Source organism: Anolis sagrei, chromosome 1 (genome assembly GCF_037176765.1).
Source record: "Anolis sagrei isolate rAnoSag1 chromosome 1, rAnoSag1.mat, whole genome shotgun sequence".
Taxonomy (NCBI): Eukaryota; Metazoa; Chordata; class Lepidosauria; order Squamata; family Dactyloidae; genus Anolis; species Anolis sagrei.
Genome location: NC_090021.1, coordinates 105,762,452 through 105,834,540, shown reverse-complemented (window position 1 = coordinate 105,834,540; position 72,089 = coordinate 105,762,452). Strand labels below are relative to the sequence as shown.

At 40.6% G+C, this 72,089-nt stretch overlaps 1 protein-coding gene across 1 annotated transcript; it reads left to right on the top strand.

Moving 5' to 3' along the window:
• Positions 1 to 22,802: 22,802 nt before the first annotated feature.
• Positions 22,803 to 57,346, top strand: SPACA1 (sperm acrosome associated 1). The gene is made up of 7 exons (XM_060755052.2): positions 22,803 to 23,039; positions 32,360 to 32,416; positions 42,646 to 42,747; positions 43,279 to 43,385; positions 45,442 to 45,577; positions 53,714 to 53,834; positions 57,082 to 57,346. The coding sequence occupies exons 1-7, from the start codon at positions 22,838 to 22,840 to the stop codon at positions 57,344 to 57,346; spliced, it is 990 nt and encodes a 329-aa protein (XP_060611035.2). The 5' UTR covers positions 22,803 to 22,837.
• The last annotated feature ends 14,743 nt before the right edge of the window (positions 57,347 to 72,089 follow it).

The window sequence follows — 72,089 nt, the reverse complement described above, 5'->3', positions numbered from 1 at the left end:
TGAAAAGCAAATGCATGCAAACACAGGCACACTCATGCGCTCTGTCTATAAGTGCAGATACACACGCATGTTGTTCTTATCCAAATACGAACACAGCATTTGCCTTTGAGAGTAGATTGAAGAGCTCTTGAATCCTAACTGTTCAAAAGTCAGATATCCCACAAATTATGCTAATTCTATAGGAAATAACGGCTTCTGTGCCTTATCATATCCTTTGTTGTTGTTGTTGTTTTCTTGTTGTTGTTGTTGCTGCTGCTGCTGCTTCTAGAGATCTAGCTAATTGGAGATGCCGGTCTTCATGATATTTAAACACTTGTTGCATCTAGTAATCCAGTTAATCTTATGCAAAGGAGAGGATAAGGAAGGGGAAGGAAGAAATAAATTCTGCTTGTTCTCAGGCATATTTTATTCTACAACAGGCCCGTAGCCAGGATTTCGTTTCGGGGGGGGGGGGGGGCTGAATTTTTTTCAGGGGGGGTTTTGGGGGGGGCTGAGTTTCGGGGGGGGGGCTGAGTCTGAGTGAAAGAGCAAACCTTTTGTATCATAACCCCAATACCCCCATGCATACGGGATATATTGAGTATGGTGATCAGATCATGATATGAATAAACATAACAGTTTAAATAATGCACCAATAAGGCCTTTTCGCGAACCACCATGAAAATTTCGGGGGGGGGGGGGCTGAAGCCCCCCGAGCCCCCCCCCCCCCCGGCTACATGCCTGTTCTACAACATATATTTTTACAATGCCCAAATGGAAATAGGCAGCCACTTTAGTCAGTTGGCCAGTGCTGAAATGGAAGTGGCTGCAAGATGGGTCCTAGCTGTTGGCTACCACTCACAAAGATGTTGGGTAGGCCAACTAAGAAGGGAGGGAAGCAGGAAATGGGATTCCTCCTCTCACCCTATTCCCCCTGACTCTGGTTGACATTGCTGCAGACAACAGCTGGCAGGACCCAGCTACGTGTCTACCCTACGTGTCTACTATGACACGTAGGGTAGGAGGGGATGGTTAGAATGGCCATCCAGCAGTGCCGAACTACAGTCTGTGCTGCTAGATGGTTGGGATTACCTCCCACCACTACAGTGCAGGGTGTGATCCATACCAAGGCCAATACTTTTGGGAAGGCATGATGTTTTAGATATCAAAACCTTTAGGAAAACCAGGAATCTTCACAGCCTTTTGGAAAAGTGTGACCCTTTTGGAAATTAATTGGCATTCACACTATTTGGAACAATCATAACCTTTTGTAACATATAATCATCCTGAGAAGAGTTAAATACCTGTTTGAATGAATCTTCTCCTTAGTGGTAAATATCTGCTAGTATTCATGCAAGGCAAATTAGGCTTCTCAGTTGTTAGATTGATATACCTGGTTATCTCTCTGAACTGTTAGGAACAAAGATATGCCAATGCCCCAAAAACATCTACTCCCCTGTGAAATACATTGTTTTTTAATGCTACCGAGACAAAAATAAGTAGTCTTTGTTAAAAGTAACATAGTTGATTTACTTACAAACTTTATGTACTCAGCATACAGGTACATTTCTTATTGGTTGATAGTTTAAACAGTAAGTTCTCTAAAGCATTCTGATTTAGTCTCTTCTTTGTTGCATACAGACTAACTAACACTATCTTCGGTCTCTAATACATTGCTGAATCTTGACTCAATAAAGACTGACAACTCACTGCATCATACTGACACTACTAACTGCATACTAATGAAAGGGTCTTTGAGCGAAATTTGCAAATACTAAGTAAGGGGCTTTGAATGAAATTAACAGCAAAAGAGAGACATACCCTTTCTCTGACTTAAAAAGAGCAATATGGAAGAAAATGTTTTTAAGAAACAAGGTGTGACATGTAGAAGGTACTTTCTTTCACAGGATGCTTGTGGTTAACTTCAAAGGTTGTTTTTTTTTGAAGCGTAGAGGCCACATGCACAAGAAGGTACTTTCCATCAAAAGGTCAGAATTATTATTCACAAAAGGTGTTTTCCCTATGCTTTTTGTTTGTACTGGGCTATAAAGTTTGCAGATTTCAAGGGAAGAGCACGGCAGTCACTTGAAGGGTAACGTCTGTGTATGTTGCCTGGCTGTCCATCTTCTTCATGAAGAAACTAAAATAAAACCTTGTTTTTTTATCTTTCATTGGGACTGTCTCCTTCCTTTCGTGCTCCCATGACGTGGACCTAAAAAGACCCAATTTAGGGTCTCTAACACTAACACTGCTGACTTCATAAATGGTACTAACTTCTAAATGGTACTGTATAAACTTCTAAAATGGCGTCTCCATCTGAATAGTCCCTGATCTGGTCACATGGTCTGCAGTCCCTCCCACAACTTCAAACAACATAGAGTTAAGTGGAAAACTGCATACTAAATCATATACATACAATATAATAAGCAATCACAATTATATACAAAACAAATAACTGGTATAGGAGGCTTGTAGAAGGCTTGTTGCTGTTTCCAACAAATACATTGTATCGGGATTGACTTGATGCACCTTCCTCTTGGCACGTTTCTCTTTTGCCCTCCATTTGTGCCTCTTCAAATTCTACAGCACTTCTGGTCACAGCTGACCTCCTGATAGAGCGCTCATTAAGAGCCAGGGCTTCCCAGTTCTCTGTGTCTATGCCCCCCCCCCCCAATTATGGTTTTGGTGAGGCGGTCTGCAAAACACTGCCCACTCTATTCATTCAAGGAATAAACATTGAGCACAATAGCATATCCTGTTTCAACCCATGAAATGTTTAATTGCTTTTAAAAAATTAGAGTTCTTTTAGTCCATTAATCAGATTTCAAATGTTAATTGGAGCTGTAATGTTTAACCAATCAATTAAAAATAACAGACTATGGTATGCACAAAGATTTCTGATTTATTGACTATTCAAGAAAGGCTGATAAAGTTGAGTGATTTGGGTGAAATTGATAAATTGCCACACTTGATTAGAGGAAAGTCATTAGCGACATGAATGAAAAGCGCTTGTGGACTTTTTGCAAGAAAACTAAAAGAAAGAAAATAGCTTGCTATTTTTCAGTTTTGAATATTGAAAGGCTTGGCAATGGAATGAATCTATATTAGTGTTTCCGAAAGAATATGTAAACTTTTCAAATAGCAACCTGATAACAGAGGCATTGGTTTTAGTTTAAGTACAAAAATAATGCCTTTTCTAAGAAGATACATGGGCCCTCTGATGGTACAGCAGGTTGAACCGCTGGGCTACTGAACTTGCTGTTCGAATCTGGGGAGTGGGGTGAGCTCCCACTGTTAGGTCCAGCTTTTGCCAACCTAGCAGTTCAAAAACATGCAAATGTGAATAGATCAATAGGTACCACTTCTGCGGGAAGGTAATGGCGTTCCATGCTGTCATACTGGCTACATGACCTTGGAAGCGTCTATGGACAGAGCCGGCTCTCTGGCTTAGAAATGGCAATGAGCATCACCCCCCAGAGTTGGACTCGACTAGACTTAATGTCAGGGAAAAGTCTTTACCTTTACCTTAAGAAGATAATACATTGATTTATTTTTAAAATCCTCAAATAAAGAATTAATGCAATTTTACCCCACTTTAACTGTCATGACTGAATGCTATGGAATCCTGGTATTTGTTGTTTTACAAGATTTTCAACCATCTCTGCCAAGGAGCACAGGTGTGTCACCAAACTACAAATCCCAGAATTCTATAGCATTAAGCCATGGCAGTTAAAGGGGCTCAAACTGCATTCATTATACAGGACAAATGCACCCAAAGTAAACCTAGAGCTTGAAAGCTATTTTTAGGGGTTGCCATTCAAACTGATATGAAACTATATAGCAAACTGCCTTTAGTTGGGTAGCAAGTCCCAATTTTAAAAGTACTTACCAAAACTTTAGATGGGAGGCATTTATTTAAAAGAGGCATTTCCCATGTTTAAAAGAAGGCAGTAAAATTATTCTTCTCAGCCTGTTCCTACTTCACCAAACATCCATTCATCACTGCGGAACGACTCTAACGATAAGATTCATACATAGCTGGAATTACATTAAATCCAGTGAGTTTTTGAATAAACATGTAGATAGGATTTCACTTGCTATTAATCATGTAAAACTTGTATGATTAATCCAGCAAGACCTCATTAATCAGCCAACTTCCATACTAACTACCTGCTTAACATTTTCTAGAATCCATGTTTTCCTGTAATATAAAGAACAGTGTATAAAAAGTTCACAGTTTTCCCCTGCCTCTCACCAACTAACATGGTTGCTCCCTTTGTGTAACATAAGTAAATATAAGCCTCCAATTGAAAAAGTACGTCTAAATCAGCATTTCTCAACTGGAGGGTCGGGAAGCCTGGAAGGGGGGAGGGTTGCGAGGGGCTGTCAGAGGAGTTGCCAAAGACCATTAGAAAACACAGTATTTTTTATTGGTCATGGGGATTCTGTGTGGCAAGTTTGGCCCAGTTCTATTGTTGGTGGGGTTCAGAATGCTCTTTGATTGTAAGTGAACTATAAATCCCAGCAACTACAACTCCCAAATGTCAAGGTATATTTTCCCCAAACTCCACCAGTGTTCACATTTGGGCATATTGAGGACTCATGCCAAGTTTGGTCCAGATCCATCATTGTTTGAATCCACAGTGCTCTCTGGATATCAGTGAACTACAACTCCAAAACTCAAGGTCAATGCCCACCAAACCCTTCCAGTATTTTTTCTTGGTCATGGGAGTTCTGTTTGCCAAGTTTGGTTCATTTCCATCATTGGTGGAGTTCAGCTCTTTGATTATAGGTTAACTATAAATTCCAGCAACTACAACTCCCAAATGACAAACTTACCCCACCCCCCATCCCACCAGGATTCAAATGTGGGCGTATTGGGTATTTGTGCCAAGTTTGGTCCAGTGAATGAAAATACATCCTGCATATCAGATATTTACATGACGATTCAGAACAGTAGCAAAATTACAGTAATGAAGTAGCAACGAAAATAAATTTATGCTTGGGAGTCACCACAACATGAGAAACTGTATTAAGAGGTCGTGGCATTAGGAAGGCTGAGAAACACTGGTCTAAATGAACACAATTTCAAGTTTCTTTACTAAAATGAACCATTGAGTTCAGTGCCATGTCCTCCCAGATATGTTTGTCTATATTGATGGGATCACACTATGATTTCCCTTCAAATGTGAGTACAAGTTGAGAACCTATTAATCCTAATAGAAGGATGTAAAGAAATCCAGAAAAATAAATGTAAGGGTGTCAGAAAAATTGCAATTAAAAATATAAAAATTACAAAGGCAACCAACATGATGTGGAGAACAAAGATGAGATTTTATGCCTGGGTTTTTCATGGCTGAGTTTTATGGAACTTTGAAAAGTTATATTCAAATTTAAATAATCATATTTTATGGGCACCCTGAGTACCCTTTTTATGCTGCTTCTCAAAATGTAATATGTATTACTAAATTGGCACATTGTTAGTCCCTGAAGTTCTATCAAAAATTGATGGCCCTTGCTAACCACTTCACCCAATTGCATTTACTTGTGGAGCTGGGCCATCATTTCTACAATTGCAGGATGTCCAAGGACAAAAGGAAATAAAATTGCTTTAAAAATAGGAAAATGCTTTCCATTCAAATTTTAGTTGCTGACCATTTTTTGAGAAGCTACAATTGCAGCTATTCACAATTGATACGGAGTTAGGCATTGTTTGTTTCCTAATGTGAACTCCAAAGCATTAAATTACAAATTATCTTGCTTCCATTAATTTTCCGTTCCCTCCTTTTCTTTAAGTCTCCATTTGTCACAAACAAGCATACAGTGACATTATTGTTGACATAGTTTTTCCTATCAATGGTTCAAACTTCTTTCCTCATGTGGAGATGTAGGGATGGGCATTTGCTGGTAGAAACACATTACAGTAGAGTCTCGCTTATCCAACCTTTGCTCATCCAACGTTCTGTATTATCCAACGCAATCTGCCTCCCGCCCAGATCCACAGCTGTTTCAATACATTGAGATGTTTTGGTGCTAAATTCGTAAATACAGTAATAACTACATAATTTTACCATGTATTGAACTGCTTTTTCTGACAATTTGTTGTAAAACATGATGTTTTGGTGCTTAAGTTGTAAAAAAATAACGTAATTTGACGTTTAATAGGCTTTTCCTCAATCCCTTCTTATTATCCGACATTTTTGCTTACCCAATGTTCTGCCAGCCTGTTTATGTTAGATAAGCAAGACTCTACTGCATTTGGGTTGAAATCCTATGGTCTTTGGATGTAGTGAACACTACAGGGACCAAATGAAAAAACAACAACAACATATCAATCCCTCCAAAGATGGGGACAGACTTCCAACGTGAGAAAGAGAAATGTGATCTTGGCTTTTTCTCTTTCCTGCCCCCATGAAAAACTTGATTTCTCTAGCATCTCTGATGTTGGGATAAGAGGCCAGGAAAGATGGAAAAGGAGCCAGCTCAGGGGGGCCAATAAAGGGCTTGAATTCACAAGATCCAAAGTCCTCTCAGCCTTTTTATTTAAAAAAACTCCCACAATGGGAGTATCTTTAAATATTCACTGGTCTATCTAAATAGTTTCCTTGCCATTGCAGGTAATAGGAGAGAGGAGGAAGAGAAGAAACCAGAAGCAATGGCAAACCCTTTCTGAGCACCCCTTGCCTAAGAAATTCATGGAATCACCACATAATCACAGCAACTAAAAAGAACCGAGGGTGTTGCTTCTCCTCACTTTTTGCTCTGTCTACAGGAGCCCCACAGGGCCTTGAATGCTGTTGGACCTCAGATATTGGGGAGCATTGTAGCTAATAAAAAGTTCTGCATCTAGGAAGTTAAACAGGGATGAATATAGGCAGTCCCCAGGTTACAAACATCTGACTTACAAACAATTCAAAGTTACAAACGGGGGCGAGACAACAGGAAGTGAGAGAAATCAACCCCTAGGAAGGAAAATTCACCCCTGAAAGAGTTATTATCATGGGGAAAAGGTATCTCTGCTGAAGCTTTCTCACTAATCCTTGTTTCCACAACAAGCCAATCTTTTCAAAATCCAATTATCACAGAGACACAAAGGGGCACAGATAGCAAAGCAAATGCCACCCCAAGCTTATACACATGCTCACACACACATATGGCAGGAGTTACACATTAAAAAGTACCTGTTGTGACTTACAAACAAATTCAACTAAAGAACAAACCTACACAACCTATCTTCCCCATAACTTGGGGACTGCCTGTAGTTCACAAAGTATTCTCTAAACCTAGAGGATTGACATAAAATGGCAAATTTCAGGTTAAACAAGGACCCTTCTAGACATAGCAGAAATCTGGGAGGAAGCAGGTTAAAATAACCCGCCTCCTCCCAATTTTCTGTCCCCACTCCCAAACCAAATCTTGAGCTTTCCCTTAGGGGTGGCTAGGTTGACCCAGAAAGGTATCCATTCCCCCTCCAGCCCCCCCCATTTCCCCCATTTCTCGGGTGGCTCCCACTCTTTTGTGCTCCAGGAGCCCAAAGAACTGGAATGGCAGTGGGAATCGATCCTCAGGACTGCAGAAGCAGCCCAGGAATCAATCCTCACAGGTCCAGCACATGGAAAGATCCGGACCTTATCTTAAGGTCCAAATCTTTCCAGGTGTAATATTAATGCAGACCAAACTGGGGAAACCCAGGTTTTTTTACATTAATTTACTTTTACCTGAGGTGTCGTTTGGATGCCTCAAGTAAAAGCAAGATGGGTCCCACATTTTGGGCCTGTCTGGAAGGGCCCCAAGAATTACATTATGCATATTGGTGCATAAAATCCCCAAACAAACCACTAGATATAGTTAATTTCAAATATACAGGGATAGTGACTGAGATGACTTGCTTGAGGTTGGTGTGCTAGATATTTTGATGAAAATGCTGACACAGGCCCCATTCACATGACACAACTGCAGCATTATCATACAACTGTAATTGCCATTTCCCCCTTCTATGGAATTCTGGGCTTTGTCATTCGATGATGAGACTCTGGAGGATACTCCACCATCAACAGATGGAAGAGACTTGGTGGGTGAGGAAAGAAGGGTTCCATTATTGAAATGTAATTCTTTCATCTATACTACCATATAGTTGAGTTTCTGAATTCAGATGATCTTCGTTGAGCTGGATTATATGAGTCTACACTGCCATATAGTCCAGCTCAAAGCAGATAATATGGATTCAAAATCTTGATTATATGGCAGTGTAGATGGGGCCTCAGGTAGAATTAATGCAGTTGACTCTACTTTAACTGCCAATGTTCAATGCTATGGAATAATGGCAGTTATAGTTTGGTGAGGCACCAGTACTCTTTGTCAAAGAATTCTAAAGACTGTGTAAAAACACATCTCCTATAATGCCATAGCACTAAGCCATGGCAATTAAAGTGGAGTCAAACTGCATTAACTCTACAGTGTAGATGCACCTGAAGACACACAAACACAACAAGATCTAGGGGGAAAGTGTCTATAGTTTCTGAGCTTTCTCATTTCAATATATAGTTTAGGAAGACAACATGGCTATGTTACTTGTTTGCAAGCTTCAGCTACACATTGGAAAACTACTTTTTAAAGAGAATTTTAAAAAATGCAAAGATGTTGTGACCCCCCTCCTTGTGTTTATTATACATATTTTAGTTTGCAAACATTAACCTTTTAGCCTGGAAGGGAAGTCCCATGAGTGGGCTGTCACAAAAGCTGCTTATAAAGCAGTAGAAACTGTCAGCTTTCTCATCACTGTGGGGGGCTCTTCTTGTCAGCAAAATCTGTTTAGTTAGTTGTTTCCACTGTATATCTTGGTGGTGAGTCACCTTGATTTTCAGGAGGAATAATGGTTGGCCAAGGAGTTCAAAGTCACATCTAAATGGACTCCTTTTTATCTTCTAATAAAGTTAAGAAAAATGCTAGTTGAACATGACAGCTTCCTCCTCCTGCGCCCGAGATTAATTACTTCCCTTTCTGTTTCTAACACTAGAGTTATACAAAAAGGAAATGAATTAAAGTCGGTGGAGATAACCAGTGCAAAAGTAGCTTATTATCATTATAATTTGCTCTGGTCGTTTAATTTGATATAAAATAGCTCGGCAACAATTGCATCAAATGTTAAGGGCAGTGAGTATCAAGAGATGATTTGATACATCTAAATAGGTATTTCAGATATAATTAATTTTGGGAAGCTTTTATTATTTAAACAATGAAGCCTATTGGCTCAAAAACTAAAAATTCAATTAAAAACCCAAATTCTCATGGACATGGAGGCCTTATATCATTTTTTTTTTTAAAAACTCAGCTTAGTTTCTTTCTCTCCCTTGTTGAATTAATAATTAAACAGTGTAGGGCCTATTATTTATTAGATATGTGGGCTTGCAACAGATGTTTGAAGAGTTTAGAGAATCCTTAAATGTTGGTTGTTTTATCATTTCACAAAAACATAGCCAACCTGGTTTGCAATCTCATCATATGGACTGATTTGTCCATCGTACGCCGCTTCTTTGCCCCTTTAACTATGGAGCTTATTACACTATGCACATCTACTTCCGTCTGGGCTCCATGGTGAAAGGGGAAAGGAAGCAGTGTATGCCTAGGTGGAGGCAACATGGGATTCTTCCATTGTTGTCTTTGCTATAATGCGGGGAAGCTGGGCAACAGACACTTCCCCCTGTGAGATAGGGCTTGTGGTAATTCGGGTGATGCGGGATGTGGAACACCCTCCCTATAGATATTAGATCGGCCACCTCCCTTTTAACATTCCAGAAAAAAGTCAAGACGTGGCTTTTTGAACAAGTGTTTCCAAATGTAGAGTAACTGACATAGGAAAATGGAATTACGACAATGAGACCAGACAATGTTTTTAGCAAGGAGACACTATGAATTTATATTTTATTGATTTGTTTAATTTTTTATTATATGTTATGTTTTTAATTATATTTATGATATTGTAAGCATTGAATTTTACTCTGTTAACTGCCTTGAGTCGCCTGCGGGCTGTGAAAGATGGTATACAAATGCAATAAATAAATAAATAAATAAATGGTCCTAGACACTTAGGAAGTGTCCGATGTGTGATCCAATACAACAGCCAGCAGAGTGATCTTGTTTGCTGTGTACTAATCTAGTTGTGTTACAAATAATAATATCTTTATTTATATCCCATCCCATCTCCCAAAAGGGACTCGGGGTGGCTGAAAATTGAACAGAATGGTCACCGACATTGATATATTTCTTATATGTATTTACTGGTACTTGCTGCTCATCATTTATTGCTCGATCTTAAGCTACATTTTAAAACTGTTACCTTGTAGTGTTTATAAACAAAAAAAACAAAACAAAACACTGTCAGCTATTCTTAGGAATGATAAGAAATACAGCATTTCAAGATAAAATAATATATATATATATTAGCATGCTATTTTAAAATGATATATGGCTATCTGTAATACGTGAGCTACAATATATACATTTTTTTGGCAAAATAGGAAGCCCAGAATCAGATATGACTTGAAAATTTCAGCAAAGGCAGCAACAAACATCCTGGTATTTAGTTTATGAGCTTGATACATCCTGGTGACAATTTATACATTTAGGAAGCACCTTTCTTCCCATATGTGAGCAGCTTGAAGCAAAATATAGCAAACCACTGACAGATTTCTTCCTCTGTTACTCTTAATGGATGTTAATTATTGCTATTTCCTTTTTTGCTTACCTGGTGGGGACAAAAGGAAATCAAAGCACTGCATGATTCCAGGGCCTAGGAAATACATACATTGTTGTTGTTGTTGTTGTTGTTTGCTTTCAAATCCTTTACAATCTACGGCGGGCCTTAGGCAAATCTCTCATGGGGTTTTCTTGGCATGATCTGTAAAAGAGTGCTTTGTACATTCTTGCAAAACTGGAGCTCGGTAAAGTCCCTTGTTGAAATCACTTTTAAGTCCAGCCCTGGGGTGGATATCCTCTGTAGAATTAATGCAACTCGGCATCACTTTAACTGCCATGGCTCTATGCTATGGAATCTTGGGAAATATAGTTTGGTAAAGTTCCAGCACTCTTTGGCAGGGAAGGCAAAAGACCTTTTAAACAGCAATTCCCATGATTCCATAATATTAAGCCATGGCAGTTGAAATTGTGTTAAACTGAGTTAAATCTACAATGTAGATTCACCCCTGGACAGAGCTAGAATGGATGAGATCAAGCCAGGCATGTAGCAACCCAGTACTTTCACAAGAAATTGGTAACAGAAAACACACTTCTCCCCTAAAAGTGGGCTGAGAACATGTAAGAGAAACCATTTAAAATCTTTCATAAAGTTTATCTACCTATAAAGACCGAATGCCTTCATTGTATTACCTGTTTTCCCATGGAAAATATGCAATGTTGTCTTAGAATCATAGAATCATAGAGTTGGAAGAGACCTCATAGGCCATTTAGTCCAACTCCCTGCCAAGAAGCAGGAAACCGCATTCAAAGCACCCCTGACAGATGGCCATCCAGTCTCTGTTTAAAAGCCTCCATAGAAAGAACCTCCACCATACTCCGGCTCAGTCTTATTACAGGTACAATTCTATATATATCTGAGGGGCAGATTTACTGTTTGGGAATTCAATAGGGTCTCATGAATTGCTAAAATTGCAGTGCCCCATGAGAAGTGACACCTAAAAGTGGCTGGAAATAAATCTCCAGATATTTTAAAACGCTACACAGGACAATCTATTTAAGGGTTAGGGTTAGGCAGCTACAAAAATTGCAGCTACAAAAATGCTATTTTTTTTTACAGAGGTGCAAATGTAGAGGTAAACTAATTTGCTCATGTTGGAAATCTCTCCTGTCACTTCTAGTTTTCAAAAATGGCAGGGACATGGCCCGGGTGGAGTTGAGAGAAACCAAAAATGGCCTTTGTACATGCCCCTCCCCCACATATACAACCACTATTAATATCTTTAATGAAATAATAATCCATTCCTTGTCCAATCCCAACGAACCCAATACTTCATCCCCCTCTTTCCCAAGCATACCTCTAAAGAAAGAACATGGCTAGGATTCCAAATCTGTATATTCTTCTGAGTATATCTACACTGTAGAATTACTATAGTTTGACATCACTTTAATTGCCAGTGAAAAATGCTATGAAATTCCAGGATTTGTAGTTTGGTGAACCACTAGTGACCATGTAAAACTACAATTCCAATGATTCCATAGCTTTAAGCCATGCCAGTTAAAGTGGTATCAAACAACATTCATTCTACAGTGTAGCTGTCTCCTAAGATGACCTTTCCCTTGTATCCATCACATGAGTCAGACGTTCACTGCAGGACTTGTTCATTTGTTTGGAGGACACATGATCAGGTTGTGGCAGGCTGCCAGTCCATCAGTATAGATGTCTACCTCTGGCAACATCCCAGCCTTGAGAATGAATACTTTTGCCTGTGCAAGGAATTTCCAATGTGCCCAATTGGCTGGTAAAGAGTCAAGTGTAAATATAATCCTTGCCTAAAAACTACTTGGGTAGATTTTTTAAATCCAGTTCCCTGGAGACTAGGACACGGAACAATGGCTTCAAACTACAAGAGAGGAGATTCCATTTGAACATGAGGAAGAACTTCCTGACTGTGAGAGCCGTTCAGCAGTGGAACTCTCTGCCCCGGAGTGTGGTGGAGGCTCCTTCTTTGGAAGCTTTTAAACAGAGGCTGGATGGCCATCTGTCAGGGGTAATTTGAATGCGATATTCCTGCTTCTTGGCAGGGGGTTGGACTGGATGGCCCATGAGGTCTCTTCCAACTCTTTGATTCTATGATTCTATGATTCTATGATTCTATGATTGCTGATAATGGGATTTTGTTTAATATTTCATGTTACAGCAGAGTCTCGCTTATCCAACTTTCCCTCATCCAACGTTCTGTATTATCCAATGCAGTCTGCCTCCCACCCAGATCCATAGCTGTTTCAATACTTTGCAATGTTTTGGTGATAAATTCCTAAATACAGTAATTAATACATAACGTTACTGTGCATTTAACTGCTTATTCTGCCAATTTGTTGTAAAACATGATGTTTTGGTGCTTAATTTGGAAAATCATAACGTAATTTGACGTTTAATAGGCTTTTCCTTTATCCCTCCTTATTATCCAACATTTTCGCTTATCCAACGTTCTGTCAGCCCATTTATGTTGGATAAGCGAGTCTCTACTACATTTTAAAATACAGTTGATTATTTCTGAACAGAACTTGATTCATTACTGTTGTGGGATGCATCTATGCTGTGGAATGGATATAGTTTGATACCACTTTATCTGCCATGGCTCAATGCTATGGAATCCAGGGGGCTGTAATTTGATGAAGCACTAACATTGATTGTCAGAGAAGGATAAAGACCTTGTAAAACTACAAATCGCAGGACTCCATAGCATTGAATCATGGCAGTTAAAGTGGTGTCAAACTGTATTAATTCTCCCTTGTTGACTGGAGCTGAAGTGATTTTTTTTTTTTTGGCTCAGCCTGAATGTTGACTAAGAACCATTATTTATAACTGGTCTTCTACTTTGGGAACATAGGCAATGAACGTGTGCATCCAGGCCTATCTTATAAGATTAGAGTTGCAGACATATAATTTATCACATGCAGTTTAGGAGAAATACAATTAGTTGTTGCTATTGTTAAACAACTGGGAGCTCTCAGACACTGATCTACTGCAAATCATCCAGAAATCTACCAAGAAATCCCAATTTACCTTCTGCCCATTTCAATTTAAGATAGACTTGCAGCATTATCCCTTTAGTGTATTAGGGATTTGAAGAAAGCTCAGGATAATGAATAGACTGTTACCTAGGCAGGCAAGTTTGAATCCATTTTGAGATATAAATTAGGTGGCTTCAGTTCATACCACAAAATTCACAACCACAACTCTCCTATGCATTACACTGCAAAATCTCATATCACAATAGGATAATTATCTCAAAAGCATGCAGCACTATTTGTCTTGCCAAGGACTCTAGTTTTCCAGTTAGGATATTCTTAAAAGTCTCCATCCTGATATTTACTGGGGCTTGATTCCAAGACCTTCACTTGGAAGTCCCATTATATACAATGCTGTAGTAAAATGGTGGTGCTGGAGGAAAGTTCTGAGAGTGCCTTGGACTGCGAGAAGATCCAACCAGTCCATACTTCAGGAAATAAAGCCTGACTGCTCATTGGAGGGAAGAATAGTAGAGGCCAAGACGAAGTAAAAAGGAAGAGGGGCCGACCAAGGGCAAGATGGATGGATGGCATCCTTGAAGTGGCTGGATTGACCTTGAAGGAGCTGGGGGTGGTGACGGCCGACAGGGAGCTCTGGCATGGGCTGGTCCATGAGGTCACAAAGAATCGGAAATGACTGAATGAACAACAACAAAGTAAAATGGTCCATTATATAAAACTAGCATATATACACCAAGCACTGCTCTGTTGTTGGAGGGACAGCTGCCTGTCTGCATTATCCCTTCTCCAGCCCTGAGAATGCCTACTTCACAATGGCTCCTTGTCAGCGCTCTAGCAACAGTGGGCAGGCTCTCTTTCTGGCTCTTTGCTTCCTTCCTCTGTTTCCCTCATACACCTTCTGCCTTTCTCTTTCTTTCTTTCTTTCTTTCTTTTTTCCTTGCCTTTACTCAAACACCTTCTCCCTCTTTTTCTTTCTTTCCGTTCTCTTCCTCCTGTTTTCTTTCATTCTTTTTCTTTCTTTCCTCCTTTTCACCATCCCTTCTTTCTTCCCATCCTTTCTCTTCTTCTTTCTCTTTCTTCCCTTCCCTTCCCACATACATTTATCCCTTCCTTCCTCTGCCTCCCTCTCTCCTCCCTTTCTTTCTTTCTTTCTTTCTTTCTTTCTTTCTTTCTTTCTTTCCCCTTTCTCATTCTTCCTCCTGTTTGCTTCTTTTTCTTTCTCTTTCTTTTCTTCCAAAGCCCTTTTCCATATGCATATGTCACCTAGCAATAGCCAAGCCTCTTCATTCACTTTATTACTCTGTCATATGACAGAAGGCCACATTGCCTAGCCACAACTAATCTGCTTTAGGTTTTTCCTTTCTCTCTGCTCTGGGCCTGAAAGGGGTGAGCTTTTTTTTTTTTATTCACACCTACAATTATTTTAGGTTGGATTATGAAGAGTATGTGTGACAAATGTGATCCAGATCCAGCAAGCCACGTAGGACATTTGGGATACAAATAAACCAATATACATACTTTGACTTTTCTCTGTATAGACAGTCCCCAAGTTATGAACAACATAAGTTCTGTAGGCTTTTTCTTAAGTTGAATTTGTATGTAGGTTGGAACAGGGATTTTTTAAAGTGTAATTCCAGTGTAACTCCAGTCAAAATGTATATATTGAAGCTTTGGATACCATAAGGAAGTGTTTGTTTTGCTATCTCCAGCCCATCCTCTGTTCTGATATCAGCCAGCAAGCCAACTCCTTACATCAAGAAATAGCTTTCTAAGATCTACAGAGATATTCACAGGAACACCTCAACAAGTGAGAGTCCAAAAGTGGCAAGCGAAAACCCAGAACCTCAATCAGTGGCTGATACCGAATGAGAGGCTCCATCCTGGGCATACAGAAGAGTGGGCGACGTGGAAGGCATTGAACAGGCTGTGCTCTGCGACCATGAGATGCAGAGCCAACCTTAAAAAATGGGGCCACAAAGTAGAGTCCACAACATGCAAACCACAGACCAGCTACTACAATGCAACCTGAGCCCTGCCACATGCACAATGGAGGACCGTCTTACAGTGACACTAGAGGCATTCCAAGTGGCCAGCTTCTGGGCAAAGGACATTTAGCAGAATGCCAAATTTTTAAACTCTGTTTGAGTTTTTAAATGCATTATAACTGTACCCTCAATTTGCTTCTGACACGATAAATAAATACTCTTCCAGGAGTGATTTTTCCCTTCATGGGGGTAGATTTCTCACATGTTCTGTTGTCTCACCCCTGTTCTTAAGTATGAGTCATTTGTAAGACATGTTTGTAACTTGGGGACTACCTGTATATAGATGGCAAAATCAGTTTTAAAAATTCAAGCTGTGAATGGTAGAATTCGTGGTTATAGAGGGACTATCAACACCTCCAAGAGGTTTTAAACATTTTAATATGGAATGTGATGTTTTTAAATATCTAATATGTATCAATTTTTTTAAATTTTAATATCTTGGAATTGTATGCATTTTATGGCATTGAATAATTGCTGCTGCTGTAAGCTGCCTTGAGTCCCCTTCGGGGCAGAGAAAGGCAGGGTATAAATAAATAAATAAACAAACATACTATAGTCTTTCTCTTCTTCATTTCCTACAGAATAAAATGTGTTGTTTTCAGAGGTGTTTGTTTATGACAGTGAGACAGGGACTTTTGCTTGCTTTTGCGTGGGAGAAATTACTGGCAGGAAATTAAGTTAAAGAAATTAGTTTTGCCTTCTGTAGAGGTCTGCGATGTTTCCAGTCTCCACTGGAAAGAGTTGTTTAGTCTCAATCCAGCTTTTATATTCATATACGTTTTCTATTGGTTGACATTTAACTATCCCAGAGTCACAGCTACTGAAAAGCATAACAGATTTTTGATTGCTGAGGATTATTTTTTGCTCATAAAGGGAATCCACATATAAACAGTGGCAGCTAAACTGAATTGAAAAAGGAAGGAGATAGGATAGGATAGGGACACTAGCATATTAAACATAACATGCACTGCTCAATTGATGCATTGGATTTCTAATTTCACCCTAAATTATATTCTCCGGAAAGAATTGATAAGAGATCTGTCGGTTCATTCAATTTATTTAATATCCGCACAATGTTTCATCTTAAGCAATCTGAATCCATAAAGGCAATTGTGCATTGATATATTTCTTTCTTCCCCAAGGAAATTTACATTCACCAGCAGTTTGATGTGGGGCTCATGTTGTTATTTTGGGTTCAGTTCTGCACTGCAGCTCTGGCCATATTCATTCAAGCTCTAGAATGTGTTGGAAGTTGCAAATGTAAATAAACGGAAGCTTTACTACATTTTCTGAACCAAAATATACCCTGCAGTATAATAATGTGTCACTCAGATTTGTAGTGGAGCCCCTGTTGGCGCAGTGGGTTAAACCCTGTGCTGGCAGGACTGAAGACTGACAGGTCACAGATTTGAATCTGGGGAAAGCACAGATGTGCTCCCTCTATCAGCTCCAGCTCCTCATGCGGGAACCTGAGAGAAGCCTCCCACAAGGATGGTAAAACATCAAAACATCCAGGCGTCCCTTGGGCAATGTCCTTGCAGACGGCCAATTCTCTCACACCAGAAGCGACTTGCAGTTTCTCAAGTTGCTCCTGATACGACAAAAACAAACAAACAAAAAACTCAGATTTGTGTAATGAGTAACAGTAACTTTACTTCAGTTCAAAAGGTCAAACAGAGCAACAATATAATAATCATAATCATCTTTATTTATACCCTGCCACCATCTCTCCAAAGGGGACTCGGGGCGGCTTACATGAGGCCAAGCCTGAAATACATAACAGCAAGATAAATACAGAATGACAAAAAATATCATCACAATAAAGTAAGTAAAACATAAAAGTAAAATAAACAGTGCAAAATAACAAGGTAAAAAAATCAAACACAATGGGTGGGCCAAATGTATGCCATAAAATTATAAAACACTGGATGAGATAAGTATGAGAAAGGCATATATGAAAGGGAGCAGTCTCTGAATTCTTACAGAGAACAGAGGGAATGAACAGTCCTTTGAAACAGTCTTTAAAATATGCTTCATGCGTTAGAAATGATTAGGTTTCAGGGAGTTGGAAGCCATTTCCTTCCTGGCTGCTTCCAGTCAGCTCTGTCTTCTCTCTTCAAAGGGAAAGTGGCGGTTAAAACCGTTTTTCTCAGCAGCAAGCTACAAACTGTAGCCAATCAGAATTCTGGCTCCTGGCATGCTCAACCAATCAGCTGCCGACACATATCTTTCCATCATGGTGTTTTTACAAATCCCCACAGAATGACTCACTGTATATTATGTACTAGCTGTAACTGCCACATGTTTCTGTGGCCAACCTTCCCTCCCCCTTTCTCTTCTCCTTCCCTGCCTCTTTCCTTCATTCCATCTCTTTTTTCCTTCCTTCCTTCCTTCCTTCCTTCCTTCCTTCCTTCCTTCCTTCCTTCCTTCCATCCCCCCCACCCCACTTTTTCTTTCCATTTCTCTTTCTCTCCTTTCTTCCATCTCTACCTAGTCTTGGACTGCAACACCCAGCAGTCCTCCTGATCCATCTATCTAAATACCTACCTATCTCTATCTACCCTATCTATCTGGAGGATTGCTGGGAGTTGTAGTCCAGGAATAGGAAATTGGAAATATGCAGGGACTGGTATGCTCTCAAAGAAATCCAAGGAGAAGAAAGCTTGCAGCTTGGAAGCAGTGCATTTGGATTATCCTCCTCTCCTAAAGGGCCTGGTCTAGAGGATGCAGGGAGCTGTAGTCCGGAAGAGAGTGTGGATATGCTATTGTGCATTTTGTTTGCTGGGGGAGTTGTTTTTGCGCATGCACTGTAGCATATTTTTGCTTTTTGGGTTTTTTTTAGTCCCGTCCGCTGTGTTTTTCAGTGTTTTCATGAGTGATGGTCACTCGTTGGCCTGATAGGTGTCTAAATTTGGTGTCAATTCGTCCAGTGGTTTTTGAGGTATGTTAATCCCACAGACTAACATTACATTTTTTATTTATATAGATATGCAAGCATATGAACAGGATCACTGGACTGCAAATTATGCATGCCATGCCAATGTTGCTATCTGTTTAGACGACTTTGTTGTGATTCATGAGTCAGGTGGAGAAGGGCTTGCACAAGTCAGGGGAAAATTACTCTGAAAACGAAGTGGCCTGAAACCCTTGAATGAGTTCATACAATATATCAGCTATGATGGGTAACAATGTAAAGCTTCATAAAGATCATAAAAGGACAGTCTAACTCACTGACTGATGACAGATTTAGGATGTGGAAAATCTGGAAGCCAATCAAAGTGCAGAAATAGTGTGCACCCATGCCCCTTCTACACTGCCATATAATCCAGATTGTTAAAGCAGATAATCCACTATCTGCTTTTAACTGTATTATATGAGTCTACGCTGCCATATAATCCAGTCCAAAGCAGATAATCAGAATTTTAAATGGCAGTGTAGAAGGGGCCTCGGTTAACTGAGCAGGGGTTTGAGAGAGGAGGCAAAATCATACTCTTCCCAGTAAAATCAAGCAAGTCTGTTCTTCCTCATTAATGATGTTCACTAGTCTACATAGGGACCACCAAACACAATATTGCCCAAATATGAATCAAGGAACATGAAAGGCACTGCAGACTAACTCAACCAGAGAAGTCAGCCATAGTAGAGCGCTTGATGAACCGACCTGAACACAGCATATTATTTGACAACACAGAAATGCTGGACCACTCTAACAACCATCATACCAGACTAGACAGAGAAACCACTAAAATTCACAAGCATGTGGACAATTTCAACAGAAAGGAGGAAATCATGAAAATGAACAAAATCTGGCTACCAGTATTTAAAAATTCTAAAATCAGGATAGTTAATAAAGAGGAACACTAAGAAAAAAAACTGAGGAATTCCTGACAGGAAACAATCAGGACTAGCTAACCCCTCTTGATGAAGAATTCCCCAGGCAGGAAGCAGCCAGGTTTTGAAGCTGCAAGGCCATTCAATGCTAATCAAGGTGGCCAATTGCAACATTCACATTTGCCTCAAGCAGACAAGACTTCTTTCTCCCACCCTGGATATGCCACAGATATATAAACCACACTTGCCTAGTTTCCAACAGACCTATGCTTGCCATAGATGTGGGAGAAACATCAGGAGAGAATGCTTCTGGAAGATGGCCATATAGCCCAGAAAACTCATAGCTACCACAATGTTCACTATCTTGGCCACATATCTCCATTTTCATGCATGAAGTGTTAGAAGGCATGGCATTTGAAGGGCCAAAGTTTGTTCACCTTGCAAAAAAATGTATTTGTTTGATTGAGGGGCATTTTAGAAGCAAAGAGCTTTTCCAATCAGCCCAAGATGTGTGAAAACTGCCAGGGAGGGAAGAAAAAACTCCAGACATTCGCACTTCGAAAAGCAAGCAAATACTAAAACATCTGTCAATATAGAAAACCATCTTGCAGCACCTTTACTTAGTGATGTCTTTGAATACATAGACCAGGTTTTGAATGTTCTCTGAAGACTCCTCCTTTAAACCAGCCTTTATTGAACTTTTTTACTTAAAATAATGTTTGGTCTCACAGAACACCTACATAAATATTAATATTACTACAGTTCAAATTATGCTTACTTGTTTGAGTCATGCTTCTTGAGCAACCCTGAAGTTTCAGAGTACCCTGGTTGCTTACCCCTTCTCTAGGAATCCAAAGTGTTCCAAAACCCTACATTGTCCATATGGGCAGCTGGGATACTAATACCTGACATAGTGACATCTTTGTTTCCTGATGGTTTGATATACACAAAACTTTATTCAATGTGTAAAATTATTTAACATGCACAGTTTTGGAGTATTTTGGATATGGTATGTTCAACCAGTACATGATGTTGCTCTTGTGTGACTGTATCATGGGATATTCTGGATCTCAGAGTGTGTGGCGCACACAAGGTCAGTCAATGGGTTTCCATGCTTGAGCACTGAGTCGAACCCTCACCTCCAGAGCTGAGTCCAATGCTCAAACTCTCTAAGGGTACATCTACACTGTAGAATCAATGCAGCTATACACTTTAACTGCCAGGACTCATTACAATGTCATCAGGAGAGTTGGAGTTTGGTGAGGCACCAGCAATCTATGGCAAACAACAACAACAACAACAACAACACTTTATTTATAATCCACCCTTCTTCTCAAGGGGACTGAGAGTGGATTACAGCATATAAACAGACACAGACAAACATTCAATACCTTGTTACAATGAAATACAATGATACACAAATACACAGACAAGGGCAAAGGCTTCTCCTTTCATTTCCAGCTCTGGAGGAAGTGCTCATCTCCAGCTCTGGGGGAGGTGTCCTTCTCCATTTCCAAGCTGAGGAACCTGCGTTGTCCATTGACACCTCCTGATTGTGTGGATGACTGCTTGGAGTGTCTTTTTCCTTTTCTCGCCAAAGTGGTACCTGTTGATCTACTCACATTTGCATGTTTTGAACTGCTAGGTTGGCAGGAACGAGGGCTAACAGTGGGAGCTCACCCCATCCCGTGGATTCAAACTGCCAACCTTCAGGTCAGCAGTTCAGCAGCACAAGGATTTGATCCATTGTGCCACCGCAGCTAAAGACCTTGTAAAATGACAGCTCCTATCATTCCATAGTAATGAGTCGTAGCAGTTCAAGTGATGTTAAACTCCATCAATTCTACAATGTAGATGCACCCAAAGGCAAATATGATGTTCATATATAGACTTGTGTCCCATCTCCAACTTGTCTCATTATGTATATAAAAACATCACTACAGTAGGGTCTCACTCATCCAGTGTTCTGTATTATCCAACCCAGTTTGCATCCCACCCGGATCCACAGCTGTTCCAATATATTGTGATGTTTTGGTGTTAAATTCCTAAATATAATGATTACTACATAATGTTACTGTGTATTGAACTGCTTTTTCTTGTAAAACATCAGGTTTTGGTGCTTAATTTGTAAAATGATAATGTAATTTGATGTTTATAGGCTTTTCCTTAATCTCTCCTCGTTATCCAACATTTCCGCTTATCCAACATCCTCCTTGTACATTTATGTTGGAAAAGCGAGAGTCGCCTTCGGGCTTGAGATACAGTGGTATACAAGAATAGTAAATAAATAAATAAATAAATACTGTATGTAACAAAATTTGAAAAAATCTCTGTTCCTCTTTTGAAAGTGTTATTTCCTGTTTAATGGTGCTGTATTTTGGTTAAGACCCTATGAGATATTCATTGAAAAACTATAACAACATGTACTGCAACTTTATTTATTTATTTACTTCACTTGTATACCGCTTTTCTCACCCCAGCGGGATATAAATTGCATATTTTAATTTGTTGTGTAATGTTTAGTGTTGTTTTATGTTTAAATTATATCTCAGATTTCTGTTTTATAGGCATGGAATGCTTGCCGGTTTAGTTGGAAACCGCTCTGAGTCCCCACAGGGAGATAGGGCGGGATAGAAATAAAATTTATTATTATTATTATTATTATTATTATTAAAGCAATGTTTTTGCAGTTTAATAATCTTTTTCCATGTTTTTATCATATAACCAATTAGGAAATGACATTTATAACCTGAGAACAAAAACCGTGTCACAATTATTTTTATTTATTTATGATTTACTATATTTCTACCAAGGAGCCCCCAGTAGTGCAGAGGGTTAAACTGCAGAGCTGCTAAACTTGCTGACCAAAAGGTCGGTAGTTCGAATTCAGGGAGTGGAGTGAGCTCCTGCTGTTAGCCCCAGCTTCTGCAAATCGAGCTGCTCGAATACATGCAAATGTGATTAGATCAATAGGCACTCCTTTGACGGGAAGGTAACAGCGCTCCACATAGTCATGCTGGCCACATGGCCTTGGAGGTGTGTATGGACAATGCAGGCTCTTCGGCCTATAAATGGAGATGAGGACTAGCCTCCTTTCCCCTGCGTGTGCGCGCGCGAGGGCAGGCTTCGGAACCCAGAGCGGCTCCCCTTGTGACGTCAGAATGGTTGCCCCGCGCGCGGGGCGGCTGGCGCGCGCTGGGGTGCAAAGGCGCCGCCCGCAGGCCGGGCTCGAGCTAGCTCGCGAGCAGGCAGCAATGGGGCATCCCAGGGCCGGCGGCGTCCATGGGTGGTGTTGGCAGCGGCCGATGGCGCTTCTGCTGCTGCTTTTCCTGGTGCGCCTCTTCGCCTCGGAGCATCCCCCGCCCGACATGAACGCCAGCTTCGCCTTCGATGAGCCCCCAGATGAGGACGAGGAAGACCTCACCGAGCCCATAGTAGAGATGATTGAACACTCCGGTGAGCCTCCTTGGCCGGCCCCAAGGCCTCCAAGCTTTCTCTCAAAGTGACAGGCTTTTCCTTTCTCAAGAACATTGACAAGTTTCAACAACCTCTTTTTGGTTTTGGGGGTGTGTGTTAAAGATGGAGCCAAAGCATCCCAAACTGTCGGTCCTCCATCTCCCAGAACTCTTTACAAATTGGCCTCAAACTTTTGGGACTTGAAGACCCCAAACCCACGGAAGATTAAAGTCGAAGGCTTTCATGGCCGGAATTACTGGGAGCCCTTCCACACAGCCCTATGTCCCAGAATATCAAGGCAGAAAATCCCACATTATCTGAGTGTGGACTCAGGTAACCCAGGTCAAAGCAGATATGTGGGATATAGGGCTGTGTGGAAGGGTCCTGGGTTGTGAGTTTTCTGGGTTTTATGGCCATGTGCCAGAAGCATTCTCGCCTGACGTTTCGCCTGAGGATGCAAACACACAAGAGTTCCTTCTCCCACCTTGGACATTCCACAGATATATAAACCTCACTTGCCTTGTTCCCCTCAACCTCTGAGGATGCCTACCATAAATGTGGGCGAAACGTCAGGAGAGAATGCTTCTGGAACATGGCCATACAGACCGGAAAACTCACCGCAACCCTTTGGATTGCATGAAAACACCAGCTTTGGTTCTCCAAAGAGTTTGGGCTTCAGCTCCTATATTCCCTGGCTGTTAATAAAGCAGCCTGGGGTTTCTGGGATTTGAAGTCCAAAATACCCAGAGGTCCAAAGTTGGGGAAGCCAGACCTAAAAGGGAGCATTCAAAAGTTGCACCTGTGTTTGCTAATGATGTAGCACAAGCTTGTGACCCAGGCATGGGCAAATTTGGGCCCTCCCTCCAGGTGTTTTGGACTTCAACTCCCCACCATTCCTAAAAGTCTCAGGCCTGCTTAAGCAGCTGAGGGGGGAAAGGAAGAAGCCTGAGGCTGCTAGGAATGGTGGAAGTTGAAGTCCAAAACTCCTGGAGGGCCCAAGTTGGCCCATGCATGACCTATCTCAACCTACTAATTTGCATATGGTTTCTGATTGGCCAGCCTCAACATTCTAACATTCTTAAGTGGCAGAGGAGGAAAAGGAAGGGGCCTGAGGTTGTCAGGATGGTGGGAGTTGAAGTCCAAAACACCTGAAGGGAGGGCCCAAGTTGGCCCAGGCCTGCTGTAACCCTTCAAGCTACAAGAAAGGACATCACACCTGAACATGAGGAAGAACTTCCTGATTGTGAGAGCTGTTCAGCAGTGGAAATCTCTGCCCCAGAGTATGGTGGATGCTCCTTCTTTGGAGACTTTTAAACAGATGCTGGATGGCCATCTGTCAGGGATGCTTTGAATGTGATTTTCCTGCTTCTTGTCAGGGGGTTGGACTGAATGACCCACAAGGTCTCTTCTATTATTCTATGAGCCAAGGCAGTCAAAGTGGTGTCAAACTGCATTAATCCCCCTCATTCCCCCTGACAAGGAGCTTTCCTGAGGTACTTGGGGGCTGTTTGGCTCAAGGTCCCTTGCAATCCTCAGGCGCCAAGGAGATGCCTCTTCATATGTCAGACCAGATATTTACAAGGCAGAACCCAGCGTCGTGATTGCTTGAGCAACGCTTAATCATCCTTCCTCAGGATGTCACTTGTCTTTTGATGCTCCCACCCGCCCTACGTTTGACAGGCAGGCAGTGGGAAGAAGAAGGGGACACGTCGGTACAACAACTTGCTACCAAGCCAAAAAAGGGTCCTTTTTGAAGCCAGGCAGAATAATTTAAAGACTCATGAGCAGCGAACGTTTTGTTGTGTGCCTTCAAGTCATTTCTGGCTTATGGCGACACCAAGGTGACGCTTTCGCTTGAGTTTCTTGCCAAGATTTCGTCAAAGAATCAGCCTTTGAGGGAATGTGATTTGCCCAGGGTCACTCAGTGATTTCCATGGCTGAGTGAGAATCCAAACCCAGTCTCCACAGTGTTAATCCAACCCTTAAACAGCTACATCCCAATGGTGGGAAGGAAAAAGTAGTTGGAAAGCAAAGCAAATGCCACCTGGATATTGACCTGAAGTGATGCTCTACCTGTATTTGAGAAAACACATTCAAATACAGGTAAATTGTCTCTTATTCAGAAATCCAAAATGCTCCAATATTCAAAATTGCTCATATGTATAGCTGAAATAGTTGTAGTAGTAGTAGTAGCAGCAGCAGCAGCAGCAGCAGCACTTTATTTATATTCTGCCCTATATCCCCAAGGGGACTCAGAGCAGATTCCAGCATATATACAGACACAGGCAGACATTCGATACCCTGATACAAAGAAACACAAAGACACACAGGCAAAGACAAAGGCTTCTCCTTTCATCTTCAGCTCTGAAGGTGGTGCTTATCTTCAGAACTGGGAGAGGTGCTCATCACTATTTCCAAGCCAAGGAGCCTGCGTTGTCCACAGACATCTTCTGATCGTGTGGCCGGCATGACTGTATGGTCTGATTGCCTTACCTATTGATCTACTCACATTTGCATGTTTTTGAACTGCTAGGTTGGGGCTAACAGCGGGAGCTCACCCCATCCACAGATTCAAACTGCCAGCCTTCAGGTCAGCAAGATCAGCAGCTCAATGTTTTAAACCATTGCGGCACCACGGCCCACAATAGTGTCACCTTTGCCTTTGGATGGCCCAGTGGATACACACTTTGTTTCATTTACAAAATTGCTTAAATATATTGTGTATAAAACTTCATGAAACATAAATAAATTTTATATTTAGATATGGGTCCCATCTCCAAGGTATGTTGCAATTTGTATACAAATATTCTAAAATCCAAATTCCAAAACACTTCTGGTCTCTAGCATTTCTGAGAAGGGCTACCCCTCTTTATGCCTTGAGCCACACTGAACAAATATGGTTAGTTGTTTGACATCAAGTTGGCTTTGACTGCTGGCAAGGATACATATGAGAGACTTCCAAGAGCAAAAACATTACTGAGATAGAATTTTAATTTTCTCATAGATGTTATGCCCACCTCCAGATTTTAAAAAGATATGGGCACAATTAATCTCTTTTGGCTTAACTGTGCAAAAGATTGATATTATTTGTTCTTGGAGGAGGCCACCCTGTTTATTATTGCCAAAATATCTCACCCACACTTCCTCCAAAGAACTGAAGGTATTGTCGAAGGCTTTCATGGCCAGAATCAGTGGGTTGCTGTGATTTTTCCAAGCTATATGGCCATGTTCCAGAAGCATTTTCTCCTGACATTTCACCCACATGTATGGATGCTTGCCATGGATGTGGGTGAAACGTCAGGAGAGAATGCTTCTGGAATATGGCCATACAGCCCAGAAAAATCATAGCAACCCAACTCAAGGTATAATATGTGGTTTTCTATTCACAACAATCTTTATCCAAAATGCTTAGGGCCAGGAGTGTTTGGGGTTTCCAAAGGTTGGAATACCTGTATTTGCACTCGCATAGTGAGATAATCTTAGGGATGGGGCCCAAGTCTAAACATGAAACCCATCTATGTTTCATATACACTTCATACACAAAGCTTGAAGGTAATTTCATACAGGATATTTGCAGTAATTTTGTGCATGAAACAAAGTTGCTGAGCATTGAACCATTAGAAAGCGAAGTTACAATTTCAGCCACCCATGTAGACAATTCTGGATTTTGGAGTATTTTAGATTTTGGAATTCCAGACAACTTGTACTATGTAAGGAACCCTCTTCTGTCAGAGACCCCTCCCTACCATTGTTTTGCATGGCATTTCGTGGATTGTTATCTGCTTGCATTCGCAGAGCTTGTTGTTTACTTATCCTTCTAGTTTTGTGGGGCTGCCTGCCTTGGAAACTAGGCAAGTGGGGGTGTATATATCTGTGGAATGATGTCCAGGATGGGAGAAAGAACTCTTGCCTATTTGCATCTATGGTAGGCATCCTCAGGCAAAATGTCAGGAGAGAATGCTTCTGTAACATGGCCATACAGCCTGATGATTCCAACCATGAAAACCTTTGACAGCCTATTGTTTTGTTTGTTGTGTTTTCATCTTGTTTCTGTGATTTTCAAAGGACATGTTTTAAATACATTTTGTGCCACCCTAAGATCTCATAATAAAGGACAGGACATAAATGTTTGAATAGATCTAAATAAGTGGTTCTCAATTTGTGGGCCACGGCCCAACAGTGGGCCTTGAGAACAAAAATCTGGTCCATGAACCTCCTTATTTATTTTATTTTATATATTTTATTTCTTCTCCTTTCCACAGTGCTAACCAGTCCTGCCTCTTTTACTAATGTTGGAGAGTGTCCCTTGTTCAAATGGGCCCCATTCAAGTGGTCCCTGGTCAAAATGGTCCCTGGTTAAGTGGTCCCTGGTCAAAATGGTCCCTGGTCAAGTGGTCCCTGGTTAAGTGGTCCCTGGTCAAGAGGTTCCTGTTCAAGTGGGCCCAGGTCAAAGTGGTCCCTGGTCAAGTGGTCTTTGGTCAAGTGGGCCCACGTCAAAGTGGGTCCTGATAAAGTGGTCCCTGGTCAAAAAAAGGTTGGGAACCACTGATCTAAATAAACACCCCTCCCCCAATTTATATAATCCCAATGTTGAAATAAGGAAAATGTGACTGAGAGGTAGTGATGGGTCCAGGTGAGATGGATACCTGGCTGTGGATTCTTTTGGACCCATGGTTTCCAGGCTTAATCTGGCACCTTGTCTCCTTTTTACTAGATAAACCACTAAGAGTCACAAGACTTGTGGGACGGAGTCTTGAGAGCTTGCACCCTCCCTTTTTATCTGTTTTTCCCCACTGGTATCCTTGCCATCCAGACAATTTTGCTACCATATCATAAGCTTGCTAATTCATGTTAAAATAATGTTTTGATCATGATTCACCATGTTAGCCAGATCATTCTAATAGTTTATTCAAGACAACTTCTGTGTGAAGCTCATCAGATGAGCCGCACTACCCTTATCTATGCAAATATCTCTTTCTGCTTGTTACCATTAGCTAAAGTACAAATAAATAACCATTTATTGTCTTTATTACTCAGTATTGCTAATTTGAAGCAAAACCTCAATCCCACCACTGATGCGTTTAATCTCTCCTAATTGTATTGTTCAGTTCAAGGGCACCTAACAAATGATGCTTATATTAACCAGTGTCTCAAAAGGCCCAGCTTGGAAAACAGCACTGTAATTCCTCTGCAGTGCTTTAGAGTCCTGCTCACTTGGAAGGAACACCACTAAGTCTCCAATCTTACATGTCGTTATCTGGAAGTAAAGCCCACTGAGTTCCGTGGGCCTCCCTTCTGAGCTGAAATGCGCGAGACTGTACTGCAGATCAGGAGTGGAAAGAGGGGTGGGTTCCTTTCAAGAAAGAGGTCTTTCTGAATGTGCCAGTTTTGCTAATCTTGTTAGCAACCACTTTTCTGTTCCATCCAGCAAAATGTTTTAAACCTGGCAAGAAAGAATTTAAAGGCTACTGTGATTGCTAAAAGTATTGTTCTGAGAGGGGATCTGAAGCAACAATGATATGGAGACATCATATTGAAATTCTTTTAATGTTAAGCATCTTCCAACATTTTCATATGCATATAAAGGGACTTATTGTATATATTGAAAGCAATACATAACAGAAGTCATTTCTACTGTCTTATCATTAAAGAAAAATTTAAATAGATAAAGACAAATTTCCTGTAATACGTTGAGTTGGGCCGGGCTTTAGCACAGCAGGTTAATCACCAAGCTACAATAAATCTTGCCAACCAGAAGGTTGATAGTTCAAATCCTGGATCAAGGTGAGCACCTTACCTTTCAGCCCAGCTTCTGCCAAATTAGCAGTTTGAATACAAATATGTGAGTAGATAAATAGGAACTGCATTTTTAAAAAGTGGAGCAGCACAGCGCTTTGATCATAAAAAGGAGAAAATTTACGAACAAAGAAAAATGCTCTTTGTCAAGGAAGTGGTACGAAAGCACTCCCCTGTTGCCGGAACCAAGCACAGCCTCCAAAGATGCTGAAAGATGGGAAAGCATAAATACATACTTCTATCTGTTGTCTGTTTTGTCCTTGTACAATCGGCATTGAATGTTTGCCGTATATGTGTTATGTGAACCGTCCTGAGTCCCCTTTGGGGTGAGAAGGGCAGAATATAAATAGTGTAAACAATTGCTCAAGTATAAAAGGAATGATTGGAGTTGAGAAGAAAGATTTGAGGGGAATGGGAACTTTATATATGCAGATAAAATGGTGATGGAAAACGTTTATTTATTTATTTATTTATTTATTTGCTTTACTTCTATACCGCCTTCCTCAGCCGAAATGGCGACTCAAGGCGGTTTACATAGCAACACAGCAACATCAAAAGGCAGTTAAAAACACATTATACAAAACATATCAAGTCAAAAAACAATCATTATCAAAGACGTGCGCCTCAACAAACAAATCAGAATCAGAATCCGCAATCATAATCCGTTATACCAGTTCCTATGTTCAGTTGTACCATCTTACTGTGTTTCATTGCACTATTTAGCCAAACGCTTGTTCATAAAGCCAAGTCTTGACCTTCCTCTGAAATGCCAGCAGTGAAAGGGCCTGTCTGATGTCCACAGGTAGGGCGTTCCACAGCCGAGGGGCCACCACCGAGAAGGCCCTGTCCCTCGTCCCCGCCAGCCGCGCCTGAGATGCGGGCGGGACCGAGAGCAGGGCCTCCCCAGACGATCTTAACGTCCTAGTCGGTTCATAGGAGGAGATGCGTTCGGAGAGGTAAGTAGGGCCAGAACCGTTTAGGGCTTTATAGGCTAAAGCCAGCACCTTGAATTGTGCCCGGTAGCATATTGGCAGCCAGTGGAGCTGGCGCAACAGAGGAGTGGTGTGCTCCCTGAGTGCCGCTCCTGTTAGTAGCCTGGCTGCCAAGCGTTGGACCATTTGAAGCTTCCAAGCAGTCTTCAAGGGCAACCCCACGTAGAGAGCGTTGCAGTAGTCTAAGCGGGATGTAACCAGAGCGTGGACTACCGTGGCCAAGTCAGACTTCCCAAGGTACGGTCGCAGCTGGCGCACGAGTTTTAACTGTGCGAATGCTCCCCTGGTCACCGCCGAAACCTGGGGTTCCAGGCTCAGCGATGAGTCCAGGGTCACACCCAGACTGCGAACCTGTGTCTTCAAGGGGAGTGCGACCCCATCCAACACAGGCTGTAACCTTATACCCTGTTCGGCCTTGCGACTGATCAGGAGTACCTCTGTCTTGTCTGGATTCAATTTCAATTTGTTCGCCCTCATCCAGACCGTCACAACGGCCAAGCACCGGTTCAGGACCTCGACAGCCTCCTTAGTAGCAGGTGGGAAGGAGTGACAGAGTTGGACATCATCTGCGTACTGATGACACCGTACCCCGAAACTCCAGATGATCTCACCCAGCGGCTCAATGTAGATGTTGAACAACATGCGAGACAGTATAGAGCCCTGAGGAACCCCACAAGACAACAGTTGTGGGGTTGAACAGGTGTCTCCCAATAACACCTTCTGAGATCGACCCTCTAGGAATGACCAGAGCCACTGCAAAACAGTACCTCCAAGACCCATCCCCGCGAGGCGTCCCAGAAGGATACCGTGGTCGACGGTATCGAAGGCCGCTGAGAGGTCCAGCAGCACCAACAGGGACACACTCCCCCTGTCGAGCTCCCGGCGCAGATCATCCACTAAGGCGACCAAGGCTGTCTCGGTGCCATGTCCCGGCCTAAAGCCAGACTGTGTTTGTGCATCTTACTTTGACATATAATTGAAGATAGCATCTTGCATGATAACTTCTATTTTTTGAGACACTGTCTTTATAATAGAAAACAAAAAAGGTATTTATTATTTACAGTTCTTATATTCCGCCCTTCTCACCCCGCAGGGGACTCAGGGCGGATTACAGTAAACACATATATGGCAAACATTCAATGCCAGTTTGACAAACAACATTTAACAGACAAAGGCTATTTAACTTTTTTTTCCTGGCCGCCAGGGGAGCTGCTGCTTTTCATCGTCCATCAACGACACCGATGAAGTTCTTCCGCATTCCACATTCCCTGGAGTCTTTTTTCTTTATGGCCTCATAAATTAGTTAAATTTAGCCTCCCACACAAGGTGGTACCTTATTTTCCTACTTGACAGATGCAACTGTCTTTCAGGTTGCAAAGGTCGACAACGGGCTACACTATGGCTGGACACCCACTCCAGCCCGGGCTGGCTTCGAACTCATGACCTTTTGGTCAGAGTGATCTTAATGCAGCTGACACTCAGCCAGCTGCGCCACAATCCCGGTGCGAAATACTACAAAATAATAACACAGTTGCGTTTGGAAAAATACATATTGAAGAAATGATCATGTAGTCTTCTCGTCACTTAAACTGAAACATCAGTTAAGACAATTTCTATTTTATTGAACTCTTATGTTGCTGACATTGAAGTATGTTAGGGAGAATGGAAATTTTATTGGTTTTATTATTTTATCTAATGTTATTTATGCTAAATGTTTAAATTGTTTTTATGTTATTGCGGGCATTGAGTTGTGCCATTTGTAAACCGCCCTGAGTCGCCCTCGGGCTGAGAAGGGTGGTATATAAATATGGTAAATAAATAAAATAAGATGTTTGCATTAGACCAGTGGTTCTTAACCTGTGCGCCGCCGTGGACCACCAGTGGGCCGCGAGGATGAAAATCTGTCTGCGAGCCTCCTTCCTCTTTATTTTATTTTATTTCCACTCCTTTTGTGCCGTCTGCCACTTCTTCCCTGTCGCTGACCATGGAACATGTTCTGTATCAGAAACTAGAGCTGATGTGGTCTATCCAATGCAATTTTCTGAATCGGCAACCCAAATAACCAAACAGAATCTAAACTTGACCAAAAACTGATTCGTAACCCTTTTGGTAGTAATGTTGGAGAGTGGTTACTAGTCAAAGTGGGTATCGAAGTCTTTCCTGAACATTTTTAGTACAATATGCTTAAGTAACATATTTTGCTGTGTGGAATAAGGACAATACCATAGTTTTCTTTTCTTTTTTTTTTAAATAAAAGTTTGGAATTACTAAATGGACTATACTAAAAGCATAAGCACTGTGCAGTGAAGTCTATCATTTTTTTCCTTAAAATAATTTTAATATTTAAATAATTAAATATCAATTTTGGTTTAGTGAATAAATTACCCTAGTAAAATCCATTTCCCCCATTTATCCCAGTGAGTAAAACCAACTCATGTCTCAGCTGAAGCTATTCTTATAATGAGTTTAGGTAACTTAATTATGAGGAAAAAGCTTTGTAATCAGCCTTTCATATCTCTGAATCTTCTCTAGATGACAACTCGACGAAACCCAAAGAAGTAGAATTCGGAGAATGCACGGTTACATGTGGTAAGTAAGAAATTAGAAAAATAAATATAGGTCAGTTTCTTGAAGGATTTTTAAAGGAAACAATATGCTAACATTCTTTGTTTAGTCATTTGAATTTGCATGCTTTTATTCACCTTTCATTGATTTCAGTTCTTGATAACTATAATTAACAAAAACAGTTCAGTTGATTGTCATTACAAATTTAGGTCAGATTTGTTTTTAATTTCACAGCCTGCAAGCTCCTTTTTAAAAGCTGGTTTCTTTCATTTATTGGCTCATGAGCTGCCTTCAACCAAAGAAACAATTTTCTCTATTTGTGAACATCTGTGAGGTGTTCAGAAGCTGAAAAAGCTTCTGATGCATCTCACAGATGTCTTCCCACATACAGTATTGTCAGTTCTAATAAAACAAATTGCTTCTTTGAAATAGCCCCCTCTGTATTCAATGCTACACACAATTTATTAGCAGTGCTAAGGATAGTTGAGGTCTCAGAGAGTCGCAAGACAGAGTGTTCAACAACAGACTGACCATTGCCTCATAGCAGGTGCTGATATTAATGCATTGCAAATAGAAGAGCACAGCTATTGTATTTCTGACAGTATGTGCATTTATTAGCTAGTTCATACAAACAGTGAGGTGCCCCACCCCACCGTCCCCCCCAAATCTGCTGGGAAGTATATTGATTTGTCTTGATTCTTGCAACAGTATTCACCTTCTTTTACTTTTCCTTATTTTGTTGTGTTACAAAATGGAATTCAAATTGATTTATTTGACATCGTGGAATATATACCATATATTCTCATGTATAAATTGAGAAACCTTTCACACACAAAAATGACTTTGGGCCCTTCCACACAGCCCTGTATCCCAGAATATCAAGGCAGAGCATCCCACCATTTTTTCTTTGAACTAGGTTATCTGAATCCACACTCAGATAATGTGGGATTTCCTTTCTTGATGTTCTGGGATATAGGGCTGTGTGGAAGGACCCCAAGAGGAGCCCGTGGAACCCATCATATGGAGGCCAGGTATCCATGGGGGTGGAAGGTGACTCGGGTTTACTTGGGGAGAAAGGAGGACACATCTGGGGGTAAAAGAAGGGAGGGAGCCCTACTCCAAGGGGCCATGGGGAACATGGGATCATGTGGTTACTGGGGCCAGCTGCCAGAGCTGGGAGGAGAGAAAGAAAGACGCAGGAGGCAAAAGGAGATACAAAGAGCCAAGAATGGATGATAACACACTGTAGTGCACATTTATTAAGGAGTTATATTGTAATAAAGGGGGAAAGAAAGTATTCAGGGTGCTTGGTAGCTGCTGCTGGGCTCCTCCGTATCCCCGATTGTTCGCATAGCTGATCAATAGAATTGAAGTGGAACTCTTCACTTCAGTACTGAGTTTATTAATAACTTGAAGGGGGGGGGGGTATGTTCAACATCACTTGTAGCTTCAGGGAGAGCAGAGGGATTTTTCCTGGCACAGACTAAGCTCTTGCTTTAGTCTGTCCCAGGAGAACCTAAAAGAACCACTGACCCTCTCTACAGCCCCAATAAACATTGCTTTCTTGCTCCTTGAGAGCTCCTGAGGGTACCGAACAACACCTCAGTCCTATTGTGATGACTTTGTGGATTCAGCACCCTGTGCCAAATACACATTTGACTGTTTGATAGGCCAGAAGCTGAGCAGCCTCATCACTGACAAACCCACATCCCTCTTCCATCAGGCCCATATCCTTGGCACAGGTCCATAGCCAGGATTTTGATTCGGGGGGGGGGGGGGGGCTCAGGATCTACCCTAGAAAACCTTTTGTATCATTGTCCCAATACGTCCATGCATATGGGATATATTGAGCATGGTGATCAGATCATGATATGAATAAACATAACATTCTAATTAATGTACCAGTAAGGCCTTGTCATGGACCACCCTGAGAATTTGGGGGAGGGGGGCTGAAGCTCCTCAAGCCACCCCCCTCCCCGGCTATCGGCCTGCCTTGGCAGGACTATTTTGTAAGTGTGGCCACTTTTTTACTGTTGTCACCAGCAGGAAAGCAGGGGGCACAGAATTGGTAGTTTTGTTGATCTGGATGGCTCTCACTGCAAGCAGAGGCCACTGTCCTTTATCTGAGAATTTAAGGATTGAGAAAAGGGACAGTAAAATTAAATTCCATTAGCAGCAGTAATGTAAATTCTGTTGGACTCCAGGATGTCTATCTTTTGTGTGTGTGTGTAGAAACACACAATAATAACATAGGTAAATCTCAGCCAATTATAGTCCCAAAAACTCTTTACCATGACTGGAGGTAGAAACCTCAAGGAGCTATTTCCAGTCCTCCCCTTTGTTTAGGGTGTTCCTGTTGTGACTAAATCTAGTATCTTCAGATCAATAATATCTGTCTGTCTGTCTATTTAATGCCCAAAACATTCGAAGCACCACTATTTTTTCATATGGCAAATGAGATAAAAATATAATACCATTGCATTTCTTCAGCTATGACAAACCCTTCTTTTTACGGGGACACCTCTCCGCCAAGCAGATTTTGGTAGACATAGCTCACTCAGAGCCTTTTTCCCCCCAAGTCCCTCTCTTCCAATTAAACACCAACAATTTTCAGTGTCCTTTAGGAGGACTGACTGGTAGTTCATCTTTCTGTGTAGGCAGGTGGAAGAATCCCAAGGGCAGAAGTCACAAGTAGCACTTGGTGACCAGATTTGAGTGCAAGCCAGAGATAGAAGTTGGGGTAAAAGTCATTTGCAATGGTGGCCCAATTAGAAGGTTGCTGTCACCACCCACCCACTCACCCCTCCAGGACTAGAAGAGTGTTTTGTCATAGCCTTGTTACTCTCAAATCTGTTTTCTCCTCCTTGTTTTTAACCATAGTGTCCCTGCATTGTTTGTGTGTGTGTGTTTCTATGTGTTTCAGTCCCCCAGGTTTCCAAAACAAAGAGAAATTTCTTTGACCAAGGTGTCAGTTCATTGTCACATTCATCTCAGGTTTTTGCATCGTTGAAATGAGGCATTCATAGCTATGTAAGCAAGATCCTTGTTTTGTGACAGTTCTAGTGTATGTTTCTGCTTCCCTCTGACACTTGAGGTAATGTTCCATGAGTTTTAAATGTCACCTAAGAAATATTACAGAATCCACCAGGATATATTCTAAGCATTGAGAGATGCAAAATACTCGCCTCAAGGTATTTTTGTCATATGCACAGGGATTAATTCAATATTCAAATAGACTTTGTTCTTGTTTATCTCTGGGTCGCAGAAGGGTTTTTCAAAACTCCCTATTCCTGTATTATTCAGTAAACAAAATATTTCTATAATAGATGGCAATCTATTCAGTTTTTACTGGGTCTAAGCATACTCTTCTTTCCTCTCTCGTGTCCTATGCCATTTGAGTGAGCTGAACACAAAGTATTTGGTAGAAGAAAAAGAGAAAAGCAAAGAAACACAGCTCATGTGTTGAATGTGTGTGTGACAATAACATGAAGTTTCTAAGTGAAAGGTTGATGTCTGAGACTTGAAATTCTATACCTGATTTCCATTGCACACAGAAATCTCTGTTTTCTTTGAGCATAATCCTCTTCACACTTAGCAAGAGGGAAGTGTCTTTGAGCTCAATGGGATTTTTATAGTAAATATGACATGTAAGGAGGGACTTCCCAATCTCAGGGCCCACTCCTCAGTCTTGGGACCCGGCCACTCTTTTCCAGACCTCAGGTCGGGCCTTTGAGGTTTCAAAGCAAGAGCACAGTCCTGGAAAGAGACTATATATATACACCGCCATATTTTGTTGGTTCCCACTACTAAAGACAGACCCCCGGTGGAGCAATGAGTTAAACCCTTGTGCAGGACCGAAGACCGACAGGTCAGAGGTTCGAATCCAGGGAGAGCTTGGATGAGCTCCCCCTGTCAATTCCAGCTCTCCGTGTGGGGACATGAGAGAAGCCTCACAAAAGATGGTAAAACATCAAAACATCTGGGCATCCCGTGGGCAACGTCCAAATTCTCTCTCACCAGAAGCAACTTGCAGTTTCTCAAGTTGCTTCTGACACAGAAAAAAACCTACTGAAGACATATTCAGAACAGCTTCTGCTCTCTGTTCAGTACATTTGCCTGGCATTGCTCTCCCCAAAATTTCTCAACATCTGTCAGTGACAGAATGCAGTGCAGTCATCAGAGATAAATCTCTGAAATCAGCACCTCCGGAGCTCGTGAATGTGATTATAAAAGTCTGTTGCTTTGCAGTTTTTTAAGTCTTACTATTAACTTTCCCTGTTCTGTTCTGGCTTGCCCCAACCTTCCCTGAATGGTTGAAGCCACAGTATAATTTAATTTCTTGGTCTGAGGCACATGTGATTATACTGTGTTGACAAAAAAAAAAACAGCATGAAATTAATGGCTTTTTCCCCTCAGTTCTGCTTAGGCAATTAATTTATTTTTCTTTTAATTCTCTTTTTTCTTTCTCTCATATTTTCATGCTATTTCTCCTTCTCCCCTACCCTGAACTCCTTGCTAAACATCTTCCTTTTTTCCTTTTTTGCTTTCTTTCCCCTTGAAACTTTCGCATATACTCATTTACTCTTCTTGTTCTGTACTGCTTCTCTTTCTCCTTTTCTTGCCTTACTCCTGCAACTCTTCACTAAAACACTTTTTCTTCCTCTCTTTTTCCAGCATCCTCTCCTCCCTTCCAACACCTCTTGCCTCAGTAGCTTTCCTATCCTCTTCTTCTCTTCTATTTCTTTCCTCTGCCTTCTGCAATTTTCTTTCTACGCTTTTTCTGATCTCATGTTTTCTCTTTTAGCCACCTAGACCCCATCTACACTGCCATGTAATGCAGTTTGGTCAGTGTAGACTCCTATAATGCAGAGTGAACTGGATTATATGAGTATACACTGCCATATCATCATCATCATCATCATCATCATCATCATCATCATATACTTATATCCTGCTTTTCTCCCTCATGGGACCCAAAGCGGCTTACATTGTATTAAAATCATGTAAACAATAATCCAAATACATTGATAATAAGTATAAAGCATCATAAAATAACAATTCAAAACAACAATAATATGCATTCACATTCTTGTAGCATCATGTGATCATATTGCACTTTGTTCCAGTCCATAAACATTATAGTGTTTCTTATCCTTCCAGCTTAGTTTCCTTCACTAGAAGCCTGTCTAAACAGGAAAGTTTTTAATTGGTTCTTGAAGGAAAAAAAGAGAGGGAGCTGTTTTAATTTGTTTTGGGAGGGTGTTCCACAGGGTTGGGGTGTCCACCGAAAATTCCCTCTTCCTTGTCGATGTCAGTTGCATTTGCGATGGTGGTGGAATTGAAAGTACGGTCTCACCAGAAGATGTTAAAGAGAGCGTCGGTTGGTTTGAGGAGATGCGGTCAGATATGTAAGTTGGACCTGAACTGTTTAGAGCTTTAAAGGTCAAAACCATCATCTTGAATTGGTCTCAGAAACAGATTGGCAGCCAGTGCAGGTGCTGTAGCAGAGGGGTTGTCTACTGTCTGGGTCCAGCACCTGTGAGAAAGCTGGCTGCAGCTCTTTGGACTAATTGAAGTTTCCGGGCACTCTTCAGGAGCAGCCCCACATTGAGCCCATTACAGTAATCTAAGTGAGATGTGACCAAGGTGTGGACCACCATGGCCAAGTCTGGCTTCTCAAAGTGTGGGCGCTATTGTCCAGGCTTAGCAATGAGTCCAGAAGGACCCCCAAACTATGGACCTGAGTCTTCAGGGGGAGTATAACCCCATCCAACACAGGTTGCTCCCTATACCCTGATCTGCCTTACAGCTGACCAGGAGAACCTCTGTCTTGTCTGGATTCAATTTCAATTTGTTTGTCCTCATCCAGTCCATTACAGGTGCCAGACACTGGTTCATGGTCTGGACTTCTTCCTTTTGGTGGAATAGAATTGGGCGCAATTGGGCGCAATTTGCATTATAATGACAGTGTAGATGGGGCTGTATTTGTTTTCTTCTTCCCACTCTCCCTTCCCCATCCTCCTCTCTCGCAAAAGCATCTCTAAGTAAGCATTTCCTAAGAAAACCTTCTGAAATCTGTGTGACCTCAAGACATTCAAACACATTCTTTGTTGCAAACCTGTGGATGCTTTGAGATCTGCTGGGAAGGTCCTTCTTTTGGTTCCCTCCACAAGTTCATCTGGTGGGAACATGAGAGGCTCAGAGGCTACCCCTACGCTCTGAAACTCCCTTCCCAGAGAACATAGACTGACATCTGCATTCTATCTTTTAGTGGACACTTAAATATTTCTTTATTTTGATAAGCATTTGATGATTGGTTGTTTAAAGCCTAAGTCACTTAAACAGTGTGCTAAATCTTGCTAATTGTTCTGCTGGCATATATGTGTATGTGTCCTTAATAGTGCATGTTTTAATGTGATTTTGATTTTTTATTGCTTAATCTCTTTTTAACTTTGGCATTTTGTATATTTTTAAACTGTTTTTTAAAAAGTCTTGTAAGCCCCAAACTGGGAAAAAGGTGGAATAGAAATAACAATAGCAACAACAATGACATCCCAATTTAATCACCGTCCTTCCTGCAACTGTTTCTACAGTTTTCTTTCTCTTTTACTTCACAACTCACCCATTCAATCATAGCTATGACATGGCAGACTCTTAAACAATATTCTAAAGTTATAAAGTCTCATTCAATTCACTAAGCCTTGCTTCCAAACAGACATGTGTAGTAATAGCTGAATATTGGTAGCATGATGAGACTGTGTAAACCAAACAGCTAAGAAATGGTTGAGATTTTTTTCTGTTCAAACAGAATGCAAAAAACTGAATTCCTAAACTGTGAAATGTTTTCTTATTAATGTTGAGACTTCTTGTTTCTTATTTGAATTATACACTCTGAGCAACTATGATCAGTACTTAAGTTTCCATGCCCAATTACATCAGCAGGGCTTGTTGTCTGGTACATCACCTGGGGCTTCCCCAAGCTTTCCCGTTTGGGCACCAAGATCTTAGGCTTGGGATGTTTTTTGAACTGGCAAACCAGAGTTACATAGTGCCAGATCTTTTATTCTTTTTTAAAGGATGACTTGAGTGCCTAGGTTAACATATGACTACAATAGTAACACAGCAGAAACAAAAATGGTCTTAAAACACTAAAGCTAACGTTTAGTGAACAACTGAATAACTGGTAGCGAGAGTTTCTTTATATGATTTTCCTCAAATTTTCGGAGTGATGCAGGTGTCCTAAGACCAGTATTCATGCATGGGGCACATCTACACTGACCATTTAAAACAGTTTGAAAGCTGTTGGATGTGGTGGTTGTATTACGCACACTAAGAATGTGCAGAGCAGTGTGCTTTAATTCCTTTGAACCGGCATAAGCAAAGTCAAGGAATACTTTGAAATAGAATCCTTAATGTGTATCAGTGTTCTGGTGAAAGCAACTCTGCAGAATTCGAATCACTGTACCGACACCCATGAGGTTTTGCTGACCTGCACATGCGAATTCAGCAGAGGGAGTTGAAAAAAAGGTACATTCTCTGTCAGACTGAATATTGCAGATCCCGGGACCATTGGAACCCAGCCTCTCCAGTTCCATCTGGCCCTGAACTGATTTCAGGGCTTCCCATGTAATCATCTGAAGAGTGAGGCCACTTCCTTCTATGTCAGTTTCACTCTGGATGTAGTGGTCAGTGTAGATGTGCTCAAGGTCAGGCAATAATGATTAGTGTAAATGTTAGTGGATACAATTAAAATAAAAATGTGTTAGTGTTCCTTCTACCCAGTGTTTCTCTACCTTCCTAATGCCCTGACCCCTTAATACAGTTGCTTGTTTTGTGGTGACCCCGAACCGTAAAACTATTTCCATTGGTACTTCATAACTGTTATTTTGCTACTGTCATGAATCATAATGTAAATATCTGATATGCAGGATTTATTTTCATTCACTGGACCAAATTGGGCACAAATCCCCGATACACCCACATTTGAATACTGGTGGGGTGGGGATTAATTTTGTCATTTGGGAGTTGTAGTTGCTGGAATTTATAGTTCACCTAAAATCAAAGAGCATTCTGAACTCCACCAATGATGGAATTGAACCAAAGTTGGTGCACAGAATTCCCATGACGAACAGAAAATACTGCATGGGTTTGGTAGGCATTGGCCTTGAGTTTGGAGTTGTAGTTCACCTATCTCCAGAGAGCACTGTGGACTCAAACAATTATGGATCTGGACCAAACTTGGCACAAATACTCAATATGCCCAAATGTGAACACTGGTAAAGTTTGGGGAAATAGACCTTGATATTTGGGCATTGTAGATGCTGGAATTTATAGGTCACCTACAATCAAAGAGCATTCTGAACCCCACCAATGATAGAATTGGACCAAACTTCCCACACAGAACACCCAGAACCAACAGAAAATACTGTGTTTTCTGATGGTCTTTGGTGACCCCTCTGATGTCTCCTTGCGACCTCCCCCCCCAGGGGTCCCAACCCCCAGGTTGAGAAATGCTGTTCTAACTAGAGCCTTGGGAAGTTAGTTTTTAGGGCTACAGCTCCCCAAATCCCCCAGCTAGAATGGTTACTAACTGGTTAGGAAAGTGGTTCTCAACCTATGGGTCCCCAGGTCTTTTGGCCTACAACTCTCAGAAATCTCAGCCAGTTTACCATCTGTTAGGATTTCTGAAAGTTGAAGGCCAACATATCTGGGGATCCACAGGTTGAGAACCACTAGGTTAGGAGATTCAAAGAGTTGAAATTAAAAAGCAGCTTGCTCAACTTCTGCTTTTAGACAGACAGACAGACAGACAGACAGATAGATATATATAAAGCACAGCAGATAGGAACACATAAAATTCACAGTGGAAGAAATATTTTAGATTGGGTACTCCTGACGGAGAATCATGATGAGCCAAAGCATACCATATCTTTCTAGTTCAGTGGGGCTATTATTGTGTATATAAATCACATTGAATTAAATACATGTGGAGATGTGTGTGCTGCCAGCAATCAGAACAAAATGGAGGATAAACATGGTAAGTCATTTTCAGACTGTATGTCACAGTGATAGGTTTATGTATACAGTTCTGTTTCTCTCACGAAGGTTGCTTAGAAGATGAGACTAATGTGACACCTGAAGGTTTTCGCAAGCTATGCTACCATAAGTATATGTTCCCATCCTGAAATCTCCCGAGCTGTTAGGTGTTCAATCGCACTGCATTTATTCCATTGATATGAATAAGAGTTAAGGATGCTCAGCACCTGTTCGCATGAGCTCATCAGAGCAAAAAATGCTCCAGGCACCAGATGGCGGAGGCTTTGAAAGGCCAGGTTCACGAAGGCTGCAAGCTAGCGTTGATATTTAAATTTTAATTAACTTGTTTGTTTTTAGCAGTGCATAAAATGAAAGTGCATATTGCATACTACTAGAGGAAGAGTGCCTCATACGAAAAACATAGTGCTTTTTAATCATGTTTTTTACACTTTGGGAAAACCATCATCTAGGTAGTTGTCACAGGCAAAATGGGTAACAGCTCCAAATTTTAGGTGTAAGAAGGAAATTGCTTGGTTGAAAAGGTAAATTAAAGCAGTGCTTATTATACTGTGGGTCTCGACCCCAAATGAGGTCAGTGTTGGGTCCTGAAAAGTTTTCTGACCATCTCCTAGTGCCGGCTTTAGACATTTACACAAATATATTGTGCATTGCTTACAGTGAATTCTGCAGAAAATGCTTCAGCTGTACTTCAAAAAAAAAAAAGAAAGAAAAAAAAGGAAAATCAGCCCAATTAGCAAGCCTTGCAAATACTGATTCATGATCAGTAAATGTTAGGAGTCCCCGGTGGTGCAATGGGTTAAACCCTTGTGCTGACAGGATTGAAGACCGACAGGTTGGAGGTTCAAATCCGGGGAGAGCATGGATGAGCTCCCTCTGTCAACTCCAGCTCCCCATGCAGGGACATGAAAGAAGCCTCCCGCAAGGATAGTAAAACATCAAAACATCTGGGCATCCCCTGGGCCAATTCTCAAGTTGCTCCTGACACGAATAAAAATAAAAATCAGTAAATGTTTGATTTCTATACCTGTTTTACATACCTGGGGTCAAATAAAAATTGCCCAAAAGGGGTCCCGACTGGAAAAGTTCAAAAATCTGTGACCTAAAGAAGTATCCTTCATAAAGAGAAAAGATTTTCAGAAGTGGCTGGACACAAACTATATGCAGATATAATTTTCCTTTTTCTATTTTGGTCAAAGGGATTGGCATCCGAGAAGTTTTATTAATAAATGGATGCCCTGGAGGTGAAACAAAGTGCATTGTCCGAATGGAAGAGTGTAGAGGACCATCAGATTGTGGATGTAAGTAAGGATCTGAGAATAACAGAGTGCTTCATAATTAGATTCAATGGGTAAGCTGCTAACAATTGATGCCTTTTCCCAGAATGGCATGTATTGATGCTCGGATATGCTAAAAATGGCATGCTCTTGTAAATATTTCCAAGCCATTTTAAATATTAATACAACAGATTGCAATAGTTCCGGTTTAATTATAGTTTCTACAGTCTTCGGCTGTTACCAATATTAGTTGTCATTCTGGTGTTCGTGATTTTGGACTTATGGTGGCTCTAAGGTGCACCTATCATGGGGCCTTCTGGGACTGATTGTGTGTGACTCACTCAAGGTCACCCAATGGGTTTCCATGGCCAAATAGAGGATTGAACCCTGAATCTAGAATTGTAGTCCAATGTTTACACCACTACACCATACTAGCCCTCATTACCAGAGAATACTGTACTTCCTGTTATTAAAAATAATAATGATAACGACTCAATAGTAGTTGTTTCTTTTTTGGGACAGACACAAAATGATTGTTAAACCTGTCTTCTGCAGGGGGCAGACCAATTTCTGAAAGTCTTACTAGTGTGAAGATACCTTGTATCTATGTACCTCCAGAAAATCGATTTCAGTATACTTGGAAAATGCTAATTCCAGAGCAGGTGAGTAATTTCATATCATTTGTGCAACTCTCTTTTTGGAAGTGATACCACTAATTCCCAGAACAGTGGTTCTCAGCCTATGGGTCCCCAGGTGTTTTGGCCTACAACTCCCAGAAATCCCAGCCAGTTTACTCGCTGTTAGGATTTATGGGAGTTGAAGGCCAAAACATCTGGGGACCCACAGGTTGAGAACCACTGTCCTAGAATTTATTAATCTCCCCAAAGAGTTTATGGTCTAAATTAAAGAAGCAGTAGCCTGAAGGACAAACATAATAGTGGGCTTAGAAATAAAATAAAAAATGTGTGAGACTCAAATAAATCATTCTTCGTAGTTCTTATTTACACAACACACACATTCACTCTGAGCCATCTTTCTAATATAGTAAATATTTCTTCATCCCGCTATATTCATTACCAAATGTCTTTCTCCCTTGTTTTAATCAAAGAGGAACGTAATCCTTTCATCTTATGGTACATCTACACTGCAGAATGAATTCAGTTTGACAACACTCAGCTGCCATGGCTCAGTCCTTTGCAATCCATAGAGCTGTAGTTTTACAAGGTTTTTAGCCTTCTCTGCCACAGAGCACTAGTGCCTCACCAAACTACAACTCTCTGGATTCCATAGGATTGAACCATATCAGACAAAATGGTGCCAAATTCTTCAACCTAGATGCACCTTTAGGGCCTAGAATATCAAGGCAGAATAACCCACAATATCTGCTTGGAAGTGGATTATCTGAATTCACAGTGCCATATATCCCAGTTCAAAACTGATAATGTGGGATTTTATTCAGCTGTGTGGAAAGGGCTTCAGTTTTAGGGACCTTGCTGGAAGGTCTGGACCTTTACAGATGTTTTTAAAACCTGCAATAAACCTAGGTCAACAGGTTTATTCTGGGTTAAAGTGCATTAACCTGGCACGTTGTTTGAATGCTCCAGGCTAATGTGTTTCCTATCCTACATAACATAGTAGGGTAGGTGGACCTTCTGTTTAGCTACTCCCAACACATTGTTGAAGGTGAGAGAAGGAATAATAAAGTGTGGGCCATACCTTGAAGAAAAAATGCTTCTTCTCATACCGTGGTTCTTTTATTCACTATGCCTATTGTTTGGAATTAAAAACATATTCTAGCTGAGTTTCAGCACAGAAAAGCTCATTAGAGATTATTACTTTGGTTTTGTGGGAAGAGAATCCCCTGAAGGAGAAATTTTATACTCCAAAACATGATGGGTTTTAAAAATAGCTTAGGTACTTAAGTACTTTTGAGAACTCTTTGTGTGTGTGTTGGGGGGAGAGGAGTGGTTTCCTTCTTGACCATTATTTACTGGCTTTGTAGTCTATAAAATAGTGACCACTTTCCCATTAACTTGTCTATCAACTTACTTGTTGCCCCATTTTCACTCTTGCTTATTTGCTTACAAATAATAATTGTGTAAGTTTGCTGTATTTTGAACATTTTTTTTTCACAAAAAGCATATTCTGAGCATTGGAATCATGAACAATTGTCAGAGGCTTTTTGGTGAACCCTACAGTTCCTGTTCATTAATACAGGAGTGCAGAATGAGAAGAGTCTATGCACACCGGAGCCCCAGTTTTGCAGCCCCTCACACAAGATGCTAATGCTCTAAACCCCTGATTTTTAGCCTGTAATTGAGGAAATGTTATGGTGTACTGGAATGTAATTGTATTGCCTTCTGGTGGGGGACACAATAGTGAAAATTGCCCCCCGATGCATTTGTAGTTGACCGCATCTTTACTAAAGGCTTGGATATAAAGAACAAAATAGACATTTAGTGATCTGAGAAGATGCATGATTTAAAATATTGTAAGGAGCTCCTGACGAAAAGGGTCATAAAGTTGGGAGAGACCTTGTGGGCCATCTAGTCCAACCCTCTACCAAGAAGCAGGAAAATCACATTCAAAGGCAGGGAAAGAGTACTTACTATGTCAGGGAAAGAGTATTTACTATAAAAGTCAATTTTTTAGCATAGTGTTTTTTATTATGAGATATTCCAACTTTGTTTTTGTTTTTTGTCACCTTTGAATTGATAGCAATCACTCATTCTTCCAAATGATTCTGCTATTCTGGAGGTACACAGGGACACTCACCCAGTTGCATTAGAGTGTGATACCACCGAAGAAGGGGAATTGATTGCATCTGTAAAATACACAATATATACAACAGCTGGTAAGTTTGTAGGAGTTCATAAATATTTTTAAAGCTATTTTGTTTGTAAAACCTATAATTATAAATGAATCTAGGGTCTCTATAAATTGTGAGCTACAGATGGAGCAATGGATGAGAAAAACACAGACTTCTGTGCAAACCACATTAAAATAAATGAGAAGTCATCAGTACTGTCACTTGATGGGTCATGCCATAGGGGAAAACAGTCTTGAAAAATAATGACATTTTTATAGCCACAGCATGCAACCTGTAATTGAAATATATATATATATATATATATATATATATATATATATATATAATCTGCATCGATTAATTTATTGTTGCACTGCATTTAATCTGCATCCGCTTTTTTTTTTTTACTATATTTCTCCCCTTACTAATTTCAAAAGATGGGAAGATCAGGCAGTTTAACAGAAGCAGCTGGTGACACCTTGTTCAATTCTCCCCAGGCTCTTTGTAATGATCTTGCAGTGCTTCAGATGAAGAATTTTGCTGATGTACTACTTGCAGCTGTCATCTTGAGTTTTGCCACTCAAAGCCAATATCAATTGTAGGGCTTCAAAGGAAGTCTGAAATCAACATGAAGAGAAAACCTCTTTCCTCTTGTGACAATGCCCTTCTCCATTTTATTGCAGTTAAGACTTAGCCATGTTTTGAGTTGTGTATTGGCAGCTGTGGAAGACCCCTCATGGAATTTAAATTGGTTTAGCATGAGTTTTAGGTCTGTCTACAGGAAAGACCTGAATATGCAGACTAGAGATGATCCTTGAGTAATGCTTGAGAATGCATTCATAAGCAGGATAGTAAAGAAGGCATGGTATCTGTTACTTTGAATAAATATCTAGAAGATGACATTTTTGCAAGTTCCTTCTTTTAATCCATCTACCATGAAACTACAAAACATTTACTGAGCACAACTTATTTGATTTCTGGTCATCTAGCCCAAAGCTGAAATGTATAAACTGTAAAACAACCTTAAGAGAAGTGAACAAGACTGTTGTCTGTGGATGGCTCCATGGGGTTTTTGTAAATATGCTTCTTGATTCATATTTAGGAAGGTTTTACTGCAGGTTCAAAGTCTCTGCACAGCAGGCAGATTCATGACAGGCTGATAGTGTTGACTTTGAACACCCTGTCCCTGGTTTTGAAGGGAGGAAAACAATTTGCAAGGTATTTTTTCCTCCTGTAATGTTTTCTCTATGTCACAGTAACAATGACTGAATGAGTAGACACAGTTGGAAAATTACCAGAATTGGAGGCGATTGGTAAATATTTCTTCTTACGTATATTTTTCCTTCCTGAGCCTGCGGATATTAATAGATATTTTCGACAATGCCAATTGATTTAAATGAAGATTGATCTGACTCTTGATTTCCAAGTGCTGGACACAAATACAAGCTTTGCTTGTGCCCTGCTGAGAAAGCATTAGGCATGGAATATCAGTAGTTGTTCACTGAATAAGTTGCCAGGTTTGTGTTGATAGGAATTAGGGGTGAGGAGCAATGGATTTCATGGGTATTGAGGGTCTGAGTATGCTTATGGTTTTCCCCCCCAAGTGAATCATGAACCACAGGAAAATATTAAGTTTAGTAGGTTTCAAAGTTCCTTTAATCTCGTTGTTATCTCTTTATGGATCAAAAAACAATCATCAGTCCATGGGGTGTGTCAGCTGGCTTCCTTGCATACCTTTCCTAGCACTTCCTAACTTTCTGCATTACTACAAATGCATCTCCTGGGGAAGCTGCATTGTTGCAACCGTTGTGTGACCTTTTTATGGTACTGCAGTGGTATTTCAGTTGGCATACTTTCCTTCCACAAACTTGGTTACCTGCCAAAGCAGCAAGCATTAAGGCTAGGTAGTTAAAAACTGGTAACTGTGGTCCAGTTTTAGCTGATATGCCTTTTCTTAATGGGTAGCTTAATGGTCAAAGTACCCTCTTCTCTAGGATCTATTTTGCCATTAAACACTCTTTTTACCTTTAGTTTGCTCATGTAGTCTGTAAATAAATTCTCCTTAGGATAGAATGAAAGCAGCAACCATCCAAGAAATGATCAGCCCGCCGCGCAGTTAAAACTATACATGGCATTAAAAAAATGAATTGTAAGAGGAATGGACTCATCCCATTCTCAGGTCATGATTATGATAAGACTTGGGACCTTCCCTATATAAAGAATATAATAATTTTCTTCTTTGAATTGGGCAGCGCAGCTAGTTTTGTTATCAATTTGAGGCAACAGTGAGATGAGTAGTCACAATATCAAAAGCAATGAACAATCTGCACAAGCAATTTCTTGAATTTCCCCAGTGAATGAAACTGGTATCCTCTGAAAGTTAGCAGTATGGAACATATTGCCTATTTTCCAAAGCATGTTATTCTGTGGCAGCAAAAAAACCCCAATACATTTATTCTATAAAAAATGTGCTAGTCTTTAAGGTGACACAAAGCTCTTTGTTCATTTTGCCTGAATTTCCCACAAATGTGTCTTCTTTTGATCTCTTATATTTAAGCACTGTTTTGCTTTTCAGTGCAGTTCTAGACTAAAGGGTGTGTGGGAAGGAAGCAGATTTCAGGCTTGCGGGACCAAATTTGCTTCTTATTTGAATCTTGAAGAGCCAAGAACTGGAGCCTGGTGCAAATGATAATAATTTGAATTAAATCACTTTGAGTGAAGAACCTGTTTTGGGTCCTGGAATCATACAGAGAGCAAAATCCTTCCACATACACTCCCCCACACCCCAAAACAACAGCAACAACACAGTATTCCTCTTTTTTCTGATTATACACACCATTCTAGTTATTTTCATTTCTCTGTAATATAGGATAGGGGAAAGTCATTTTGCTGTTACTGTTGTTATTGGTTAGAAGTCAAAAAATCTTGCTGATTGGCTGGAAATCAGGTGGCGATCCACTGATGGATATCACACTACCTGTTGCTTGCTGTTTTTCTAATTATTAATTCCTTCTACTTGATATAAATCAAGCCTTCCCTCTTCAGATCTTTTCAATGTATTCTAGTCCCTGTAAAGAATAACTCCTAGAGAACTAGAGTATTGTAAGTAAAGAGGAGCCTTCTTCTCTTGCCGTGTGCCGAGAGAGCCAGACAAGATCCAGAGCGTGCTCCTTGTTCTGTCACCCGTGTGAACAAGTATGTTGGCAACAACAGGGGAGAGGAGGTGGAGGCAGCACTTGGCCAGTTTTCAAAAATGGCGGCAGCAGCACCCACATGAACATGATACAGTTGGCTGTGCGGAGGCAATTTTGCTGCGTAGTTTTCATTAATTCAGTTCATTTCCTATGCAGGCAGAGTCTGTTGCATTGCAACACACTGCCCTGCAAACTCTGTGTGACAGATCAGCCACATTTGTCATTACCTGGAAACAGTATACAGAGAGTCAGTAGTTTTGCAGAGTACAGAATATTCAGCAATGCTCCCTATGTTTTCCATGGAATTAAATCTTTGTCCTGGCAGGCAACCATTTCAGGACATCTTATCTTTTCCTTGAACCAAAAACAAAGCCTGGAGCTTGCTCATCAGGCTGCAAGTAGCCCTAAACATATATTAGTAGATATTCTTTTCTGCAGAGGGTGTTCAACTCCCTTGCTTTGTCCTGGGAGGAAATGCTCCTCCACTGTAACCGAGAGGTAAATAAGAAACACAGCTGGCTCTAGACCTTCTTTGCAAAAGTTACCCTTTGACCCTGCTCAGCTATTTAGGGAACATAATACAATTGGCCGTCTATATATCCATGAATGCAAAGCTGGGGTGAAAATTGCTGGAAGAAACATTAACAACCTCAGATATGCAGATGACACCACTCTGATGGCCAAAAGCGAGGAGGAGCCGAGGAGCCTTCTAATCAAGGTGAAAGAAGAAAGCGCAAAAGCCGGGTTGCAGCTAAACATAAAAAAACCAAGATTATGGCAACAAGAAAATGTGGAGGCCGTGACAGACTTTGTATTTCTAGGTGCAAAGATTACTGGAGATGCAGACTGTGGTCAGGAAATCAGAAGACGCTTACTTCTTGGGAGGAGAGCAATGTCCAATCTCGATAAAATAGTAAAGAGTAGAGACATCACACTGGCAACAAAGATCCGCATAGTCAAAGCCATGGTATTCCCTGTAGTAACCTACGGATGTGAGAGCTGGACCTTAGGGAAGGCTGAGCGAAGGAAGATAGATGCTTTTGAACTGTGGTGTTGGAGGAAAGTTCTGAGAGTGCCTTGGACTTCAAGAAGATCCAACCAGTCCATCCTCCAGGAAATAAAGCCCAACTGCTCATTGGAGAGAAGGATACTAGAGACAAAGTTGAAGTACTTTGGCCACATCATGAGGAGACAGCAAAGCCTAGAGAAGACAATTATGGTGGGGAAAGTGGAAGGTAAAAGGAAGAGGGGCCGACCAAGGGCAAGATGGATGGATGGCATCCTTGAAGTGACTGGACTGACCTTGAAGGAGCTGGGGGTGGTGACGGCTGACAAGGAGCTCTGGCGTGGGCTGGTCCATGAGGTCACAAAGAGTCGCAGATGGCTGAATGAATGAACAACAACAACATATCCATGGATTCTGCATACACAGCTTGCAAATATTTTTAAAAATTCAAAAAACAAACTTTAATTTGGCCATTTTATATAAAGGGTCACATTTTACTAAGCCATTGTATATAATGGGATTTAGGCATCCATGAATTTGGATATCTGTGTGGGGGGAACATGGAGCCAAACTCCAGCCCACAAAAAAACCACTATATTGTGGAAAATTGTGTCCTACTACTATTACTACTACATGAATACCCTAAAATCACCAGCTTCTGTCTGATTTTGCAAACCAAGCAGGATAAGCCCTGGTTAGTGCCTGGATTAAAGACAGGCAGCTAATACCAAGTGCTGTAAGATGTATTTCAGAGCAAGGATTTTGCAAAGGCAGCTGTGAATATTCATTGCCTCAGCCAACTATATGAAGTTCATGGGATTTCTGTAAGTTGACAGGGAACTTGAAGTTACACATATGATTGCATATTGTGCTTAAGGTAATGACCAAGATCCTGCATTGACATGTAATTCTATGCATACTGTTCTAGATCTTCCAAGTGCCTAGGAGCTGTTAAGCACCAGAAAGGGCCCGTCTTTCTGTTCCTCAGCTGTGGGAAAAGGAGAGAGGGAGGTGATTCTAGTGAAGCAGCTGGTCTATAGCTCAGTTGAGGAGGAGGGAGATACCTTTTCCTTCCCCTGAGAGCTCAGAGCAGCTGGGTATTTTGGGTCTGATTTGCCTTCCCAACCCCTCCTCAATTGTATACAACAGCAGCAGGAGCCCTTCCTGTTGTCAGACACTGGGAAGGTTTTGGGTGGACTGTAAAGACAAGTGAATAGACTTCTGTGTTTACACACACATATACCAGGGTGCTGGCCAACCTCTGTCAGATCTAAATACAGCTTTCTTCTCAATAATATTTATTTGTATATTCACTGTGTTTTAAGAAAGTTGAAATGGTAAATCAATTTGAGAATATTACTAAGAAGCAATGTAAAAATTCAACCTTTTGCCCACTCACATATCTGTCATGCTCAGAAAGTAACCTTATGGGATGGAAGAGAGATGTGTTGTACCTTTCCTTGACAACCTGTTGTATTTGTCAGGGGTTCTGTGAAGTCATAAAACTCCTGTTCTTGTGGAAGTGACTCTGTTAGCTCCAGTTAAGGAACCAGGTGTTCAAAAACACAATTGTAGTAGTCTTCTACTCAGACAACAAAACACACAGAGACTTCTTCTTTCCCAAATAATCAGGAAGTCTTTTTTTCTTCTTTAGTTTCAGCAATATATACAAACATTACAGTTCATTCGTTTGTCTTCCCTCCCAACAACCACCATCCGTCCCTCATCAAACTAACTCAGTATAACTGCAACCTATATAGTACTCCCATTGCATTAACCACCACACCCTAATTTACAGTAGCTTAACTCTTTTACCTGGGATTAGGCCAGAAGTATTAACTCCGCTGTCACTTAGAAAATGTCAGGTAATTTCCAAATCCTGACAGTATTTACATGTTGGCCACAAAAAGGGAATTCTCCCTTTATGATGATCAAGAAGAAGCCTGTGAGAGGGGCCACTCTGCTCTTCCCTACTTGGTTTATTGCAACTCTCTTGTATCAGCTTGGTTTCTCTGCTAGCTATGATAGATGTGGGTCCCTTCATATGGATGCCATTGTGGAACTGTACCCCACTCTAGATCCACCAACCTATGTGGCAGAAAGGCCTAAATACTCTAAATGGCCCAAATCCTGGCTGATCTTAGGAGATAAGCAGGGTCACCTTGGTTAGTACTTGGATGGGAGAGCCCTAACAAAGCTATAGCTCTGAGGGCCCTTCCAGAAAAGCCCTATATCCTCGGATCTGATCCCAGGTTTTCTGCTTTAAACTAGATTATATGAGTAAGCACTGCCAGATAATCTGGGATAAACAGAAATCCTGGGATCAGATCCTGGGATATAGGGCCCGTCTAGAAGGGCCCTGAGAAAAGAACTGGCAAAACCACTTCTGCCCAAGGAAATGCTATGAAATTAATAGCATTGCCATAAGTTGACAACAGCTTGGAGAGGTACCTACACACACATATACAAAGTATGTGGTAGAAGGAAAGCTTCTTTTCCTCCCTTTTCTATTATAACTCACTTGCTAATGATTGGAAAACAAAATTCTCATGTTATCACAGGTTGGTAAAAAAGAAAGACACAAGCTAGTAATTTGTATGGATTAATTTACAGGCTGTTGTAATTTTTTTAAATTGGCTGTTGTAATTTTTTAAAATTGTGATATTGAATGTTTCAATGTGCCTCCATGTGCAAAAACATGCAAAACAAGGTAACTCATATGTGGAAAATGAATGACAGAAGAAGCGGGGATACAATTCTTCTTGTTGTCTGACATGCTGTCTTTCCACATATGCAAGCGTTGCATGGGAAAGCATTAGCCTTGCAATTCTACACCTGCAACCTGAAGTGGTAAAAACCCGGGAAGGCTATACCCCATGACCTTTCTGGCCACATATAACTTTTGTGCTTCTTTTCATATTAACAACTTCAACAGTAACATGTATAGCTACCCAATGGTGTTATTTTTCAATATTTTAGCATCATTAGTAATGATTAAGTTATTGGAAAAGAACCATTATAATTTGTGAAACATATTTTGGGGTGAGGGCACCCTCAAAGTAATTTGGGAAACCGTCTAGTAATTCAGCTGATAAGCTGTCATCATGTTATAGTATCATCAGCCTAAAATAACATCTTTACCACTGCCTTAAATAAATGAAAGCTATCCATTATCGCAAAAGCTTCTTAATCAGGGGTAGGTGTGAAGTCTGAGAGTTTCCTTCATTGATTTATGTACTTTGTGTACCATGTTGTTGACATGTGGATACAGCACTTTCCAGGGATCATTTTTCTTCATTTTCACTCTCACCACAATCATTCCTTGGTTTATCTAAAATACTTTTGAATGTTACTCATATTCAAGCTCTGTGTAGTATTCCAAACAATCCTCATGATGTTCAACATTGTGTTTACCTAACCTCCCTTAACCTTACACTCATTAAAATGATTTTATATAACATTTTAAAGGGTTATTGCAGTTTACTAAGTCAATTTTTGACAGAAGTACTGCTGTAAGTGATAGTAACTGTTTACTTGTTTAGCTTCTCCATATGTCAGGTTTTTCTGCTGCATACCCTTAATCCTTCCTGGTGTATTGCAGTCTTTTTTTCAATTGTACATACAGAACTGTACATTGTGTCCTCAGAACAGTTTTACTTAAGGTTACTGTGACTAACTGGTCCTGTAGCTGCTCTTCCTAGACACTCCCTTTATACAGCTCAGAATAGCTTTGTTAAGTTGTATAGAAACCTAAACAACTTTAATCAAATTGCCTTCTCTTGTGACATTTCAAACCTCTAGTCAGAAAAAAAATGCAGCACATGCAATGGCTTTCTGTGTTTTCCACAGGTAAGAAATTGCTATCTGTCTCCTAAAGGCAATGGAAAAAGAAAAGTGTCAACATTTCAGTCTTCTTGATAGATACGTGTTTAATAAAACATTTCTATAATAAAAAATAACAGCAGTTTTTCTTCTCTGTAGAACTGGAGACAAGACGAACCAAAAATGGGGGCGCCGATACAGTAACAGCCTTTTTCCTCATCAGTGGCATTTTCATTTGTGTTGGGGTAATCTTAGCAGCAATCCTCTTATTTGTTAACAGGTATGTTGCAGTACCAAAATGTTATTAGGTTTTGCAGTTGCTGAACAGAACTGATGATCACATGTTCAGGTACAAAAAGTGATCATAAATGCTCAGGTACACCAGACTGTTGAAGTGACCAGTTGCAATAACTAGTTGTTTGAAATTAGCTCCTGTTGGCATTTTCTAAGGCATAACTACAACACATTACTATGGTAATAGAGACGAATAGCTTTACCTCTTTTCCAGTGTGACTTACACTTTTAGTTACTTTTATTGTTATATAGGTGTGATCTCACTAGATGGTAGAAGAAGAATGATCTGTGCTTGTTGTTAATTCGTTCAGTCGTTTCCGACTTTTCATGACTTCATGGACCAGCCCACTCCAGAGCTCCCTGTTGGCAGTCACCACCCTCAGCTCCTTCAAGGTCAATCCAGTCACTTCAGGGATGCCATCCATCCATCTTGCCCTTGGTCAGCCCCTCTTCCTTTTCCTTCCATTTTCCCCAGCATCATTGTCTTCTCCAAGCTTTCCTTTCTTCTCATGATGTGGCCAAAGTACTTCATCTTGGCCTCTACTATTCATCCCTCCAATGAGCAGTCGGGCTTTATTTCCTGAAATATGGACTGGTTGGATCTTCTTGCGGTCCTAGGCACTCTCAGAACTTTCCTCCAGCACCACAGTTCAAAAGCATCTATCTTCTTTCGCTCAGTCTTCCCTATGGTCCAGCTCTCACATCCGTAGGTGACTATGGGGAATACCATTGTATTAACTATGCAGATCTTCGTTGCCAGTGTGATGTCTCTACTCTTCACTATTTTATCGAGATTGGTCATTGCTCTCCTCCCAAGAAGTAAGCGCCTCCTGATTTCCTGGTTGCAGTCTGTGTCTGCAGTAATCCTTGCACCTAGAAATACACAGTCTGTCAATGTCACCATGTTTTCTCCCTCTATTTCCCAGTTATCAATCATTCTTGTTGCCATAATCTTGGTTTTTTTTATGATTAGCTGCAACCCAGATTTTGTGCTTTCTTCTTTCACCTTGATTAGAAGGCTCCTCATCTCCTCCTCATTTTCAGCCACCACAGTGGTATCATCTGCATATCTAAGGTTGTTAATGTTTCTTCCAGCAATTTTTAGCCCAGCCTTGCATTTGTCAAGCCCCTCACAATGCATGTGTGTTCTGCATACAAGTTGAATAGGTTAGGTGAGAGTATACAACCCTACCGTACGCTTTTCCCAATCCTGACCCAATCTGTTGTTCCATGGTCAGTTCTTACTGTTGCTTCTTGGTCCTCATACAAATTCCTCAGGAGAGAGACAAGGTGGATTGGTATCCCCATACTACCAAGAACTTGCCACAACTTATTATGATCCACACAGTCAAAGGCTTTAGAATAGTCAATAAAACAGAAATAGATGTTTTTCTGAAAATCTCTGCCTATCTCCATTATCCAGCAAATAATGATCTATGCAATAGCAGGAAAATTGAATCCAGCCTACTTTTCTTTCTTTCTTTCTTTCCATGTCAGCAGCGACTTGAGAAACTGCAAGTCGCTTCTGGTGTGAGAGAATTGGCCGTCTGCAAGGACACTGCCCAGGGGACACCCAGATGTTTTGATGTTTTGCCATCCTTGTCAGAGGCTTCTCTCATGTCCCCACATGGGGAGCTGGAGCTGACAGAGGGAGCTCATCTGTGCTTTCCCCGGATTCAAATCTCTGACCTGTCAACATGCTGTTTCTTTCAGCATTGTGCCACCTGGGACTCCTATCCAGCCCATTGAGATCCCAACTTATGTTCTTCAGAAGACCATGCTCCTTACCCTATGATAATTGAGAATTCCCCAGTTTTTTGTATGGCCTTTCTCCCATTTAAAACAGTTGAATCCTCCCCTACAGCTTAGTTACCAGCAGCAAAAGGTGAATATGCTGGTATTTTTGGGCCCACCCTTTTGCTTTGATTCCTGCCCACTATCCAAATGCCACCCCCAAGAACTTCTCTATAATTAAATTTTACCCTCAGGTTGAAAAAGGTTTCCTGTTCTTGAACTGCTGACTAGAGAGAAATAGAAATGAAATGGAGCAAATGCATATCTCACTTGCTCTGCCTCCACAAGCCCCTGATCCTAATGCCCAACATCTTCATCTAGCTCTAGGCAGACAATTCTCTTTCCCCTCCCTCTGCTACACATCCAATGCTGGTAGTCAATATGGACCATGCTGAGCCAGCTACTAGCAGAGACAACAGATGACTCTGGGGGCCCTTCCACACAGCCCTATATCCCAGAATATCAAGGCAGAAAATTCCACAATATCTGCTTTGAACTGGGTTATCTGAGTCCACACTCAGATAATGTGGGATTTTCTGCCTTGATATTTTGGGATATAGGGCTGTGTGGAAGAGCCCTGGGATAGTGAATTCACACTGGATTTTCTGGGAGCTGTCCATGGTACTGAATCCTATAGATTATACATAATGGCTTGGTCCTGTAAAACTAGTGCATAGAATGGGGCTTCTTAAACTTTCCCACTCAGGACTCTTTTTGGCCCAAGAAATGTTTGTGACCCTGAGTGTATAATAAGTATATAAAATAGGAATAAGAATCAAACATTTACTGAAAATGAAACAGCATTTGCAAGGCTTTTTTAATGAAGCACAGATGACGTATCTTCTGCATAGTACACCAGATTCATTTATATGTTAAAAACAGCCACTAGTTTTTGACATTCAGAGAACTTTTATTTTTGCCAAATTTTTCAGGACCCCAACTTTGCACCAAGTAGCCTAGAGCAGTAGAGCCACTGCCTGCTTCAAACATGAGCTAATATATTAAAATGTTCCTTCATGCTGCATAAAAATTGCTTGAATATGGGATTTCTGCTCACTATATACACATTGTCCCAAATTTGACTTCAGCTTTGAAGATAAACCAAAATAAATCCAATGGCCATTCCAACTAGATCAAACCCTTTAGATCATTTGATGAATGGCAAGTCAATCCTTATGCAAATCCCAGCGATTTGATGGGCATACACAAATTGGAACTAGCCATTGAGCTTGTCCAAATTTGTTTTGACCAGAAACAGATCTTCAAGAAGTAACTTCTCTAAAACACTCACAAGAAACAACCATGGAACAGACATAAAATGAGTGTGGGAATTAAATTTTGTGACTGATTTCTTTTAAAGTATTTTCTGTTGTTGGCCCTGTATGTCATAAATCTGATTAAATTTGCTTCATGGTTTTATTTTTGCTTTCTTTTTACAGACATGCTATAAAACAATTTTGGAGAACAAAAGTATGGAAAAGCTCCGATGAACCAAGCTCAGGTTCTATGATTACCTCCTCGATGCTTCCCACCGCACAACCATCTCAGACTTCACAAACAGAAAACCAAGCACATGAACTAGTTTCCTACCCGGAGTGGAATGCACCAGGAGAAGGAGAAGGAGGCGGGGGTGGAGGGGGAGGAGGGGGCGGAGGGGGAGGAGGGGGAGGAGGGGGTGGAGAAGGAGACAAGGGGAATTATTAGGGGAAGAGAGGCTATTTTTAGAGAGAAGGAGGGAGATTACCTATATTAAAGTATGAGCGTACTATTAAGTACTAGTGCTGAAAAGTGATTTTTGCTTTTCTGGTGGAAACGGTGAAACAGTGAGCTGAAACGGCATCAGCCAAATTTTAAAGACCGATATCTCCTATGAAGATGAATGTGGTTCTCCAGGAGCTTCTGCCTTTTGGTGTTTCTCAAAACCAGAAATAAGATGTTCAAATAAAGTATTGGCAGACTCATACAAGAATTTCATTGGCACATTATAAACATTTCCAATGGTGATGTATTTCCCTTGTGTGAGTTTTGATGGTAGAGATACTTAAACATGTTTTTCCATAAGCACAGCCATGCCAGTGTCCACAATCCAGAACAGGTGTTTGCCTGTTAAAAACGACAGTCCTGTGCTCACTTACCTGGAAGCAAATCCCAATGAACTTAGAAAGATATACAGTTGTTCCTACACATTTGAGGTTTTCACTTTTGTAGATTTGATTATTTGTGGATTTGATTTTAAATATTATCTCCCTTAATTTTTAGAGTCTGTAGCACAGTGGTTCTCAACCTGTGGGTCCCCAGATGTTTTGGTCTTCAATTCCCAGAAATCCTAATAGCTGGTAAACTGGCTGGGATTTCTGGGAGTTGTAGGCCAAACCCACAAGTTTTTGATCAACAACCTCCAGCCATGCTGGAAGACCTAGTTCTAGCAAGAACAGTTCTCTAGGAATCCCTAGGTCCTCCAATGCAATTCGCATAGCCAGCTTCCAGTAGAAGCTAGCCATAGAGTCATTCTGGAAGTCCTAGAAATTCCTGGAGAGGTGCCTTTTGGGGTTACAAATTAACAATTTCTTGATTTCCAGTTCTTCACTTTTACGGGTTTCCTCTACCCTTAATGTGGAAGAATGACTTTACTTATATGCAGTTGTGCATGAGATTGTACTTAGACTCTTTAAACTCCATCGACCCAAGCTTACACAGATTTGCTTTAGATCAGTGATTCTCAACCTGTGAGTCCCCAGATGTTTTGACCTTCAACTCCCAGAAATCCTAACAGCTGGTAAACTGGTTGGGATTTCTGGGAGTTGTAGGTCAAGCCACCTGGGGACCCACAGGTTGAGAACTACTGCTTTAGATGATGTCTGATCTGTAGTAGTTTACTTATCTTTTGAGTAATGTCACTCATGCTAGTAGTCTTTCTCTCATAAAGCTGAAATGATAGACACTCAGGGCAGCCTTCTACATAGCCATGATATGTTATGAAGAACAAAAAACTTCCTTCCTTCCTTCCTTCCTTCCTTCCTTCCTTCCTTCCTCCCTACCTTCCTTCCTTCCTTCCTTCCTTCCTTGTTAACTAAATTTATACTTCTATTTTCAACATCATAAAGAAGTTATTTTTAAACAGTAACATGGTTTATGTGTGAAAACAAAATCAACCTATATACACAATTTCCCAAAAGTTCATTTCCTGTTCATCATCTGAGAATTAACTTTGACTTTATGGATTAAGAAATGGTTCAAATGTATATAATAATTTAAATTTAAAAAAAGACAGTATAGACTCCAGAAATTGTCTACTGAAGTTTAGAGAGACTCAAGTCTATTTAACACTAAAAGCTGCACTTAAAACCTGAAATGTTTTAGTTTGTGCCAAAGGTAGATAGAATTACTTCTCAGCAATCAGAGAGCCCATCATTCAACATTTTTGTTAAAGTAAGAGAATAAATTTATCAGTGCACTGATAGAAATAAACCTGTTTTCCTGAGTTTAGATATGGGTGTAGTAGATCTTTTAATGGTACCTCTCCTGTCTGCTTAAAAGGATTTTCATCAGTATTCATAAAATTATATTTTAAAACGGTACTTCCTTTCATAATTATAAAAATATAACAATGTTTCTGTTACTTAAATCTGTAAGCTTTTTTATCATATAATTCAATAAATGAGTTTGAGCTTCAAATCTAAAGGGGAAATATGGGTAGGAGAAGAACACAGAAAATTATGGTATGGAGCTGCCTTATCTGCCCATGTGTTAAATTGGATTATAAACATTTTCCTCTAATCCAGGCCAAAGACTCCCATTTCACTTGATATTTAATGCCAGTGTGCCATTAATTGAACAAAGTAAGGCTTAAGGACAGTATGTGCTATGAAAATTAAAGGGGTAAATATACAAATTGTGAGTCAGTTTTGTACTGTTTTCCATATATTAACTGGACTGCTTCCTTTATATTTACAAAGACTGCCAAAACCGCAGCAAGCTACAATAACACATTTTTAAAATGGGAAATCAGATACTAACTTTTCCAGTAACTAATACCAGCACCCCTGTCCCTTCCAAATTTTGTGTGTTAATCTCTCCAAAAAATTTTAACAGCACTGGAAAAATGTAACTGTTTTTGGGGTGATGTTAAAGAACTGCAAGCAGTTCAGAAGCATGTAATGCCCTTCAGGTTTTTCCTGGCAAATTATGAACTATGAGACCAAAAAGCACATAGAAGATGCATATACTGTGTATTTGCATGTGTATGTAGATCATTCTTTTATCAATATTTTATTGTGAAATGTATATATTTCACAATAAAAGCATGACTTCTCTTGCTGGAGGAAATGAAGTGTGATATGAATTATAATAAAGTTCAGCGACTTGGGGGATTGCTCTTTTTTGCACTTTATCTTCATAATCCATTCAAAACTCATGCTGCTGCTGGCATTAAAGTTATAGCTTACCTATTATTTTTTAATGAAGCTTTTAAATTAAATTTGTGACATGGCAACTTTGAAATAAACTAAGTGTGTTTGGTTTTGAAATTGGAAAACATCTTGGTTTTTGGAGAAGAGTGAGCCTAATCAGTATTGACTTGTTCACATTTAAGAAAGCAGCACTCCAGATTTAATTTGCCTTACTTCTCCAGCTTTGTCAGGCCAGTGATTTCTTTGACTCTGAGGGGATTCTTCAAGATTATAATAATTGTTATCACCAGGGGCGGCTCGTCCATTACGCGAAGTAAGCGGTCGCAGAACACTTTTTTTTTGCCAGGGGCGCAGAGGCGCCTCTGTAAATGCCCCTCGAATGCCACTTGAGGAGCGCCCCCTCAGCTCACAATCGGGGTGGAGCCTCGGCTTTCTTGCCTCGCTACCGGGCGATCCTCTTCCCTCTTCTCTCGTTCCTGCTCCACCCAGCCACCGGGTGCGCGAGCAGAGCCGGCGCTCAATTGTTCTCTGCGTTCGATCCCTTCCCCATGACTGGCTCCCTTTCCTGATTCCCCCGGCCTCCTCTCCTCTCCCCAATCCGCGGGTGGGCCAAGGGGCGGAGCCGCCGCGCCTGGCCCACTTCGGGTCCGGAGGCGTGTTTGAAGACCCCAGCATGTGCACCAGAAGTCGCCTCTTCTCCTGACTTTCTCTTCAGCCATTGGGACCAAGAGAGAGAGACAGAGAGAGAGAGAGCCCCTCCGGCTGGAGGTATCTCCCACCTCCGCTCCCTCCTTTGTTTTTGCACCTACCTTCAGGAAAGGTGGGCATCTCCACCTCTCTCTTTCTCTCTCTCTCTCTCTTGGTCCCAATGGCTGAGGAGAAAGTCAGGAGAAGAGGTCACTTTTGGTGCACACGCCGGGGTCTTCAGGCACGCCTCCGGACCCAAAGCGGGCCAGGCAAGGGAGCAAGTGCTGCAAGTGTAGTTACTGGGATGTATAGTTCACCTACAATCAAAGAGCATTCTGAACTCCACCAATGATGGAATTGAACCAAATATGGCACACAGAACTCCCACAACGAAAGAAAATATATATCAATGATTGGTTGGGGGGTGGGGTGCCAAAATACTGTTTGCTTACCGTTGAAAATTACCTAGGACCGCCTCTGGTTATCACACATATTGTATATTCTCAAGTATAAGCCGCGTTTTTCAGCCCATATTTTAGGTTGAAAAAGGCCCACTCGGCTTATTCTTGAGTCAAGGTTATTTATTATTTTATTCTGTTATTATTTTTTATTACTTTTATTATTTTACTCTATTTATTATTATTATGATTATGACATTTACATTATTTTACTCTTATTTTTATTAAATGTATTCTATTTATTATTATTATTACATTTATTATTTTACTCTATTATTATTGGAAGGACATGTAGGTACGTTTACATTGAAGAAGATTAGAATAATGGTTTGATCAGAGTTGGACAGTCTTATCTTAAATTACAGTTTTATGTAAATATTCAAAAACATTTAACCTACTGATGCCTCAGTTAATGTATTTTTACTGGTATCTGTTTTTATTTTTAAGTTTACCCGTAGCTGCTGCATTTCTCAGCTTATACTCGAATCAATATGTTTTCTCAGTTTTTTGTGATAAAATGAGGTGCTTCTATTCAAGTACATACAGTAAGTAAAGGTACCATCATCTTGGTTTTGGCCTTGAGGAAGATACTTGTAATGGGCTGTCCTGCAATCTAACAGCATCTGGGGGGCTAGAGATATCTAGTGTAATCCATTCCTAGATGGCACCAATTATGGAAGCAGTTGGACATATGTGATGTGGAAAGCTACATTGGAGCCATGCCATTCCACATGCAGTGCCATGCAGTGCCATTGTGCATGGATATGTGTTGCACTTGGAGGCACTGGACTACTACAGTCTTGAGGAGGGTGACTAAGATGACCAAAAGTCTGGAAGCCAAACTATGAAGATCATCTTAGGGAGCTGAATATGTTTAGTTTGGAGAAGAGAAAGCTAAGAGGGGACATGATAGTCATATTTTGAAGGACAGCATATTGAAGTTGAAGTAGGATTGTTTTCTCCTGCTCTAGAGACTAAGATGGAGCAATGGATTCAAACAGCAGAAAATTGAATATTAGGAAGAACGCCCTGATGGCGTGCAAGTGTGGTGGAGTCTTCTTCTTCGGAAGTTTCCAAATAGAGGCTGGATGGCGATCTATGGAATGGGGTTGGGCTGGATGGTCCTTAGGGTCTCTTCTAACATTATGGTTCATGGTTTTCACCCTCAAACCTGTACTGAACTACTCCTTAGCTCACTCTTGTTTTGTGTTATAAGACTATGAACTACTGTTATGAGATTCTCGTGTCATCATTATTCTAAAAATGAACTGATGCCCTAAGCAGGATTTCTGCAATTTACTGTGGGTTATTTCTCTTTCTCTGTTTTGGATGATCTTTCAGCACTTCATAACTCATCTGTATATAATCTGCTTTCTTTCTCAGAAAATTGAGAACATATTAAAATATTTTAAAGATCATAATATATGACCCAGTTTCACTTAATGTGTGATCTGACTATGTAAGTGATGGAAATATTTTTTCCTTTGACAGTTTTATGCATTTTGTAGCTCAAATTGAAAACTTCATGATGAATCCTAAAGATTTTCATTATATTTTATTACTTCATTTAGTCATTCACATTTAACAAAATATCAAGGCATAAGGAGGGATTCCTTTCCACACTGCCCTGTGATGGATTGTGTCATTGATTTCTTACAATTGTAAAAAAAGTGCCAGTTTAAAAATGATGTGCTTATTAAAATGAATAAAAATGATCACTGAAAATACAATTAGTTCTCTTATGATCAGTAGCACTCGTTTCTTCACTTTGTTTAAAATTCAAGCAGTATATCAAATACTTTCCATTGTTTTCTTCTGAAGAAAACAGACATTTCTGCAAAGGTCTTGAGAGTTATTTGCATTTTGCAAAGCTTTTCTGGAAGTTATTTTGTGCCAAAATGTATTCAGAGTATTTGGGACAGAACACAGGTACATGGTGTCTTCCCCCCATAACACACTTTTCTGGCCACAGTGGTGTTGAGACAAAATCCATGTGTTCCTTAATAATTAAATTGTCCCAGAAGCCTTTTTACGGTGATAATAATAGTAATAATAACAACAACAACAACAACAACAACAACAACTTTATTTTTGTACCCCGCTTCCATCTCCCCGAAGGGACACAGGGTGCCTAGAACAACGCATAAAATAAACACAAAATACAATAAAAGATAAAACCACTATCATAAAAAATGATTTAAGCTCAAGACACCACCCAATAACTTATGGTGAGAACTGTCATAAAACATGGCCAACCATAACCAAGAACCAGGGAATGGGATACTGCAAGTTGTAGCTCATGAACTATGGCATGGGATAAAACTCCAGTGCTCTGTCATTAATTGTGGACCATTGAGGTTAGACATTCTCAAAGGCTTATCCAAACACCCAAGTCTCCAATTCCTTCTGGAAGGACAATGTAAGGGCCTGCCTAATCTCCCTGGGGAGGGTGTTCCAAAGCCAGGGGGCTACCACTGAGAAGACCCTCTTCCTCATCCCCACCAAGTGCATTGTCAACAAAGTCAACTGTCTGTCTCCATATTCTTTTCAAAGGGATTGCCTGAATGTTTTGTTGAAAGCTTTCATGGCTGTTGTAAGTTTTTGGGCTGCATGGCCATGTTCTAGAAGCATTCTCCCCTGACATTTTGCCTGCATCTGTAGCAAGTATCCTCACAACCTCTGGGGATGCTTGCCACAGATGTAGGCGAAACATCAGGAGAGAATGCTTTTAGAACATGGCCATACAGCCTAAAAAACCTACAACAACCCAGATTACCTGAATGTTGGGAAACCTATTCTAGGAAACAAAGGAAAACATATTTTCTTTTCATCCTTACTATAGATAAAGATTTGGGATAAATCAATGTTTTGTAGGTTCTCCACTTTTGTGGTTATCATCATCACCATCACCACCACCATCATCATTTCTATCCCACCTTTCCCCCCCATAGGGACTCAAGGCGACTAGCAATACATGACACAAACCATTAAAATTAAAAACAAATCAAATGTATAAAAATAAAAAAATAAGTAAATATGTGTGTCATGACTAAAAAAATTAAAACGTAGTGAAAACACAATAAAATGCACCAAAATTTTATTATAAGCTTAACATCTAACTCAACATTCCACCCATAACATCCCCAGCAGCATGCTCAATTTTATTCCAGCGGAAGTTGACCATAGAGTAATTGCTGAAAATCTACAGCAGAGCCTTCCCAACCTTTCATGTTGGTGACATGCTTTTTAGATGTGCATCCTTTCACAACACAGTAAATCAGTTTTACTAGGAAATCAGAGGTTAACAGCCCTTATAAGAGTTGCATACATTATGGGATGGATATATATATATATATATATATATATATATATATATATATCATATCATATATATTATATTACAGGCAGTCCCCAAGTTACGAACAAGATGGGTTCTGTAGATTTGTTCTTAATTTGTATGTAAGTAGGAACAGGGACATTTTAAAATGTAACTCCAGATAACTCTTCCGGGAGAGGAATTTTCCTTCCAAGGGGCAGATTTCTCTCCCTGTTGTTTCAACCCTATTCTTAACTATGAGTCATTCATAAGTCAGATGTTTTTAACTCAGGGACTGCCTACACACACACACACACACACACACACACACACACACGTTTCATATAATCTTTACTGGGCAAATGAGGTTTGAATTTTTTTCGTTTATGCTTCTGTAGATATTAAAATGGAGGGTGGATGGCCATCCAGAGGTGCTTTGATTGTGTCTCCCTGCCTGGCTAAAGGAGGTTGGACTAGATGCACTTTTGGGGGACTCTTTCAGTGAAGCCTCTTTCTCAGAAGGTTTTTGAATGAGACTAGATGGCTGTCTGTTCTGATTGTGTCTTTCTGCTTGGATGAAGGGGATTGAATTGGGTGTCTTTTAAGAGTTTCTTCTCATTCTTTCCTTCTATTTCCAGTGCAGATCCCTCCCCTGAACCTTTCCAAGAATGGGCAAACTTCAATACTACAGGTGTTTTGGACTTCAACTCCCAGAAATACCAGCCATCTTACCAGCTGTTAGGAATTGTGGAAATTGAAGTCCAAAACACCTGGAGGGCCAAAGTTTGCCCATGCCTGCCTTGCTCTTCTGCTCCACTTCCTCCTCGTCTGTCCTTCAAACAGAAAGCCATCTACCTTAAAGCAGGACATGTGGCCACTTCTTGTATTTTCTGTGTATGTGCAAAGCTGCATGTATTTGGCAATTTAGAGTAAGTACCAAACACTGAATAAGGTTATCAAGAAAACAACTTTATGCAATTTCCAGAAGATTAATCTCTGGAAAGAAAAGTAAGTGTTTTGGCAATATATTTCGTTTCTGGCATGGGGAGTGGTCATCTATTGTATCAATACAAAATTGTATTCAATAGCATAAGAACCACATAAAGTGAAATTCTGAACCTCTAGATTCAGGTGACTATGCAGTTGTGATGAAAGTCAAAAGATTTCCCCCTCTAAAACCTTGGGTAAAGAAATAGATATTTTTATCTCAATCCACAAAGACAGGAGTAGGAATGGCTGATGTCACAGTGACACATCAGAAAGCATGAAATAGTCCATTTTTATTCCTCAAGCCTTTCCTGCCTTCAATCTTCAAACAGGAAATGAGAAGAATGCTCATTTTGACAATCTCTTCCCTCTACTTTGTGCCACAAAAGCGCTATTTAACAGTTCCACATTTTCATTTCCTTTTTCTTATTTCCAGGTTCTCATTGTTTCCTGTTTTCAGGCACCTGTATAGAAATTTCAGTGTCTGCCTCTCTTTGGATGTATTCTTTTCACAAACCAATTTTCCTTCGCTTTGAGTACCCTCAATTCCCACTGATACTATCAATTTGCTGTTGTTTTTACGAGACCCTGGAAAGCTAGAGCAGAAAGAGCTCAAAAGGTTTTCCCTCTCCTCCCTATATCCTTTTCTAATCTTGATGTTTCTTGCCCCTCAAATCATCCTGTCGGTGTTTCCTCCTTTGTACTATTTGATGTCTTGCCTTGAAGTTGCTGCTCATCTTTTGAGAGCTAGTAGTGCTGAAGGGCTGAAAGAAGTGTGCCAGGAAAGATTCAGTTCAAATGTTATTTCTGCCACAAACACTTCAAGTACCGTGAGACCATCTGCAATCTTTCAACAAGAAGAACTGAAGGAACGAAGAGTTAGAAAAATCCTGTATACAAGCTCAACATTTAAAAGATTCCCCATTCTCCTTCCTATTCAAGACCGGTAGAAAAAGAGAGGGATTTAAAAAAAAAAAAAACTCAGCACCAAACTGAGAGCAAAGATGATACTTGGTGAAGCTCCATGACGAAAAAATTCCAGAAGTTCAACATCTCCCCATGCGGGGACATGAGAGAAACCTCCCACAAGGGTGGTAAAACATCAAAACATCCGGGCATCCCCTGGGTAACGTCCTTGCAGACAGCCAATTCTTTCACACCAGAAGCAACTTGCAGTTTCTCAAGTCGCTCCTGACATGACAAAACAAGTACAACAACAGGGAAAGCCCCATTTCCCACTATGTCCTGCTCAGTATGGACTGGTGACTCCATCCTGGCGAGAAGGGAATGGCAGCGAGAGTAGGATAGGCAGGGATTGCTTTCCAACATTTCACAGAAGAAAATCAGGAGACATGACCAAGGAACATCAGAAAGTGGCCAAGATAGTAGAGTTATTAATGAAGATGAATTGGTTTGGGTTTTTTTTTTTGTTGCAATTTAGCAGGGAGATTCACAACTGATCCTCTACCATGCCACTGTTTTCAGCTGATTTCACAATGGCCCAGTTTCTCTCTCCTCCCATTTTCTTTCTTTCAATTCCTTACTTCAATTCTTGCAAACTCAACAAAAATGCAAAGGTATTTTGCACTCATTTAACTCATGAGGGGGAAAAGGAGAAAAGGGAATAGAATCTTGTTTTTGTGTTGTCTAAGGCCTTCATGGCTGGAATCACTGGGTTGCTGTAAGTTTTCTGGGCTATATGGCCATGTTCCAGAAGCATTCTCTCCTGATATCTTGCCCATATCTATGGCAGGCATTCACAGAGGTTGAGAGGTTGTTGGAAACTAAGTAAGGGAGATTTATATATCTGTGGAATGTTCAGGGTGTGGGAAGGAACTCTTGTCTGCTAGAGATATGTGTGAATGTTGCAATTGGCCACCTTGATTAGCATTTAATGGCCTGCAGTTTCAAGGCCTGGCTGATTGCTGTCTGGGGGGAATCCTTTGATGGGAGGTATTAGCTGAGTTTTTCTTGTCCAGAATTCGCCTGCTTTTTGAGTCATGCTTTTTGAGTCATGCTTTTTATTTACCATTCTGATTCTAGAGTTTTTCATACTGGCAGTCAGGTTTTGTTCATTTTCATAGTTTCCTCCTTTCTTTTGAAATTGTCCACATGCTTGTGGATTTCAATGGGTTTTCTGTATAGCCTGACATGATAGTTGTTAGAGTGGTCCAGCATTTCTGTGTTCTTTAATATGCTTGGCCCAGGTTGGTTCATCGGGTGCTCTGCTGTGGCTGACGTCTTTGGTTGAATTAGTTTGCAGTGCCTTTCATTAGTAAATAAAGACGAAGGCTCAAAAAGCAGGGGAATTCCAGACAAGAATCAATCAGGGCCACCTAACACCTCCCAACAAAGGATTCCCCCAGGCAGCAACCAGCCAGACCTTGAAACTGCAGGCCATTAAATGCTAATCAAGGTGGCATATTGCAACATTCACATGTACCTCTAGCAGACAAGAGTTCTTTTCCCCACCCTGGACATTCCACAGATATATAAACCTCCCTTGCCTAGTTTCCAGCAGACCCCTCAACCTCTGAGGATGCCTGCCATTGATATGGGTGAAATGTCAGGAGAAAATGCTTCTGGAACATGGCCATACAGCCCAGAAAACTCACAGCAACCCAATCTTGCCTATCCCAATAGATTGGGGGGGGGGGGGGGAGGGAGGATGAAAATTGGCGGAAGCCTCTTCTCTCTTGTGTTTTCTTCTGCATTAATAACTTTTGTCCTCTTGGCCACACTCTGAGGTAACTGGGGGTATATAGGTCCTGGTTTTCATCTGTGAAAGGTTGGGGGCATGCACTCAAAAAGTCAAAAGCGAGAGAAAGAACTGTAAGTCTTTTTATGGAATGATTTTCTGCACTAGAGACCACCTTGACACAACTTCTGAGAAAACACAACTGCTTGCACAAACGTCTTTGCCTTAGCGTACTGCCCCAACAGGATTTCTGCCATTGTGTCATGTTCCATGCTGATAACTGGCTACCTTGTAATGAATTCCAAATGCTATTATGTTGGCATCATTGAAATAAATTGTTTAGCTGATTACATTATTTGGAAATTGATTGGTACTAGCATGTCAGTTTTAATGGTGTATTCTTGTAGTACGTTTATATGGAAAGTAGCACATAAATGAAAGCAGTAACAAGAGCCCCAAGCTGCATATTGCACTATCTGTGGTGCACCATCTTCTAAGCGTAGTGTCTGAAATTATTATACGGCAGTAAATGGAACAAAAAGTTACAATGCTTGGAAAACTGTGTCACATATGACAAAAGGTTGTTTTGTATTAATTGTGTGTGTGTGTGTGTGTGTTAGGATCAACTTGAGAGACTGCATGTTGCTTCTGGTGTGAGAGAATTGGCCATATGCAAGAACGTTCTCAAATAATATGCTGTGTCCAGGTTGGTTCATCAGGTGCCCTGTCTTCCAATAGTTGCCCTTTGAGAGAATGATGGGAAAGGAAAAGCATCATTTGAAAGCCCAAGAGAAAGACCCTGTTGTTAGGGCCGTAGCCAGAGGGGGGTGTTAAGGGTTCTAACCCCCTACCCCTGAAACCTGGCTTACTCAAGGATTTTAACTGGTTAACCAAGTTATGAGTAAACCAGGTTTCTTTTTTAACCTGACACATTTCATGACAGAGTTGAACTTTTAATCCACCCCCCCCCCCTGCCCTGGCTACGTGCCAGCCTGTGTTCCTGCTGTAATTGTGATTTTTGTGCCTTGTGTGATAAACGTTATGATCAATGTAAAGCCCATTATTTAGCTAAAATCATCACATGTATCTGTATTATGCTAGCAAGCTTGGCCATGTCCATGAATGAGTGAAGCTGCACTTTATCAGATCAGCCATAGCAATCCACTTGGTCTTCCAACATCTCACTGTTATTCCATCCACCAACAAAGCAGCTGCCTCACACTGCATAATGGCAGGGTTGGTCATTCTATATTTCCAATAAAGGACTTTAATATCTATATTTCCTGCTCCAGAATACATATTATAAAAAGGACTTCAGAAACATCATTTTATGTCCCTGAACCTCCATTTCTATGCAAACACCAAATCAGCCATCCTTCTATGCAATGACTGGATGAGCCACGGGTTAATTCCATGCCCTGTACAATTTGAAGTATATAGTTAGTGCTAAACAAACACTGAGCAGTAGCAGTAGCCATAGTAGTAATTCTCAAATTATTTGAAGAGTTTCTTACAATAAATTGAATTTATATTGACTTTGGCTACTGGGAAATGGAGTGATTCCTAAATATAGGAAATCACACTTGTTACATGAACCTGAACGAAGAAGAAGGCATGGGCAGAATAAAAATTACTTTTTAACAATGAAGCAGTTTATTCTCCTTATTATTTCTATGCATGTAATTCAAGAGGGCAATTAATATTCTAATGAATTCTTCCTGTGGAATAAAAATGTTCCTTTGGAAATGGGGTTGAATGCAAGATTGGTTACTTCCAGCAAACAGAAAATAATCAGTTTTTCTTTCTAAAGATATCTGCTTAAAAAGGTAGCAGACATATTTTTTTAAAAGACAACAATATCTACATATTCCAGCTGGACATTCAGAAAGAAAGGAGGTTAATAATCAGGTGATGGCCTGAATTGTAAATTTCCCGTTGTCACTATCTCCCTAATGTGTCCTTTCCCGCCTGGAATAGCCTATAAAATCAGAGTGTATTTTTACTGCACACTTATAACATGGTTTTAATTGTCATGGCTGTATCCTGTGACTTGTAGTTTGGTGAGGTATTTAGATTTAGATTTCACTGCTGCAAAGCTCTTGTGCATTTCTCTGAACTATAGCATATAAGTCTATGGGTACTTATATCTGCAGAATGAATCCAGTTTGACCCAATTGAATCATGGGAGTTGTATCTGTACAAGGTTTTTAACCTTCTCTGGTAAAGAGTGCTGGTGCCTTACCAAATTACAAATCTCAGCTTTTCTGTCAGATGGATTAGACCCACAAACTAAAAGTTCTCTCAATCTTGACTGCCAGGAGGAACTGCTCTTCAGCAAGAAGGGTGGCACAATGGGAACCGCTTTAGTTCTGTCAGAATATAGCTAACATTTCACAGAAAAAAACTGGGAATCCTGTGTCGAAGCAACTTCAAAGTGTGGTCAAGATTGTAACAATTGCTACCACATTTACTATTATTATTTTACTGACACAAAAACACAGTATGACACAGCAAATGAGATGTACATGCAGGATTTCATATCATAAAATCAAAAGTTGAACACTTTCCAAGAGTTTAGAACTATGTGATAATATTAAAATGTGCGCAAATCCAAGTAAGGTGGCCTTTTGCAGTTGACAGATCATGATTTTGTCAATTTTTATTGTTTCCAAATGCCGGCTGAGATCGTTTGGCACGGCACTCAGTGTGCCGATCACCACTGCTACCACCTGTACTGGTTTATGCCAGAGCCTTTGCAGTTCAATTTTGTGGTCTTGATAATGGCTGAGATTTTCCTGTTGCTTTTTGTCAATTCGACTGTCACCTAGTATGGCGACATCAATAATCCAAACTTTTTTCTTTTCCATAGTTGTGATGTCTGGTGTATTGTGTTCCAAAACTTTGTCATTTTGGATTCAAAAGTCCCATAGTATTATTACATGTTCATTTTCCACTATCTTTGCAGGTTTATGATCCCACCAGTTCTTTGCAACTGGTAGGTGGTACCTGTGACATAAATTCTAATGAATCATTTAGGCCACATAGTTGTGCCTCTGTTTGTAGTCTGTCAGTGTGATTTTCTTGCAGCAGCTGAGGATATGATCAATGGTTTCATCAGCTTCCTTGCACAGTCTGCATTTTGGGTCATCAGCTGATTTTTCAATTCTGGCCTTCATTTATTTATTTATTTAAAAGTTTTATATACCGGCCTTCTCACCTCTCTTGAGGGATTCAGACCGGTTTCCAACCATAATATCACAGACAATCAATAAAACATCATAATTCATATTACAGTAAAACATTAAAACAGCAGTTACAATCAATAACTACAATGGTCAGTCATCACACTAAAATCGTTGTTCATCCTCCTTCCATATCTCAGGGTGTTGACTCACTCGTCGAATGCCTGTCTCCATAGCCAAGTCTTCACCTGTTTCTTTCACCTGTTTCATTGTATTTGTTCTGATGGCTTGCTCCTGGGCTGCATGGATCAGGCCTTCTGTCTCCTTCTTTAGTGTTCCATTCGTGAGCCATAACCAGGTCTTCTCCTTATCACCTTTTCCTTCAATTTTGTCAAGGAACTGCCCATGCAATCCATTAGTACTATGGATAAACAAATCAAGACGAAGTCTATACTGGCTCAATCAACGTTCAGGATTAAAAGGACTGCGGTGGATGCTGCTGATTCTGGACATCCATAGACCAATGGGTTACAGAATCAAAGTACAAATGAACAGTCATAAGCCGCAGAAATATACAATGCCAGAAAACTGCACAGTTATGAAATACTATTATTTGTACCTTGCTTTATCTCTCCCACAGGAGAGATTATTTTGAGGAGACTCAAATTGGCTTAACATAAAAGCATCAGCACAAAATTTAAAATATACCA

Coding starts and splice junctions, on each gene's coding strand:
- SPACA1 (XM_060755052.2), top strand. CDS start 22,838: ATGGGGCATCCCAGGGCCGGCGGCGTCCATGGGTGGTGTTGGCAGCGG. Junction 23,040..32,359: donor AGAGATGATTGAACACTCCG/GTGAGCCTCCTT, acceptor AATCTTCTCTAG/ATGACAACTCGACGAAACCC. Junction 45,578..53,713: donor CACAATATATACAACAGCTG/GTAAGTTTGTAG, acceptor TCTTCTCTGTAG/AACTGGAGACAAGACGAACC.